This window comes from Wolffia australiana, chromosome 1 (genome assembly GCF_029677425.1).
Source record: "Wolffia australiana isolate 7733 chromosome 1, ASM2967742v1".
Lineage (NCBI taxonomy): Eukaryota > Viridiplantae > Streptophyta > Magnoliopsida > Alismatales > Araceae > Wolffia > Wolffia australiana.
Genome location: NC_135835.1, coordinates 24,047,379 through 24,118,975, shown reverse-complemented (window position 1 = coordinate 24,118,975; position 71,597 = coordinate 24,047,379). Strand labels below are relative to the sequence as shown.

The 71,597-nt window shown below is 39.6% G+C and overlaps 6 protein-coding genes across 7 annotated transcripts; 2 read left to right on the top strand and 4 right to left on the bottom strand.

The window, feature by feature from the left end:
- Nucleotides 1-1,560: 1,560 nt before the first annotated feature.
- Nucleotides 1,561-4,525, bottom strand: LOC144716800 (triacylglycerol lipase SDP1-like). The gene is made up of 4 exons (XM_078592045.1): nt 4,282-4,525; nt 3,125-3,979; nt 2,354-2,497; nt 1,561-2,260 (listed from the first exon to the last, which is right to left on the bottom strand). Exons 1-4 carry the CDS (start codon nt 4,519-4,521, stop codon nt 1,637-1,639), a joined length of 1,863 nt encoding a protein of 620 aa, XP_078448171.1. The 5' UTR covers nt 4,522-4,525; the 3' UTR covers nt 1,561-1,636.
- Nucleotides 4,526-20,665: 16,140 nt separating this feature from the next.
- On the bottom strand, nt 20,666-22,019 carry LOC144711830 (putative calcium-binding protein CML25). 2 transcript variants are annotated; one of them, XM_078585917.1, is made up of 2 exons: nt 21,796-22,019; nt 20,666-21,563 (listed from the first exon to the last, which is right to left on the bottom strand). In XM_078585917.1, the coding sequence occupies exon 2, from the start codon at nt 21,478-21,480 to the stop codon at nt 20,914-20,916; it is 567 nt and encodes a 188-aa protein (XP_078442043.1). In that variant the 5' UTR covers nt 21,481-21,563; nt 21,796-22,019; the 3' UTR covers nt 20,666-20,913. The 2 variants fall into 2 exon arrangements, with proteins under 2 accessions (XP_078442043.1, XP_078442052.1); XM_078585926.1 differs by having other exon boundaries at nt 21,856-22,019.
- LOC144711820 (putative pectinesterase 29) lies at nt 22,006-27,468 on the top strand. Its single transcript, XM_078585906.1, has 5 exons — nt 22,006-22,282; nt 22,403-22,574; nt 22,678-22,872; nt 24,228-24,454; nt 27,068-27,468. Exons 1-5 carry the CDS (start codon nt 22,089-22,091, stop codon nt 27,222-27,224), a joined length of 945 nt encoding a protein of 314 aa, XP_078442032.1. The 5' UTR covers nt 22,006-22,088; the 3' UTR covers nt 27,225-27,468.
- Nucleotides 27,469-41,594: 14,126 nt separating this feature from the next.
- GLDH (L-galactono-1,4-lactone dehydrogenase) lies at nt 41,595-45,910 on the bottom strand. Its single transcript, XM_078585882.1, has 6 exons — nt 45,085-45,910; nt 43,707-43,957; nt 42,897-43,082; nt 42,411-42,813; nt 42,176-42,316; nt 41,595-42,092 (listed from the first exon to the last, which is right to left on the bottom strand). The coding sequence occupies exons 1-6, from the start codon at nt 45,703-45,705 to the stop codon at nt 41,934-41,936; spliced, it is 1,761 nt and encodes a 586-aa protein (XP_078442008.1). The 5' UTR covers nt 45,706-45,910; the 3' UTR covers nt 41,595-41,933.
- A 7,472-nt stretch (nt 45,911-53,382) lies between these two features.
- LOC144711811 (putative magnesium transporter NIPA3) lies at nt 53,383-57,412 on the top strand. Its single transcript, XM_078585894.1, has 9 exons — nt 53,383-54,147; nt 54,222-54,278; nt 54,359-54,449; nt 55,270-55,430; nt 55,534-55,661; nt 55,745-55,882; nt 56,328-56,420; nt 56,502-56,616; nt 56,706-57,412. Exons 1-9 carry the CDS (start codon nt 54,018-54,020, stop codon nt 56,834-56,836), a joined length of 1,044 nt encoding a protein of 347 aa, XP_078442020.1. The 5' UTR covers nt 53,383-54,017; the 3' UTR covers nt 56,837-57,412.
- Nucleotides 57,413-65,492: 8,080 nt separating this feature from the next.
- On the bottom strand, nt 65,493-67,814 carry LOC144711799 (S-adenosyl-L-methionine-dependent methyltransferases superfamily protein). The gene is made up of 2 exons (XM_078585868.1): nt 67,633-67,814; nt 65,493-66,576 (listed from the first exon to the last, which is right to left on the bottom strand). Exons 1-2 carry the CDS (start codon nt 67,780-67,782, stop codon nt 65,950-65,952), a joined length of 777 nt encoding a protein of 258 aa, XP_078441994.1. The 5' UTR covers nt 67,783-67,814; the 3' UTR covers nt 65,493-65,949.
- Between the last annotated feature and the right edge of the window lie 3,783 nt (nt 67,815-71,597).

The window sequence follows — 71,597 nt, the reverse complement described above, 5'->3', positions numbered from 1 at the left end:
CTCTCTCTCTCTCTCTCTCTCTCTCTCTCTCCCTCCCTCTCTCTCTCTCTCTCTCTCTCTCTCTCTCTCTCTCTCTCTCTCTCGCAGTCACTCTTTCTCACACGCTCTGTTTTTCTTTCTCTCCCTCTCTCCGAGTCCCTCTTTCTTGCTCTTGATCTTAAGAATATTTCGTTTATCCTAGTTTCTTTATAATTTGTCAACTCTGTTAAGTTTGCTTCATTGTTTTTCAAGGTATGTTAGATTTACCTCCATCTTTCTCTATCTCTATAATTTTACACTCCAGTCTGTCAAGATTTCTCCATTTCTTTTATTCTTCTCTTTTTTATTGTATTCTTCTTTTTATCATTCATTCTTCTTTTTATTTTCCATTTCTCCTCTTTTTTTATTCATGTTGTGTTGTTCTTTCCATCTTCTTTTCTTGTTATTTGTTTATTCTTCTTCTTCTCCTTTTCTATTCTTCTTTTACCATCATTCTTCGTTACCTTTTTCCTCCTACTTTTTTCCTTCTTCCCCTTTCTCCTGGTTGTCTTATTTCTCATTATGTTTCGTTTCCATCTCATCCTATTCATCTTCCTATATTCTTGTTTTATTGTTATATTAATTTTCTTTCAATCATCTTTTCTTTTTCTATTTTGATTTTAGTCTTATTTTCATTTGTCAAGATGGGCTTTATTGGTGAATTTGAAATAAAATTTCCCTTTGATGAGAAATACATTCCAATCTCTTTTATTTTTACTTTTGATCTTAACTTTGACTGGTCAATATGACTGAACTGGGACTGGCCCCGGGATCCTTAGGTAAGGTTTAGGTCCTTTTTAAAAGTACAGACCAGATAACTAAAAATACTAAGCCACGCCATACGCTCAAGAGTCGGTTGAGGGGAATAACTAAAACTGTTAATGGGCCATTCGCACAAGATTTTGCTCATCGGACGTGAGATTTGACTAATTGACTAACGTCATAACTATGTTCTCTTTTTCCGGTGGTGCATCCCACATTTTTTATGACTTTCAAATGTAGTCTTCTGATGACTGGAAACCATGAGAAACTTTGATCTTTCTCTGGTCTACAAGTAGTCAAATTAAGGAGATCCAGCTGGTCAACCAAAGTGGGTCTATTTCTAAAGCTCAAGCTCCACGAATGATCATTTTATGTTCGTCGACTGAATCTCCAGGTTAAAGTCATTAGCGATATTTTCTTGACCTCTTGTCGCGCCGAACAATTCATGAAGCACCACAAACCACAAGATTACCGCTCTTTAAAGATACACCCTTCCCCATTTTATCATTTTTTTCTCTTTTTCTCCTGTAGAGATTTCTAGACGTCTTTTTTTCAGACTTATTTTACGTAAAATTAAATTCGACGATCGCAAGCTGGTCTGATCACGCTCATGCGAAGGAAACCTGTCTGTTTTGGTTAAGTCAGAGAATTTAGCAAGCCTTTCCGGAGGCATTTTTTTTTTTTTAAATAAAGAACGAGACATTTTGCCCAAAGAAACGAACAATGAAGTGTTTGAATATCTATTGAAATTCCAATGATGTGAATGATTTTGAACAATATGAACAGAGAGCAAGTCAGAGAGGTTTCTCCTAGCTAGTCGGGGAATATATAAAGAATGACTGATTAGAAAATGAATTTAATCATACGTCTTGGTCTTGGGTACATCTTCCCTATCAATGGGGACAGCTTCGTCTTCATCGCCGCACTCAGAGCTTGAGCTTCCCATGCCGGTCTCCGGATACAGAACACGGCATTCATCGAAGTTTCCAGGTTTCGGTGTCAAGACGTAGTCTTCTTTCTTCACCACGCTAAGGACGAAGCCGTTCTCGATCTTCTCAGGCTGCAGAAGGTCGCCTTCAGCGAGCAAGAGGGAATTCGGCTTGAAACTAGCCATCTTGTCCTTGATTAAGCTCGGAGTGGCTTTCACAGAGGCTATGTCCAGCTCCTGAACAAACTTTGCGAGTCTTCTCGGCGTTGTGTTCCTGTCTTGTGGTGTTTTCCACAAAGCGGTCTGCCCGTCTGCCTTCGGACTGGGGAGAGAATCGGCGAGAATGTCCTCCTCGAAGAAGGTGGGAATCTTCTTCATTGGGAGAGAAGGACGACGTTGAGCGTTATCTAGACGGACGAAGCACTCGTCCAGAGCGAACTCGATAGCGCAGGTTGCCCTAATGGCGGAGAGCTTTTCCCATGTCCTTCTGCTGCCCTGGTTCAACGCCATCTTCAATTCCATGTATGACGGATTAACAATAATCTTTGAATACTGCACGCAATGCCAAGCAGAGATGTTAGAACTAAAGCGCGGCAGAGGAGAGGAAGAGCAAGAGAGAGGAAAATAGGGTTAGGAATTGGCAACCTGCGCGAGGGTGGCTGGCATGACGATGGTGATGTCCCCCTCCCAATCTTGAGTAAACAGCTTCGTCAACCCTCGTAGAGGGAAACCCAGCTCAAGCAGCTGGCTGAACCTGTGCTTCACTTCCATCTCGAACACGTTTGCCAACTGCCACCAATTCAGTCAAGAAGCTTCAGTTACTTTGAAAAGATATAATAGGTTACTAGATACGGTCATAACCACACAAACAAACTAGTAATAAGGAAATAATGAAGCAGACAACCATCAGACACTGATTCGAATAAGATGAGATAGTTGGTATAAAAATAGTCGTGCAAAACATTGACATTGGAGCGAATAATATCAGTTGCTAGATAAAAGTAAACGGGCAAAGAAACATAAGACTTTGGTACGAAAAAGATAGGTTATTAGATGCAACTAATCACGCAGAGAAACATCAATTTTTAAAGGGAATAAAGGAAGTAGAATCACCCCAACAATCATCAGCACAAACAAACATCAGACACTGTTTCTAAAAGAAATTGCGCAAAGAAACATCAGATTTTATTAAGAATAAGATAGTAACCGCGCGAATATGAAAATTAATGAGATAGGCTGGTAGATATGACACAGTAGCTAATAAAGACAATCACGCAAATAACCTCACACTCGTCATAAATGAATATAATCGCGCAAACAAAAATCAAGAAACTGCAAACGAATAAGATTGACTACTCGATATAAAAACAATAATTAGTAGAAATGAGATAGGCTGTTAATATTTCATTAACATACCTTGCCGGGGAAATCTCCAGCGTAGCCGCGCACGATCTCCTTAACGCGCAACCAAGGCGCGATGTGGGGGTTGGTCTGGCTGACGATGAAATGGTTGACATTAAAGAGCTCCTTGAGCTGTATCATAGGGAGATCGCTCTCCAAACTTCCGTCCCGCCACCTTCGCGGCGGCGCGGACGAAGTTTTAAAGAGGGGTGCCTGATAGGGGACGACGTTACCCTCTCTGTCCTTGGACATGAGCTGCTGCGCCTCAAACAGCCCGGGGAAAGCGCAGGAAGCGGTGACTGCGCTCCAAATGAGCACGTTGGGCGCGGTGAGGTGATTGAGACAGCGGGCCGGTTCGTTGTTTCTCGCTGAACAAACGGTGATCGCGAGAACACGGCCAGTTCGATCGAAAGCTTCTTGAAATGTCATACACTGCGTCATCTCCATCATCAATCGCTGCAGATGGCGGATGTCATGAATCGCGCCGCGCGTCATGACGCGGCGAAAGACAGCCATCGCGCCGCCCAATCGGTCGAAGAACTTTACTGTAGGAAGCGAGTTGTCGAAGAAGCTCGCGATCTCGGCGCGGGACTTGGTGGCGATGACGGCGGAGATGATGGAGCCAGCGCTGGAACCGGCTAACACCCGCGGGAGCAACTTGTGGTCTACGAGAACCTTCACCACGCCCAGATGGAACGCCGCCAGCGTGGAACCTCCGCTTAGAACAAGCGCGGTTCTGCCGAAGGCGTGCCTCGTCTCTTGCACCAAGTCTAGCCGCTCTTCCACCGTAAACTCCTCGCAGTTGGACTTGGAGATCATCTTAAGCAACCCGGAAACCTCCGTGATGTACTCGTCCACCAACTTCGGCACCTGAAATCGCAATCATACTGTCCCTCTTACTTCTTTATCTCGATTGCATAAAATGTATGAGATCAAACCTTTGTATTTGAGTTAATACGACTTAAAAGAGATATCCATTGTGTGTCCCAACTCCCAAGCAATAGGAAGGCTCAAGCCCCTCGAGTCCAATTCTCGTTTAAATATCTTAATCCGATAGTTACTTCTGTTGAATCACTTCTACTGAGATTCAATGATAGATGACTGCGGCCCGCATAGGAAATTAATCCTGAACGTCAAAGAGAAAGCAAAACTAAAAAAAACTTCTGGGTTACCTGGAGACGGCCGTCGAGGAGCTTAGGATTACACATGTTGCCGAGGTTGCGGAACAGGTCGGACCTCAAGAAGAAGGCCATGTCTTTAAGGGAGGAGTTCCGTCGTCGGTGGCGGAGCTCAATAAGTTTGCTTCTGATAAGCTCCTCATCGTAGAGAGCGCCATCGCCGGACCTTGGCGCCTCCTTTTCGAGCATAGCCGCGGCGCGACCCCAGTCTTCGTAAGTTAGCGCGCACCGCATCGTGTTAAGCCAGGGCCCACGCCGGCGCGAAGTTTGCACCAGGCTGCGGATGGCGTGGCGGCGGCGAAGCGTTAGAAACGCCATTGCCGCAAGAATCAGAGCTCCAGGGGTGCCCTTTGGTCTCTTGGTTTGCGCCGCTGCGATTATTGCTCTACTAAGGCCGTGAAGGCGTCGCCGAAGTAGTGCCAAAGAGCCGCACAAGAGTAACTGCAACGCCACCGTGCGGCTTACGAGGCCAGCTGACCCAGCCATGGCGAACACAGTTGAATAACAGAGAACGGCAGCGATTATATAGGCTTTTTAGAGAAGAGTTTGCGAAGAGTGGCGTGAAAACAAAACTAACCGGTGATTTCTGAAAGAGAGAAAGTTACGGGTTGGAAAAATCAACGTTTACATGCCTCCCATTTGGACTGCCCTGGTTTTTTGCGATAGGATTTCTGAATCCGGGGTTGGATTATGGAGGAACACACGCAGCTGTTTTGACGGAATGGGGGGGGGTGGTGTGGTTTCTCGGGCGCGTAACTATTTTGATTTTTTCTGTTGATGTCAAAATTGAGAGCATGATTGTCAACAGTATACAAATTTGAGTCGGGTACGTGTGGTTTCTTGGGCGATTAAATATTGTTGATGTCCAGTGACGGAAGGCATACGATTCGGGCTGGTAAACATTTGTGGCCGTACGAGGTCTCCGCTGGCTTCTTCACGGATGATCAACAGAAAACAGCGACAACCCACAGCAAACAGTCATAATAATTGACATTGACGCTTTCTGCTAATGTGTTGGCGTTGTGAGGGAGGAAATATTTTGTGTAGTTAATGTTGCACCATCTATTGGCGCCGTGTTCCGCAGCTTCTGTATACCGTCTGAGTCCAAGATTGGGGCGGATAAGGCCAGCCTCGGGACCGGTCACTACGCAGCTAACGGTCGCCGATAATGTTCGCCAGTTTGCACCCGTCGCCTGTAAACGTCGACTAGCGACGTGGGTGGGTCGTGCCTGAGGTGCGGAGAGTCGTCTTTCTCAAAAACGACAACCAGAAATGAAGAAATTTCCTGAAGGCCCCCCCGCTGAATCTTTGTCACCCACAGATTAAATAAGTTACATTACAAGAATAATGCCAAAGCGCGACGGCAAAGAATTGGTGTCGTTTTCCATTACTAGAAGACCAAGTCAGTACGTAGCTAGCCTACAATCATACATGCCGCGAACCTTGACAATCATTGTGCTTGGAAGTTTTAGTGCCCTTTTGTACCGACTTTTTCGCTTGAATCTTGAAGTTCTAAAAAGATAAATTCTTGCTCGATCAGAACGTTTACATAGTTCGGGGACTCAATATTCGATTGACTGATGTTCCTTTTCCTTTTTTGAATTTATCTTTTTAGGAGGCTCCGTAGATCTTACCTCTTTGGTCCTTGTGAATCGCATTCCTTGGCAATTCTGATTTCAGAAACCTCACTGGTCCAACATTCCTAGATCCCTTCAGTTCCTTCCAGTCACGTGAGTTCAAAACTGCAAGGCGTTGGCTTTGAAGGTATTATCGATCGACCAAGAGAGGGCAGCCAAGAAATCTGATACATTTCATTTCTGAATGAAATAAGCCAACAGACAGATGCATGTCACTCCTGTCTCCGATCACAAAGTTTAGCTGTTTTGTCTTCACGATGAAGCGGGAAAGATCTAAATCTCCAAGATCTCTTGGAAAGCGCTTAGGCTTTCATGTCGTTACTACGGGCCAGCCACCAAACGTGGACCTCTGATCGCGTAATTCTCGGCAGTTCGAGCCACAATGCTCATTGAATATGTAAAACAACAATTAGATATATTTTAAAAAGCCAAGGTGGCCTAATATTGTGTTTTACCATTGTTGACACAGCTCATGATCTACGATGAATGAAAAATGTGTGAATGAAAATCATGCAAAACAAATATCGCCCAAATTTTATGAAATATGTTCAAACGGGTCCATCATGGACGGATTAATTTCATTTCTTTATGCACTGCTCAGAATTCGGCACAGCTTCCATGATTCTCGGAGATCATGTAAATAGTTCCTTTTTCCATTTTGGAATAAGCGTTATCTGTAGTAGCTGTGCTTTTGTCCAAAGATTTCTACATTCCATGTTTTAGATTGGAAAGGCACATCAGTAAGTTTTTTCCCAGGAAATATGATAGTGGTCTTTGAATAATTTCATTTGAAACAAAATGAATATCACTCAATGAAATGACAAATCAATTTTACATACGACCCAATATCATTCATGTATGAATCAACTCTCATTGTTTCAAGTATTTACTCAGTATCAATGCTCAGCTGAAATGTTGTTTAAATAATTTGTGAAACTATAATAATACCGAAATATGATGCATAAATATATTTTCACTAAAAATTAGATGGAAGCTTTTAGAGATCTATGTTGGAGCAGCGGCTTGGAAATGTTTGAAAGATTTTGACAATCATATAAGTGAGAATGAATGAGAAGCTTCGGGCGTATAGTTTGGTAAAATTTTTAAGATTATTACAATGCTCTCAGCATCAAATGTTTTCATGTTTGGAAGCACTTGGATTTAGGTTTATGGCAGTGAACAGTAGTTATATTTGCTTTAATATTAAACTTCCTTTCGTAGTATCTTCAGTTAATAGAAGGTATCTTTTGGATTTTATCGCTTTGATGTCTACAAATATTTCTGTTAAGAGTAAAATTTATGTGAACCAAGCCAGTCTTTGAAATTTTACGATTTAACACATTATTAAAAGACCCCATACTTAGTTGAACATTATTTTACCATATAAAACTTGGAATCGTGGTATATGCAAAACTACCCATGTCTCTATCTTGGGGCGTATGACCCCAAAATATGTGGCATTTCCTCCATGTAGGCCTGAATGTTTATTGTGAGGACATGTGAGGGTATTTGGACTCATGAGAGAGGTGAGTTATGAAGGGTGGTGATGCCCTAACCTGATCTTTAAAGCCAACGCCCTTTTGGTGCTTGTGCTCGTCGCGGGCAATGGTGGTGGAACAGGACAGGCCACGGGTGTTGGGCACTCGGGGCTGCCAAGAGCACGCATGCCCGAGCTCCATGCGCCAACCATGTGCGCTGGATGCGCAGGCTGGGAGGCAGAGGTGCAGGCTTCATGCATGGGAAACACGTGAGTGCACGCACGTACTGTGGGGACAACGTGTGCAACGCCGCGCGCACTACATGTGCGGGAAGTGGGGCGGGGAACTTCCTGCCAGGAGACAAAGGAATTGGTGCACAGACAGCGCCGAGACAATTTTGGGGCACGTGGCACTCCTGTGAGTAGTGTTGGGCACGCAGCACTAAGTATGGGGCACCAAGCACGGCGGCCCCTATGCGGACCGCGCGCAATGGTATCGGTGTGTGTCAGTTCTAAGGCCCATAGGCGTGTGGCCCCCAACTCTGGGGCACGCATGTAGCGGTAGTGCCAGTATGTATGCGTACAGCTGCAGGCCTCAAGGTGTGGGCGAAACACTACTCAGATGTGCGGCACCTCGCCTCCTTATTTCAGTATCATCCAAGGTCTTCCCCCATATAATGACTACAACTACAATGTTATCTATTTGTATAGATAATGGAATGAGCCAATTCATGTACAGGGTTATGCCCCCACCCTTTCTCCTTAACCTCCAAGCATTATTAAGCTATCGATCAAGACTTCTGCTGCACAATCGAAGGATGCTCAGTGTTCTTGTCTAAGCACTGAGATCAGCACGTGTTCAATCCTGGAATTGTTCCTAGCTCAGGATATAGACAATGTTCAAAGGAAATATTGGAATCGATATGCTTAGATATCAGTATAAGCATTTATGTATGTCTTCTAATGCCTAACCATATAAAGGCGCCATTATTTCATTACTTTCAGAAATGAGTTTCCATATTCTGATGGGTATATGAAATGTAGATATCTGATTCATTATATAAATTCAAAGATTTTAACAATTATGAATAGAAACAAAGCATAAAATAATATTAATTTTTTTCATAAAAATATAGATACACATTGTTCTTTACGGACAATTGTATCCTAAATCTTATACCCCTTTATAGACAAACGGCTATCAGATTTGAGCCATGGAACCCCACTTTGATGGACATGGTCTAATCCATGATGAGATTCTCACTTTGTCCTGGTTTTTTGGGGGGAGACACACTTGATCCAGTTGGATATATACAAACTGTTTTATCTATAAAATCATTTATTTACCATCCCATATTAGTTATGTAGGTGTCTAACCTCTGTGAAGTGTCATGGACCAAAATAAATTAGAGAATATAATTAAGAATTGTAGAAAATATATATATTCTTAGAAGATGGGTATCGTATACAATAAGATAGAGCAAAACAGCATTGGAATAATTTCATATATGGGTAATTAAATGAAATTTATGCATAAAACATAACGAATATAATGGACACCTCAATTCAGCTATTATCCAGGTAAGACATCAAGGATGGTGATCGAAATAATTAGAAGAGGACTATATGTTATTTAGATTTTTCAATTTGGAAGAGGCATACGTAATCTGAAATTATGCCCATATATATATATATATATATATATATATACCAAATTTGGAAATTGGTAGACCTTACCAAGGGTATACTGTTCCTTCATAACATGACAATTACCTGGACTATACCATACAAATAACATGAATATCTGCATCTATATGATCATATTAAAATATAATCAACGTTTTATATATTATAATATATTTTAGTATGATTCCATGATTTTTAAAGATTTTCTGGTATTTTTACAGAGTGTTCTTACTTTGAATTAATGGGGAAATTACTTGTACTACTTTTCATTCATGTTTATTTGCACCAATGAATGTTGATAATCACTGTATTACCACATTATGAGGATATATTTAGCGCACGGGAACTTCAATAGACCGGTGGTTATTGGAGCACGTAACCGTCAGAGTCTCTTTATTTGCTTCCAACAAGAAGCGGACTTTAGGAAGGCTTGGAGTCGTACCACGTGGACAATTAGTGGTTCCACGATGCACACTTATCGATGGATAGCCGAGCAGACTAGGAGCTCACGGGAACATTGCCCCCACTCTGTACCGGTATGGATCGGTTTCCCAGGGCTCCGGCCACATCTCTTCACGCCCACTGCTCTAGAGTCCCTAGCGAGTGCTGTTGGAACATTTATTCGTCTTGACAAAGATTTACATCTGTTCAACCGCCCCGGATATGCGAGGGTATGTTTCGAGATAGACCTATTAGAGCCCATCCATCGCATGATCCTCATTCGCAATGGAGATGAGCTGATTCGACAGCCTATAGTGTACGAGAACCTTCCGTAGTTTTGTACGCATTGTATACTTAGGTCACACACTTCATATGTGTTGCCAAAGGGCATTGCCGACTACCTTGACCCCCTAAAAGGAGTACCTCCCACCTTTGCCTTATAATGACTACATCATAGAAGCAAAGTCTACTTCTCAAGGGTGTCGCCCCACCTAGAGACCTACTCTGAGTACACGCCCCGCCCCCCCACCGCATGGTGCGCCTACTACTACCCCTCTCCTACCTAGGGACTCTATGCTGGCCAAACCTATCTCGACTAAGCATACAGCTTCTAGGTCACAATGGGTGAAGAAGGGGGCTGACAAGCGCCCACAAACCCTACCCCCTCCCCCGGGTGTTCCCCCTATCAGCCTTCGCCCGGGCAAGGGTAAGGAGGTACAAGCACCCACTAGTACCTCTAATATCTTTGCCCTCGTATATCTAGAATACCCTGAGGGAGACTGCGTGGAGGTTGGGCAGAGTCGTTCAGTCTCCCCATCACTTCCGGCCATACACCCACCTGTCCCTCACCAGTCCCCCATTCCTTATCGTCCCCCCGTTCTACACCCTCTTGCCTCTCATCAGTCCATCAGCCTCCATCTTCATCATCCCCACCACCTCGCTCCCCTCCACCTCGCTCACCTCCACTACATCTTCCCATCCTTCCCATACAACTCCCCCCTAGTGCCCCACTCCCCTCCATCGGCTTCACCTCCATCCCCTCCCTCCTCCACTATCCCACCCCCCACTCTTGCACACTGCTCTCCTCGCTCTTCCCCCTTGGACCCGCTCCTCCCTATACCTCGCTCACAACCCATCCCCATCCCTAGCTTACCACCCCACCCTAGCCACACTCCTTTAAGAGAGGAGCAGGACTATGTCTCTCTCTTTGAGGATTCAGACGTGGATGCCTCTCCCCCTCTGGGACATCGTTCGGATGCCTCCCATATACGCCGCATATACAATACCCGATCGAGGGTGCGTCACGTGAGCCAGTAGTTTTATGATTTCAAGTCTTTTTTGGAATTGTAGAGGGATTGGTAACCCTCTAACCCAGTCACATCTCCTCACACTAATAAAAAAGCACAACTTAGGGATAGTTGGGCTTATAAAACCGATGACAACATCGGATCATTCCCACTCTATAGCGAGTAAACTCAGAATGGATCATCTTCATTGTCATTACTCGAATAAGCTCTAGCTTCTTTGGAAGTGAGATTATTCGTTGGTGCCATTGGCTGAAGGGACCCGGTATGTCACTTTTGACGTACCGTACTCCCCAAAGCCCTACTCGCTTGCTATCGTTTACGCCCCAAATAGATAACTAGAGCAGGAGGCCCTCCAAGAGGAAATCGCCTTACATGCCCATTTCCACTCCAGGCTTGTTGATCTCCCTTGGTTTATAGTTGGGGATTTCACTTGCATACCGGCAGTTAGAAAGTGGCAGGGGGGCCGCCCACCTCGGTCACAATCTATGCAAACGTTCAAAGACTTTATCCATCAGGCGTCACTAGTGGAGCCGCCTACCATAGGTGAACAGTTGACCTAGTGTAATGAACGTCAGGCGAATACGCGTATGTATGAATGGCTCGACTGTTGTTTTACCAATAGTACCGCACTGATGCATTGCATCATCACAATTGAGATCCTACCGCGATATTACTCAGACCACTCGCCGATCCTCCTTCTCCCAGACTCCAACAACCGAGTCCGCCGCCCTCCATTCCGATTCCAAGCCATGTGGTTAGAGCACACCGACTTCCATCGTTATGTACAAAGCCATTAGCATGGAACGATCTCTACATCACCTATGGAGAACTTCAGTTACAAACTGAGGAATCTCAAGTTCCACCTTAAATGGTGGAATCGAGATGTCTTTCGAGACATACACGCACCAGTCGAAGCACTCAAGCGGGAACTAGCTGCTATCGAGCAACAGTTGCAAGATGGTTGGACGGATGACGTGGGAGAGCGCCAGCTTCACCTTAAAGAGCAGCTTGAGGACGCTATGCGGCGCTAGGAGATTTTCTATCTCCAAAAGTCGTGTGTCCAATGGCTACGAGAAGCTGATAGAAACACACGTTTCTTTCACGCTTCGACCCGTCATAGAGCGCTTCCTAATTATACAACACTATTAGAGACGTATAGTTAGGACCCCACCCAACTAGCAGCTACAGGAGTGGAGTATTGTCACTCGCTCCTCTCCTCACAACCAACTATTGTGAGTGTGGACATCCTGGCCTCTATCCCTCACTTGGTGACTGACTAAGATAGTGCACTTCTCACAGCCCTTTCTATCCGAGCAGAGATTAAGGAGGTCATTTTTTCCTTGGGTAGGAACAAGGCCCCAAGACCAGATGGATTTTCCGTAGAATTCTACACTACATGCTGGGATATCGTAGGCACTGACTTGGTGCTTGCTTTCAAGGATCACTTTCTCGATATACTTCCCGAGAAGTTGGAAATTCATTTTCTGCGCCCATTCCAAAATGGACACTCCAATTTCCTTCCGAGACTTTCGCCCATTAGTATTTGTAATGTATGCTATAAAGTTGCATCCAAGATCATTACAAATCGACTAGGCACTTTCTCGATAGACTTATCTCGGCTGAATATTATGGTTTTGTTAGGGGTCGACAGATCCATGACAATATCATGCTAGTTCACGAGCTAGCCCAATCACTAGATGCTCATATTTGGGGCTCAAATGTCATCATCAAACTAGATATGGAGAAGTCCTTCGATCGAGTTGAGTGGAATTTTCTTACCCAAGTGTTACGTCGCTTTGGGTTCACCGATGCGTTCATCGATCTAGTTGATGCCTGCATTCGAGAGAATCATTTCTCTCTCTTGATGGATGGAAATTCCAGTGTCTTCTTTACGGCCACGAGAGGTCTATGGCAAGGTGATCCTATCTCACCCACCCTTTTTATATTGACGGAGGAGGTCTTCAGTCGATCGCTCACACATGCGATCGATCGTGGCCTAATCCAACCATATTTTATGAAAAGGGAATGCACGATCATCTCGCACTCACTCTTTGTGGATGATGCCATCTTTTTCCTTAATGGATCCAAAAAATCCATTAAGCAATTTATGAGCATCCTCATTGCGTACGAGTAAACCTCGGGCCAGCTCGTCAATGCCTCAAAGAGTAGCTTTATAGTTGGTCCTTCCATGACTACAAAGCGCTCTTAGATAATCCAAAACTCTAGCCATTACTCACGAGGATGCCTCCCTTTCGACTATCTTGGATGTCCTATCTTTCTCGGACGCGCTAGGCATCAATACTTTGATGCCCTTCTGGTCAAATTGAGAAAGAAACTTGAGGGATGGAAACTCCATTTTCTCTCTCCTGTAGGAGGCATCCAACTTATTTGACATGTCCTCATGAGTATCCCCCTGCATACCCTTGCTAAAATTTGACATGTCCTCATGAGTATCCCACTGGAAGAAATTCTCACAATGTTGGATGATAGAAAAATATATATTGGTACTTTCTAAAATTTTATTCATTTCTAGTCTTAAAGGGCACAAGAAAAACTTCTCCCGGGATGGCCATAAACTGTGTGCCATGGCAAACTATAATGTCAAGCAGCCCGACACTACACATTCATTATGGGTGGAGATGATATAGGGTGAAAAGTAATTATGGATTTAGAAAAAAATTGTGGAAGCCTTTAGATGGCCCTTAGAGCTAAATGGAGAATAAACAGCAACTGAAGAAATGAATAAATATAGATAAAAAACAAACAAAGAGAAATAAATTCTAAAATTGGCAGGGAAAATATTTGAATTTTTATGAAACTTTTAGGGACATGCTAGGATGTATATTTTATTTTTAAAAACTTGGAGTCAAATAGAAGTAAAATTTTGGGAGAGAAAAAAATAATGTATCATTTTTCAGAAATAGCATTTATAGATATATTTTGAAGCAATTGGAGCAGTCTAAACTTACGGTTGGAATATAGAACACTCAAACATAATTTCATAGACTTTACTTTAGATAGTGAGCATAACTGTAGTGAATTAACAATAAAATCACTTCCAAAATAAAGTAAATTTCTCCCCGTGTTGACATTTTTGAAATGATCAAGGACGTCTATATTAAATCAGGAAGAAACTTACAACATTCCAACTAAAAATCAATAAATACTAGCTCTAGAATTCAGATTTCCACCTACCTAAGCATTGTTGAGAAAACCCTTTGAAAGTTTTTCCCAACTCTTTAATACCTTACATTAAGTTTGGAGTCTTTATAGGTAGATAAGTAAATTAAATCTTTTCCCTCAAAATGTCATATTGATCAAGTATTGGTCTCTCAGCAAAATGACATTTGGGTTAATCCATCTTTCTTAACACTCAGTTCCTTTTATTTCAAGCACTAACGTAGTGTGATTAGGGTTTTACATATTCTTCAAATCTAAAATAGCTGAAAATTCTTGGTCTTATTTTTCCTACCGGCATTGTCAATTTTAATAGCATGTGTACACTTATGAGAAAAAACATATACTTTTTTTTCAAAAAATACATAAAAAAAGAATCATTAGGACTTATTTAAAAAAGGCATACCTTTTTTCCACTTGTATCGTCACACATGTACACTTATGAGGGGGGTATCATCTCTAATCATTTCAGTAATGCTTCCACGTCATCATGCCTTTTGTCTATGAATCTGAAATCAAAAAAGTCCATAAAATGCCAAAGAATTTTCAGAGTTCATGAAATCATACTAAAACTCATTTGAATTAAGGATAGGATGGCAACCGAATGTTGTGAATTTCATGAAGAAAGTCACATAAAATCCATGTGCTTCATATGTTAAGTTTCTTCGGATCAATTTTGTACAAGAAGTTCAGTATATATTCAGATTTCATGAATCATAGTATATATTCAGCAATTTTATCATAAAACCACAACTGAACAAGAGAGCAGGCAACATAATTCGCTTGGACTAAAACCAATTATTTTACTCCACAAAATGCAGTGATGCAAAAATACCTCTTAAGAGAATTGCTTTACTTCTGGATCTTCTGTATCATTTATTGGTGTTTCATTCGTGATACTTCATATAAAAACATTCTCCTTGATCAAGTGAATCTCCTTAAAAATATGACTAATTTGAAATGAGAAAAAGCTCACTTTCATGTGCTATTGCATCACTGTTGTGCCACAACAATGTAATAGGTTTGAGATCAAAGGAATAACACTAAGGGTTGTCATTGATCTCTTGAAACACAATTTCCTTAGTTGAACCAACTTTGGCAAAATACACAGCTTTCATTGTTGAATCAGCACTTTTTTGCTCGAAACTTTTGCAAGAGATTGTACATTTTTTCAATGTAAACCAAAAGGTAGAAATAGACCAGCCATAATTTTTATCTCACTAAACTTGATTTCATGTAGCTATGATGTTATACTTTTTCTCTTCCATAACTTGGAAATTTATAACTAATCATTTTGTACATAACTATAGCAAATAATATGTGTCCTTTTTACGGAGTGTTGTGTTCATCATAGATCTTATTTCAACGAGATTTCATTCATCACTGGTGTACCGTCATGAGATATTAGTGAATGATACTTAGATATTTAAACTTCAGGTCCAATTATTATGAGACGTCTTCTGAAATAATCCATGCTAAAATAGACCATGATTTGGCATAATCCAAAAATAGACCATGATCTATATTTTTAAGTGCATATTTAAAATACTTATGGTGGTTGTCACAAAGCTTTCATGTAGAAAGTTATTTAACATCCAGATGTTAACTGATGAAAACATAATTTAATTCATAATGAGGAGAATTTTTCCTTTATATAAAGCTGATAACACCCTAAATTCTGTCTTTATTGCACGCTATTAGCACAATTTTATGCAGTTAAAGAGCTTAAAATAGGGTTGTTATCATTGATTTACAAGAAAATACTGTTTTCAAGTGATTTCTGATTTTCCCTAATTTTCTGTTAATTCTATGAATTTTAAGAGATTTATTTGAGCTTGAAATGATCATTTTTGAATGAAAACGACAAGTTTAATATTTAATTTTGTTATTTATCAGTACAGGGATGAATCAGGAAATTTTATAGAATTTAGGATTTTTTACGATTTTTTAAGATTTTTCTGAGATTTATCTGAAGAAGAAAAACATTTTTTAAGAAAAAAGATATATCTATAAGAAAAAAAACGAGTATTAACATTATTTTGGAACTTGGAAGGGCCTTTTTGTAAAGTTCTGTTGCAATGATACCCTCAAAACAGCTCTCGGTCGTGGTTGCAGGCGTAAAGATATGATTTAAAATGTTATGGGGTTTTATTGCAATTATTTAATATATTTTTTAATGTTTTTAGGAGAAACCAGAGGAGAGAGAGTGCGCGAGGGGCATATACACAATTACTTTTGGGCGGTGCGCTGCAGCAATTCCAGGCTTTTTAAGGACTTTTTTGCAAAAAGGAGGATTCAAAATGCGCCAGCCAATGAGAGAGCGACATGTCATGGCATGTTTAAAAATGAAATGAATAAATAAATCAATTTAAATCCAATGGATTAAATTGGTTTAAAATTGATTTATTAATAACTTTTGATCCTAAAGTCCGATTGAGATGATTTTTTAATGGATCTGTTCGTCTTGATCCCCTCTTCCTATCTGTTTGGATCATTCAGATCCAGTCTATATTGATATATAAACATTAATTACTAAATGGGGGTAAAATGGTGATTTTTACCATGTAACCTAAGTATAAAAGCTAAATTTCGAGAGGGGGAGCTTATTCTTGATGGTGCTCTATCACAGCTGCAAGACAGAGAGGAGCTCCAGCTTGGATCAACCTATTTGGTACTTTTTCATTCATTGTATTTGAATTTTTTGGTGTATTTTGGATGTTGTTAGTTGAATCTCGTAATCGTTCTTCTTAATTTCTGTCTGAACTTCTAAATCGCTTGGCTTGAGCGGCATGTACAAGCCCTGACTAGGATTGAGAGGAGAAATTGAGAGATTTACCTGGCTATTCAAGTGCATTTCAAGAAAACTATAAAAAAACATAAAAAGGGTTAACTTTCTAGGAGATTGAATTTCCCATTCCATTATTCAATAGAGTAGTTGTTCCTGAATTATCAAATCTACAGAATCAACCAAAACACATCTAAATATTCTTCTTAATCTCTCTAATTGACTTCTTTGATCCTTTCAATTGGATCAATTAATTCAATTTAGAGCCCCTTATTTCTTCTACTTCTCTCATCTATTCTACCCCCCTTTCCAAATTTCTCATCTAATTAGGGTGATTTAATCTCTGTTGAAGATTAAATTAACCCCAATTAGGTTCAAATTATTCAAGAAGAATATCAATTGGATTCCTTACTAGCTTCCCTTGGACGGCACTCGTACTTATCACTACACATGTTAAGTAGAGTTTTTATAAATTTTATTGTATAAGCTAAAATTGAGAACGACAAGGGTTTAAAATTGCATAAAATCGGCTTATCAAAAGCCAATATATTTTGGTACTGGTCCCCCTTTAATTTTTTAGTACTCATATTTGACCCTAATTTACAACTTTAAGAAGCTCGTACAGTTTTTAAAGTGTGCATTGACTGGATTCACAAAAATTTGATATGACATGTTCACCTTCATACGATACAGATAATAAATTTTGATATTTAGTTATAAATATCATGATAGCATACACACAATGTTCAGCACATTCCTTTTACATTTTTCACATCTTTGAAACATTATTGGGCATACAATATTGGGCATTGAAAAAGTGAATTTTCATGTCACATGTAGGATGTCATAAAGTGGGTTATTGAATACACATTTTAATTAACTTGAGACTACCTCAGTATGAGAAAGGATCATTTAAGGTTTCACACATGCCATGTAGAGAAAATTAGCCAACTATGAGAAGTTTTTGTGGGACAACGTGCCATCCTTATAGAAACACTACTTGACCCCTTTTCCAAGGGGCAACATTTGATGAGGCATCCTACTAGAAGATGGTCTCCTATGTTTGAGGAATTCTCCCACCAGATGTACATGACACATGTAATACAAACATTGCCCATCAAGAACCATGATCAAAGGCATGGGTCAGTCAAGTTGTAACCACTGAACCCACAAGACAAACAATATCACCGGCTTCCCTTTTGGAGGAATTTGAGACCTTCCTACGTACAATGCACCAAGGAGTAGGGGAAACTGTGGAAGTCTTGGGGTAGTAATGGTGCTCTCGTCTACCCGGCACTAGGAAAGATTGCATGCAAATTTCTGTCAGCCTCTACAATGGTAGTTTTTGGTTGGTTGAGCAATTGCCACCTATGAGCAATGACATCTGAAGGGGTCGAGTATTGAGCAATCATGTAAAGTGTTGGTTAAATATTTGTCAGTACAGTGACATCAATGCCCAACCAGAAACTTCAGGTATGAGTCACCTTTAACTATCACTTATATTCAATATATGCAATGTAAAACAATTGTCTATTAATTTCAGAAGTCGTAGTTGCATCCGATCCAGAGGGTGTTCTGATGATGGGTCTACAATGTACTTCATGAATCATCATGTTGGAGATGTAATGCCAATCCAAATGTTATGATTAGAATCACACAATCCATTCGTTTACATTGATTGCATGGTTCCATAATATTCTTGAACTATTTTCTGACATATAAACATGAGATTTTTTTAGCAGAATTTTTAACTTTTCACTTCCCATGATGTACGTTATAGGTGCCATGCCACCACTTGAGGAAGAGGAAGCCCAACCTTGATGCATACCACGTCGGAGTGAGAAATTGTTCCTACAACGCCTCGTGAGGCAACCATCATGAGCTCTGATTCTGAACCTAAAAATGACAACAATGATAGGCCTGAGTTATATGAAAACACCACAATTAATGTTCATCGATTGTCACTAGAGAAAATCAAACTGATTCAGCTATCTCGAAATGAATCGCTACAAGCCTTCGACTGACACTAGTTGATGCCATAACCAAGCCACACCTCCCAGTTAGCCATGATACATACTCGGACCCATGGACTAATCACATCTTCTATAGCTGCAACAACTTTTCTCTGTCAATGATTAATTTTGTCCAGTATTAGGTTGCTCTCTATTGAAAACTACCTCCATTGCTACAACCCACCCACAGTGGCAACGGATCACTTGTGGAATAAAACACTATGTTGCCTCAATCTCACCAAAGACACATGTTATCTTTACTTTACAACGGATGGCTTTTACGTTATATATTTGATAAAACACTATGTTGACTTCAACTTGGAACATTAATTTAGCATCAGATGTTTTTATCTATATTTTCATGTAATCTACATTGTCATGGCCAATGTTTCCCTTCCCTTATCATGACAGAAATTGGATATTCTTCTCACAATCACACTTCCCTTATCAAGTACAAAAAATTAATTGCATAGGCCTGGTCCTGTAATCAGTACCACCTAGAGATATATACAATTAAAAGATCTATCCCATATTTTTACTAATTAATAAATGAATCACTATTTTGATGCTGAAAATATTTTATATGTGTCAATATCGTCATCGTTATTTCTTAAATGATAGCTGTATCTAACATCGATATCCACCTAAGATTATCAGGAACCATTATTGATTCAGCAACTGAAAAGATATCCATTATGGTTAGTTGAATCAGATATCATATGTGTTCCTAATTTTTGGGGTAATGGATAACTGCAGTATCTGATTATGGATGTCGCATATGGATAATGGTAGTAGCACCCTAAGTCCTAGGAAAGACCTTAATCATATTCTAATGTTACATCTACTCAAAGATCAAATAAACTTAGGGATATACTTGTGAGGCTTGGAAAAGACAAAAAAAATGGTAGAAAATAATTCTAAACTTTAGCCTCCTCCGGTTTCATCTAAACTAAATCTACACATCAGTCATTGATAAAATATAACAATACAAGAGTTAATGAGATTACAATGTTTTTGCATCGTTTAAGAAGCATGATAATAAATAATTTTCCTTGGTTGAAGATGTCAACCAAGCTTGTAAAAATAATTTATTGACAACATCAAATATAGACTTTATCTTCTAACCTACCTTGTTTTCTGAGTCAGATTAAGAACAAAAATACTTTATTAGCAACTTCATAAATAATTTATTAGCGCTGTATCATTACTCCAGTCCTTTTTCCTGTAGTTAAACATGGGATCGGGTGAAAATAAACGGAAAGAGGAAGAAATGCAATCAGTGCCTGAAATGGCATTAAAATCAAAAATTACATTTACATTTAATGGATCGCATAATGTTGCTTTACATTTAAAAAGAATAGTCAGCTTTATGTTAGACAATCATGGGTCATCTGGCTAAAACCTATATCAATTTATTGGATTTGACAAACTTTTAATTAGAGTTTCCTTTGTCTTAGACATACCACGACCTTCTTGCTCTATTTTTATTAGCTTTCGTCAAGAATGTAACAGGTACATCCATCCTAGACCATAACATCAGTTTTGAGGATTCTTTTTGCGAGCCATACGTTCTCCCTAAAGACACACCTCGTTAAATTTATTGCATCGAGAGTTAATTTCGCCGACTTTTATTCGTTAGAATTCTCTTGAGCATCCAGGAACACAGCTTCTTCCCTCGAACCAAAAATCAGATTTCTGATAACAGAATATTATAGGGGTGGAAAATAAACCGCACTATTACTGTCGGAGAGGTAAACTTGAAACCAATTAATAGGAGGCAATTTCTCCACAAATGAGTAAAAGTAATTCGCTACGAAATGGCACCGACACTATTTCTCGCATCAAGAATCAAGAGGAGAAACGAAGAAGAGGGAAAACCCATCATCATCATTCTTGCAGGGAAGGACAGCACAGAATAAATTACCCTCAACTTGAAATCAACAGTAGGTGGCAATTTCTCAATGGATGAATCAAAACAATACGCTACGAAATGGCACTGATACTCTTTCTTGCATCAAGAATCAAGAGGATAAATGAAGGAGAGGATGAACCCATCTTCATCATTCTTGAAGGAAAGCAGAACATTCATTAAATTGCACCCTCGTCATAAATCGCCTTTAGGAGCGCCAAAACCAGACCCCGACGACATCATCAACTTAAACTCATCAAAATTAATCAACCCGTCGCCGTCTCGATCGACCCCTTCGATCATGCGCCGGCACTGCGCAACAGAAGCCGACTCCCCAAGCTTTTCATACACTCGAGCGAGCTCCTCGGCGGAAATCGACCCGTTTCTATCAAGATCGAACACCGAAAAGGCATCGCGCAGATCCTCAAGCGCGTCGGCAGGAAGAACGTTGACGGTATTTACCTCGAGAAATTCTTCCAAGTTTATGAATCCGTCCCCGTCTCGGTCGGCCTCGGCCATCATCCTCGCCACGTCTTCTTCCGAAGGGGGTTGCCCGCCGAGCCTCTCCAACACGGCTGCGAGTTCTGACGACGAGATCTTGCCGTCGCCGTTGGAATCGAACTTGGCGAAGACGATCTCGAGCTCCTCTCTCGGCGATCGCTTCGGCGACGTCGGCAGATCTTCCACCGACGCTGGAGGTGGGTTGCTTCTACTTCTTTCCTCCTTCTTCTGCCTTCGGAAGAACGATCTGATACCCCGCATTCTTCTTCTTCGTCTTCTTCTTCTTCTTCTTCTTCTTCTTCTTCTTCTTCTTCGTTTTCTTCTTCTTTCGGCAAATTCAAGCTCTGAAAAGACGAAGGATTAGAGAGAGAAAGAGGAGATAGAGAGAGAGTAATTTTGTCCGGAACGTCGTCCCGGAAGAAGAGGTCCCCAGCTTCTCCTTCAATTAACAGCCAGCCACAAAAATGAGATAAACATTCTTGAAAGAACTAAGCTTTTGAGAATATGCCACGTGGTAATTCTGGGGCCGAGGAGATTTTCCGCTACTTTGTCTAAAAGCCCAAGAAGATTACCAACCGATTCTTAATCTCCTGGCTTCCTGCAAACAAGGAGATAACGGTTGCGGACCTGATCTACCTCTCAGCGTGCGATTCGGTAGCTTCTTGTTGCCCAGCAGAAACAAACATGAGCGAGTATTCAAGAGAGGAGTTTCGTCCAATTCGAGAAATATCGAAGGTTGTCGTGCAGCCGTTCTGCATGGCACTGAAATAGATAAGAAATTTTCTAATGAAGAGCGAGGCAGGAATAGAAAGACGCGACTTATTTATAAACTGAAGTTGCAGAGTTTGTAAGCGACTAGGAAGAACAGAATGGCGTTCGCGTGGAGGTTTCTCGCTGTGTTTCTCGTGGCGATGTCGACGGCGGCGGCGGGACTCGACGTTATCTCCATCTACGTAAACCAGTCCGGCCAGGCCCAGTTCAAGACGATCCAGGCAGCCATCGATTCTGTGCCGAACAAGAACAACCGTTGGATTCGAATCCACGTCGCCCGCGGCGTCTACAGGTCCCTCCGTCATCTCTCTATCTATCGCTTTCCCTCTCTTCTCTCTTCTTTCTCGCACTAGCAATGACGAGGACGTGACGGTGGTGTTTATCTCTCTTCTTTCACGGTGACGACGAGCAGGGAACAGGTGATGGTGTCGATACAGAAGAGTTTTATAATGTTAGAAGGAGAGGGAAAGGACCAGACCTTCATAGAGTGGTCAGCACACGCTTCTCCGACGGTTTCAGACCCCGAAACCGCTGCTTTCTCTCTCATGGCGCCGAACTTCGTTGCAAAGCGGATCACATTCAAGGTGGGTTTTTTGTTTTTTCAAGTTTCAACTATATTTTCTCTCTTCCGCCATGGAGAAGAGAGGGATGGAGAGAGTGAAAGTGTGTGGAGTTGGGTGATGGCAGAATGCGTATAGAGGGGAGACGGCGGCGCCGGCGTTGGCGGCGATAATTTGGTCGGATAAGGCGGCCTTCTACGACTGCGGGTTTGTGGGTTACCAGGACACGCTATGCGACATGTCCGGGCGCCATTATTTCAAGGATTGCCGAATTGAAGGGGCCGTCGACTTCATCTTCGGCATTGGCCGGTCCATCTATGATGTGAGCCCCCCTCGTCCGATCTCTCTCTCCCGCTCTCTCTCTATCTCTCTCTATCTCTCTCTATCTCTCTCTATCTCTCTCTATCTATCTCTATCTATCTTTATCTCTCCCCCTCTCTATCTATCTATCTATCTATATATATATCTATCTATCTCTCTCCCGCTCTCTCTCTATCTATCTCTATCTTTATCCCTCTTAGAATATATATCTCTCATCTATCTACCTATCTCTATCTCTGATCCGCTCTCTATCTATCCATCTATCTATCTCCCGCTCTCTCTCTCTATCTATATATCTATCTCTATCTATCTACCTATCTCTATCTCTCTCCCTCTCTATCTCTCTCTATCTATATATCTCGCTCTCTATCTATCTATCTATCTATCTATCTCTATCTATCTCTCATCCGCTCTCTCTCTATCTATCTATCCCTTACTCTCCCGCTCTCTCTCTCTTTCTCCCTCTCTATCTCTATCTCACTCCCGTTCTCTCTCTTTTCTCCCTCTCTATCTCACCACCGCTCTCTTTCTCTCCATCCCTATCTCTCTTCCCCTCTCTCTTTCTCTCTATCTCTCCCGCTCTCTCTCCTCTCTCTCTCCATCTCTATCTCTCCCCCCCCTCTCTCTTCCTCTCTATCTCTCCCGCTCTCTCTCCTCCTCTCTATCTCCATCTCTATCTCTCTCCTCCCCTCTCTCTTCCTCTCTATCTCTATCTCTTCCTCTCCCTATCTCTCTCCCCCTCGCTCTCTTCCTGTCTCCCCCCCCTCTCTCTGTCTCTCTCCCGCTTTCTGTCACTCACTCCCGATGGCGCACTTTTTTCTTTCTATCACACTCTTGCTTGTATGATCCCTCTCTCCCTATCTCTCTTTCTTTTTTTCTTTCTTATTCACTATCTCTGTCTTTCTCTCCCTTTTGTCTCTTACTCACACGCACGCTCGCTCCTTTTTCCTCTTTCTGTCTGTCTCTCTTTCTCACACTCGCTCTACTTCTCCTTATATCTCTTTCGCGCGTTCACCCACTACTCTCTCTTTTTCGCGCTCGCTCACGACTCTCTCTCCCTTGCTCGTTTTCTCTCTTTCTCTCTCTTTCTCACCCTCTTTCTGGATCTCCTTTCTCCCTTACTCTATCGCTCTCTGTCAAACACTCCCGCTCACTCTGTTCTCCGTTTCTCTCTCTCATTTCTTTCAATCACTTTACCTTCCTATCGCTCGCTCAATTTCTCTCCCACTGTTAATCTATATTTCATCTCTCTATCTCCCTCTTTTTTCTCTTCGTTTTTGCTACACAATCTCTCTCAACCTCAGTTGATATATTTAACGACGAAATTCGATTCTTTTGGTTTATTTCCGTGAGCAGAGTTGCGCGATAGTTTCCACAGGCGATGGTTGGATCACTGCGCACGGAAGGAACAGCGCAAATGATACCAGTGGCTACGTCTTTAAAAACTGTAATATCACAGGAACGGGCAAGACGCACTTAGGAAGACCATGGGGACCCCTCTCCACCGTCATCTACTACGAGTCTTTCATGGCGGATATCGTCGTACCGCAGGGCTGGGAAGCCTGGTTCCAGTCCAATCACCTGTAATTCTCTCTCTCTGTCTCTCTCTGTCTCTCTCTGTCTCTGTCTCTCTGTCTCTCTGTCTCTCTCTCTGTCTCTCTCTGTCTCTCTCTCTCTCTCTCTCTCTCTCTCTCTCTCTCTCTCTCTCTCTCTCTCTCTCTCTCTCTCTCTCTCTCTCTCTCTCTCTCTCTCTCTCTCTCTCTCTCTCTCTCTCTCTCTCTCTCTCTCTCTCTCTCTCTCTCTCTCTCTCTCTCTCTCTTTCTCTCTCTCTCTCTCTCTCTCTCTCGCTATCAATCTCTCAATCTCTCAATCACTCTCTCATTCTCTCTCTATCAATCTCTCAATATTTCAATCTCTCTCTCACTCTCTGACTCTCACAATGTCTCTCTCAGTCTCTCTCTCTCAATCTCTCTCAGTCTCGCTCTCTCTCAATCTCTCTCCCTCTCTCGCTCTCTCCAATCTCTCTCTCCCTCTCTCTCTTCAATCTTTCTCTCTCCCTCTCTCTCCTTCTCTTTCTTCAATCTCTCTCTCTCCTTCTCTCTCTTCAATCTTTCTCTCTCCCTCTCTCTCTCTCCAATCTCTCTCACACACTCTCTTCAATCTCTCTCTCTCCCTCCCTCTCCCTCTCTCTCTTTTCAAACTCACTCTCTCTCTCTCTCTTCAATCTTTCTCTCTCCCTCTCTCTCCAATCTCTCTCTCTTTTCAATTTCTCTTCTCTCTCTTCAATCTCTCTATCTCAATCCCTCTCTCCCTCTCTCACTCTCTATCTCTTCAATCTTTCGCTCTCCCTCTCTCTCCAATCTCTCTCTCACTCTCTCTCTTCAATCTCTCTATCTCAATCCCTCTCTCCCTCTCTCTCTTTTCAATCTCTCTCTCACTCTCTCTCTCTTCAATCTCTCTATCTCAATCCCTCTCTCCCTCTCTCTCTTTTCAATCTCTCTCTCACTCTCTCTCTTCAATCTCTCTATCTCAATCCCCTTCTCTCCCTCTCTCTCAACCTTTCTCCCTCTTCCTCCCTCTCTCTCTCTTTTCAATCTCTCTCTTTGCCTTTCTCTCTTCAATCTCTCTATCTCAATCCCCTTCTCTCCCTCTCTCTCAACTTTTCTCCCTCTTCCTCCCTCTCTCTCAACCTTTCTCCCTCTTCCTCCCTCTCTCTCTCTCTTTTCAATCTCTCTCTTTCCCTTTCTCTCTTCAATCTCTCTATCTCAATCCCCTTCTCTCCCTCTCTCTCTCAACCTTTCTCCCTCTTCCTCCCTCTCTCTCTCTTTTCAATCTCTCTCTTTCCCTTTCTCTCTTCAATCTCTCTATCTCAATCCCCTTCTCTCCCTCTCTCTCAACCTTTCTCCCTCTTCCTCCCTCTCTCTCTCTTTTCAATCTCTCTCTTTCCCTTTCTCTCTTCAATCTCTCTCAATCCCCCTCTCCCTCTTTCTTCAGTCTCTCTCCCTCTCTCTTCAATCTCTCTCAATCCCTCTCTCCCTCTCTCCCTCTCTCTTCAGTCTCTCTCAATTCCTCTCTCCCTCTCTCTCTTCAATATCTCTCTCAATCCATCACTCTCTTCAGTCTCTCTCTCTCTCCCTCTCTCGCTCTTCAATCTCTCTCTCATTCCCTCTCTCTCTTCAGTCTCTCTCTGCCTCTCTCGCTCCTCAATCTCTCTCTCAATCCCTCTCTCTCTCTCCCTCTCTCCCTCTATCTTCCTCTCTCTCTCCCTCCATCTCTCTCTCTCTATAAATAATATCTAAGCTATCTATCTCTGTCTACATATAAAATATCTAAGATATCTATCCCTCTTTAGATATACCTATATAATATCTAAGCTACATATCTCTCTATATATAAAATAGCTAAGATATCTAACTCTCTATAGATATATATATAATATCTAAGCTATCTATCTTTCTCTATACATCAAATATCTAAGATACCTATCTCTCCATAGATATATATAATGTCTAAGTTATATATCTCTCTATTCATATAATATCTAAGACATCTATGTCTCTCTATATATAATATCTAAAATATCTATCTCTGTACATGTATATATATATAGATCTTTACATATGATGATGGTCGATTATTTCTCCTTATCCATCCATCTATTCTCCCATCTATCTATCTATACAGATATTTAATTTTTATCTATCTGTATATATATATATATCTTTCTCTATATCTAGTTTATTTTTTTACTTTTTATGTACTGTATTTATATTTTTTCATGTATTGGTAAATGCATCTTATATTCTTTAAGTATCGCTCTTTATTAGTAAGTATCTATCTCTAATCTATAAGATATAACATGTTTACATCATATCTATCTTATCATATATATATAGTGTATTTATCAATCAATATGTCCGAGAGCCTACCTATCTATCTAAATATCTGCTTATATAACCATCTAGGTATCTTCTAACCATCTAGTTTATTACTATGTATCTTTCTGTTTATTTTTGTATATTTATCAATTCATGCATATCTTATGTATCATTTTTTTATTTGTTATCCTCTTACTTGTCTACCTATATATCTATTTATCTGTCTATACATACCTGTATATATCTAACTAGCTAGCAATCAATATAAATAAAGATGCATCGCACCTAATATCTCTAAATGTTGGGGTGATTTTCCAGGGCGGAGATAACCTACGTTGAGAGTGGCTGCAGTGGACCAGGTTCAGACACCTCATCCCGGGTCAGTTGGGAGAAGAAACTCAACCAGTCAGTTCTGGAGAAATATATCAACATGAGTTACATCAATCACGATGGATGGCTGGAGAAACAGCCCTGAAAGCCCAATCAAGGTACAAAATCTAACACCATGGTTTCCATCTGCAATTACTCACAATAGTTGAGTATACTCCAGATGGTGACCCTGGGTATGCAGAAGAGCAGCTAGCGAGTAGCAAAGTTAATTTAGATTGCAGTCATAGTTTTTTTTTTCTTCGAATTTTTGGCTCTTGCTTAGAATGAGAGCCTGAGGTTATCTATTTTCATTCTATCAGCGCGTTTATAAAATTTTGGTCAAAAGCCTATCACAATGGTTGTGCAGTTTATTAGGATAAAAAATGACTGAATCTCTGGGTAAAATAGGGTAGGAATGACTGGCCCAGCTGGTATGGATTTGCAGAGTTTTTTCAAGGATTTCAGAGACATGTAAGGATCACTTCTAAGTGAAAACATGTAAAGATAAGAGATAGAGAAAAAGAGAGAGAGAGAGAGAGAGAGAGAGAGAGAAATAAAGAGAGAGAGAGAGAGAGCTTTTAGGATCATAGGTTCATTAATATTGATGTCTTCTGATAAATTGAGGTTTAGACAAAAGATATTATAAGTTAATATGAATGGTTCAAGAAAACTAAGCCACAAGGTAGATAGTTAGACTATGGATTTTTTACAAATCCTCTATAATGAAAGCTACAATATTTTTTCACGAAATAGAAACACTAATTTATTTAAAGGGGGCGGGCATTAGTAAGATGGGCTATTTGGAGACCCTGGAGCTCTTTTTTTTTAAGGGAGATAGTGGTTTTTGTTAACAAAATAGTTTCTTGTCGATCTCTTAAATGATACTATTATCTAATGGCCATATTAATCACACGAGCCATTTTATAGCCCTGAATTTTTATATTCATAGAAATAATTTTATGTATTGAATCTTATTCAACATTGTATTACAAAGTTTTAAAACTCAGTTGACGAATATTATTTTGGATATAGTTATGAAACAATCATTGGCACACTTTTCTCAAAGACTGTAGTTTTTAAATTTTGTATATCTTATTCTATTTTATATTATGATTTATGTATGAGAAGACAATAATAATAATCTGTTATTCCTTTATTTTTTATTTTTTATTTAGATAATTTTTTAATACTTTTATTTAAATATTTATATCTGGGTTTAAATTTATTTTCATGAGTTGTACTGATGTCGTTCTAGCCGTAGCATTAGATCTAGAGGTAATGTTGAATGAAGAGCAATGTGATGATGCGGATAACTGTTAGGATGAATGAGATTCCACATGAAAATGTCCTGAGGGATTACAGAATGTTCATACTTTCACAACAATATCTTATTTTAAAAAATTTCTGTAATATGTGATCTGTTTTAACTCTAAGGATCTTTTGCCATAAAACCCTCCACAATAGGAAAAATGTGATTAAGCAAATAATGAACATGAGTAAAAATAAAATTTTGAGACATTTAAAGGTTATCCATTATGAGAATTTTGATGAGCTATAGATTGAATTGACACGGACAAAGATCAGTAATGTTATCAATAGTACATCATCATCCATAATGACAAGCATGCATGCTTTGAAGTTCCAAAGGCAATAGGTAACAAATACATTTTCACATGTCATATGAAGCATTATCAAGCACACCGTAAAGGGTAACCCCCCTTGAATAAAGATCTTAAAATCTTGCATGATGAAGATGCACAGTCATATAAGGAGAAAATTTTGCAGTTATCATTTAGAGGATGTATGTGTCTTCATCTTCACGTATGCATGTATTGCATAAAATAATAAAACAAGTGAGAGAACACCTCGAGTGAGTTATTTCCATGTTAGTTTTCCTCTACATGAACAACATAAAGAGCATGCTGAAGATTCAATTCTTAGATTTTTATCATGTTTTTAAGATAAATGAAACCCTAGGGTTTTATTTCCATTGAAATACTTCTTAGCTATCATTTTAATCCAAATGTATGTCAGGGTGACTAGCGAGGCCTCCAGTAATAATTTTATGGTTCATATGATTAATAATATATTGTTGTCGAGTCGGTCATACTTCCATATAAATAATAATTTCATTGAAGTACATATTTACTGATTATTATTAATCTATTGTGATGTTTATAATGAAGTTCCTGAATACACGCAGTGATGTTGTGAATTATGATTCAAAATCCAAATAACATGTCTCTAAAAATTCATTCAAGATGGTATCAAACTATTTGGAAATAAAATCACTATCTAATCTTACTTACATGATAAGTATTGTTGATTCTATGGTCATTTTTGTGGGAACACTAATAACAAATGTGCTTCTCTTTACGTAAAGAGTTCAGTGAATCCCAGAACTCGTTCCTGAAAGGATCTCCACAAATAACGGAATGGTATTGTACGCTATTATCAATCAATTTTATTTGTGTCATGGTGGTATAGGTGATCCTCACACGTGATACACCAATGACACTATATAATCCTTCGCCATAATTTGACTAAGACATATGAGTCCCTAATCATGGGATTCAAATAATTATTCTCTCAGGTATAGCAATAATAACATGAAGGTGATTGAGTGGTCAAGATGGGATCATCTATCCCCGGTATATGAGGAGATTGACTCAAGGAAGAAGATATTATAAATCACTATCAAGAGTAGTAGGAATATTAGAAAGAGCATTCTCCAATCATCCCCATTATGCATAAGTCCTAACTGAAATGATGTATCAGTGTCTAATGGATGACCATACCCTAAAATGACATCTATAAGCGCTTCTCTCTCCTCTAAATTTGGCGATCTGCTCATAACTCTTGCGTCTGATCTCAGAACGAGCTGAAGCTGGTCATGTTGGATTCAGAAGGTCAAAATCTATTGGAATCGACTCAAAAATTGCCTCAAGCGGATCTGTATACCTCGTTGTAGACGGATTTCAAGATCAAAGGTGAGTTTTATTTCCTGATTTTTATTTTCTACCATTCCAAATTGTGTCAAATTTGGGCTTGGATTGTTCGTCTTGGGAAGCAGCACAATTAGGTATGATTTATTTTCATTTATTTATCATTTTACCTATTAATTTCTGATGTTTTAGAAGCCTTCACCGAGAAAAATCAACAAAAAAAACGTAGCGGCCCGCAATCCCATGAGGGCCGCTGAGTCAGCAGTGCCAGCTAGCTGGATGTCTGATGTGTCAAACACGTCAAACGACCAGCACACGCACCCATGCGAGCTACCGTTGAAAGCTCACCATTTATCTGACGTGCTGGCCACGTCAGATAATGGTCAGTTGAATGCGCCAGCCAAAAGATCCATCCAGGCCGTCGGATCTGACAGCCTGGATGGATCTTACGCTCCAAAAAAAACAAAATCAAAAAAAAAAACAAACTTGCAAGAAAACCCAAAAATTTTACCTCTAACGCCACCGACAGCATTAAATGTTGTGGGTGGCATTTGTCCATCTATCTGGACCATCCCCGACAACACGTGTCGCGCAGACAACGGCCCAAATGATGGACCCTCGATGGACCGCTCGCAGATTCAAAAAAATGAGACGTTGGCATTAAATGCCGACACCTCATTTACTCTACCTTTTTTCCTCGAAACTCATCCCACAGCCACGTCAAATCCGACGGCGGAGAATGAACCAATCCTCCAGATCGATCCATCCCCAGCCGTTGGATCAGAGCGATCCTTCCATGTGGAGGGAGGTCTTAGTGATCCCGACAACGCATTAAATGCGTTGCCAGTAAGTTTACCCCTGTGGTGCCTACAATAGTTGACCAGTTGATGCCTTTGTTGCCGTTGGATCTCCCTGTGGTACATCCATTGGAGGTTATGATCAAGCCATGTCGTCGCTCCCTCAAATTCCGAATATTTTTGCTGATGTGGCCATTAAAGAACCCGACACACGTGGCCGAGATGGCAAGGCTGGATTGGACCGCATGAATCTAGCTGGCCCGCCATCTCAGCCACATGACACATCGTGCTGACTGGGCTGGATGAGGGAGACGAGTTTGACTGAGTCGACTCAGCAGATCACAGCCGAGTCGACCTAGTCGACTCGGTCGAGAGCAGCCGAGTCAACCCCGTCAAACCGGTCACGCCAGACCTAGTCAACCCAGTCGATCTGGTAGACTCGGTTCTTTCTGACCGAGTTGACCTTGTTGACTTGGTCCATTCAGACCCGGTTGACTTGGCGTAACCCACATGGGTCAAACAAGTAGACTTGGTCAAACATGTAGACTCGATCAAACTCTACCAAGACAACCTGGGCAACTCGGTACATGGTGACCAAGTCAACCTGGTTGACTTGGCCTACTCAAATCGAGCCGACCCAGTTGACTCAGCACATACCGCCCGAATCAAATGGGTTGACTTGGTCAAAAATGACCCAGTCATCTTGGTTGACTCGACTGACTCACTTTGAGACGACCTAGGTGACGTGGCCCACTCCGCCCTAGACTTCCAGGTTGGTTCAGTTCACTCAAGACGAGTTGACTCAACCTGTCAACGCCAGGTCAAACATGCTACTTCAGCCCGTGTGGACATTGATTCAACAGCTGACCTGACCGGTACGACCAATCTCGACCGAGTTTCTTCGATAGAGTTGACTGGGTACGCCCCGTTAGACCCGGTGGATTCGGGCCAACATGCCCAAGTTGACTCGGGTGCTCCTGACCGATCCAGTCAAGTGGATCGACTCAAGCTTGCCCAAAATAACTTATCCGGCACAGCTCCACTCCCAACGATGACTTGGGCGGCGAGAGTGGCAGGTCCTTCACATACGACCCCCAATAAACCACTACCGAAGACTATGCTTCCCCCTCTTTACGATGCCACGATCCCGAAGAGGGGTTATACTGACTCTGAGGGTGTGCGCGTAGTCACCTTCTCCAAGGAGGAGGTATCGTGAATGGAAGCATCATTTGCTTATACCCTGATTGGATTGTTTGCTACGAAGCGACCATTCATTGACGACATCATGAGAGTATACCTAGCGCCACGAAACTTCCTTGGGCGAGTCGTCATTGGAGTACGCAATTATAGGAGCGTCTTTATTCGTTTCCAATTGGAAGCCAAGTTCACGAAGGCTTGGAGCTATACCATATGGACGATCAATGGCTCCATGATGCACACCTACCGATGGGCGGCAGAGCAGACGAGCGGTTCACACGAGCATTGCCCCCACTCTGTCCCGGTGTGGATAGGATTCCCAGGACTACGACCCCATCTCTTTACACCTACCGCCCTGGAATCCCTATCCAACGTTGTCGGAACTTTCATATGTACAGAAAAAGACGTCCACCTGTTCAGTCTCCCTGGATATGCGAGGGTATGTGTAGAGATAGATCTACTGGAGCCCATCCATCGCATGATACTCATTCGCAATGGCGATGAGATGATTCACCAGTCTGTTGTGTACGAAAACCTCCCATAGTTATGTACACACTGCACCCTACTGGGTCATACCCTCCATACGTGTCGCCAAAAGGGGATGCAGACTGTCTTGACCCCCGAGGAAGAGTATCTTCCACCCTTAGCCTAAAACATCTACATAGTCGCGACGAGCTCTACCGTCCAAGGGTGTCGCCCTGACCAGAGACCACCCCTAGGCACGCGTCCCACATCCACACCGCATGCCGCAACTAGTGTGTCCTCTTCTATCCCTCGAGATACTACGACGGCGTAGCCTATAAAGGCTAAGCCTCCCCTCACAACTTCACAGTGGGTGAAGAAGGGCGCTGATAAGCGCCCCCAAACCCTACCACGGGCTAAGGATGCCCCTTCCACTGGTAAAGGCAAAGAGGTAAGTGTGTCCACACTAACCTCGAATACTTCCGCCCTTCTAGATGTATCATAAGGACCAGAGGCAAGCGATTACCTAGAGGTCAGGCGAAGTCCCTCTCGTATCCTCTCTACACCCCCCCCAGCTTCCTCATCTCCTCAACCAATTACCCCCCTCCCCTCATCATCCCCTCATCATCCCCCCATGTATCCTCCCGCCCGTCAGCCCCTCGGTCTAGCTCTCCCCACCCTGCACCCCATTCCCCCCCCCCTCGTCATCCCCCCACGTACCCTCCCGTGTCTCCTCCCACCAATCAACCCCTCGATATAGCTGTACCCATCCTGCACCCCCTCCTCGCCCCTCGTCATCTATTCAGCCCACATCTTCCCCCCCCTCTTCATCACCTATCACATCTCCACCCACCATCCGATCCCCTTCATCTCCCACATCACCCCACAACCCATCGTCCTTTTCTACCCAACCGCAGCCCCCACCTGATATACTCATCTCCATGCTCGACCTCCGTCCATCACATATCCCTTTCGAGCAGGCGGAGCGCTTGACTAATCGTCAGGCTTCACTCACTAGTTCGGAGGACACTTGTGGAGGTACTAGTGGTTGGGCTTCCACGGGAGAGGAGGAGGAAAATGTCTCTATCTCTAAGGATTCAGACGTGGATACCTCTCGCCCTCCGCGACATCATTCGGATGCCTCCCATACACGCCGCATATACAACACCCGATCGAGGGTGCGTCACGTGAGCCGATAGTTTATGATTTCAAGTCTTTTTTGGAACTGTAGAGGGATTGGTAACCCTCTAACCCAGTCACATCTCCCCTCACTAATAAAAAAGCACAACTTAGGGATAGTTGGGCTTATCGAATCGATGACAACATCGGATCATTCCCACTCCATTGCGAGGAAACTCGGAATGGATCATGTTTATTGTCATTCCTCTATTAAGCTCTAGCTTCTTTGGAAGTGAGATTATTCGTTGGTGCTACTGGCTGAAGGGACCCGGTACGTCACTTTGGACATACCGTACCCCCTGAAGCTTTACTCGCTTACTGTCGTTTATGCCCCGAATAGATAACTAGAGTAGGAGGCCCTCTGGGAGGAACTCGCCTTACATGCCCATTCCCACTCACGTCTTGCTAATCTCCCTTGGTTTATAGCTTAGGATTTCAACTGCATTCGGGCAGTTAGAGAGCACCAGGGGGGCCGCCCACCTCGGTCACAATCTAAGCAAACGTTTAACGACTTTATCCATCAGGCGTCATTAGTGGAGCCGCCTACCATAGGTGAACAGTTGACCTAGTGTAATGAACATCAGGCGAATGCGCGTATGTATGAATGGCTCGACTGTTGTTTTACCAATAGTACCGCACTGATGCATTGCATCATCACAATTGAGATCCTACCGCGATATTACTCAGACCACTCGCCGATCCTCCTTCTCCCAGACTCCAACAACCGAGTCCGCCGCCCTCCATTCCGATTCCAAGCCATGTGGTTAGAGCACACCGACTTCCATCGTTATGTACAAAGCCATTAGCATGGAACGATCTCTACATCACCTATGGAGAACTTCAGTTACAAACTGAGGAATCTCAAGTTCCACCTTAAATGGTGGAATCGAGATGTCTTTCGAGACATACACGCACCAGTCGAAGCACTCAAGCGGGAACTAGCTGCTATCGAGCAACAGTTGCAAGATGGTTGGACGGATGACGTGGGAGAGCGCCAGCTTCACCTTAAAGAGCAGCTTGAGGACGCTATGCGGCGCTAGGAGATTTTCTATCTCCAAAAGTCGTGTGTCCAATGGCTACGAGAAGCTGATAGAAACACACGTTTCTTTCACGCTTCGACCCGTCATAGAGCGCTTCCTAATTATACAACACTATTAGAGACGTATAGTTAGGACCCCACCCAACTAGCAGCTACAGGAGTGGAGTATTGTCACTCGCTCCTCTCCTCACAACCAACTATTGTGAGTGTGGACATCCTGGCCTCTATCCCTCACTTGGTGACTGACTAAGATAGTGCACTTCTCACAGCCCTTTCTATCCGAGCAGAGATTAAGGAGGTCATTTTTTCCTTGGGTAGGAACAAGGCCCCAAGACCAGATGGATTTTCCGTAGAATTCTACACTACATGCTGGGATATCGTAGGCACTGACTTGGTGCTTGCTTTCAAGGATCACTTTCTCGATATACTTCCCGAGAAGTTGGAAATCTACTTTTCTGGCGCCCATTCCAAAAATGGACACTCCAATTTCCTTCCGAGACTTTCGCCCCATTAGTATTTGTAATGTATGCTATAAAGTTGCATCCAAGATCATTACAAATCGACTAGGGCACTTTCTCGATAGACTTATCTCGGCTGAATATTATGGTTTTGTTAGGGGTCGACAGATCCATGACAATATCATGCTAGTTCACGAGCTAGCCCAATCACTAGATGCTCATATTTGGGGCTCAAATGTCATCATCAAACTAGATATGGAGAAGTCCTTCGATCGAGTTGAGTGGAATTTTCTTACCCAAGTGTTACGTCGCTTTGGGTTCACCGATGCGTTCATCGATCTAGTTGATGCCTGCATTCGAGAGAATCATTTCTCTCTCTTGATGGATGGAAATTCCAGTGTCTTCTTTACGGCCACGAGAGGTCTATGGCAAGGTGATCCTATCTCACCCACCCTTTTTATATTGACGGAGGAGGTCTTCAGTCGATCGCTCACACATGCGATCGATCGTGGCCTAATCCAACCATATTTTATGAAAAGGGAATGCACGATCATCTCGCACTCACTCTTTGTGGATGATGCCATCTTTTTCCTTAATGGATCCAAAAAATCCATTAAGCAATTTATGAGCATCCTCATTATGCATTTAGTAAACCTCGGGCCAGCTCGTCAATGCCTCAAAGAGTAGCTTTATAGTTGGTCCTTCCATGACTACAAAGCGCTCTTAGATAATCCAAAACTCTAGCCATTACTCACGAGGATGCCTCCCTTTCGACTATCTTGGATGTCCTATCTTTCTCGGATGCGCTAGGCATCAATACTTTGATGCCCTTCTGGTCAAATTGAGAAAGAAAATTGAGGGATGGAAACTCCATTTTCTCTCTCCTATAGGAGGCATCCAACTTATTCGACATGTCCTCATGAGTATCCCCCTGCATACCTTTGCAGTCCACTCACTATCTCTCACAATCCTCTACTCAGTCGAACGACTATGCGCACGTTCCTTATGGTCCAGTCACCTCGAGGGCGAGCGTCGCCATCATTGGGTCTCTCGGGAGAAAGCATGTCGGCCGAAGGCCGAAGGGGTTTAGGGGATCAGGCACCTCTCAAACGTCCAGGACATGCTTCAAAAGAAACTTGTATGGCGCATGCGCACAACTCCCTATTGGGAAGTTTTATTTCCGCCAAGTACGGCGAGTGGGCCTGTCGAGAGATGGATATTTGGGGCCATCGGAGATGGGAGACGTGGCAGCGATAGTGGCTTGAGATCGCCCAAGTCACATGTTGGCATATAGGCCGAGGTACGATTAGCACCTAGTTTGATACTTGGCACGCTAACAAGCCTTTTGCTCGCCATCCCCGCTTTGTACCACGTCGAGTGCGACTCACAGTTGCCCAACTACTTATGGGCAACACGCCACACCTATGGGAGCAACATGGCCTCCCCTTTACCATGTTACCCCAAGTTCAGAACACTTCAATCGGGTCCACTCCCGACTGTGTTATTTGGATGCTCACACTCGACAGCGCATACTCATGCAGTTCTTCTTGGGAGTATTTCCGTGAGAAATCCCCCATCCAGCACTGGGGTGGCCGCATTTGGCACCCGGCGATCCTTACCCGTGTCTCCTTTTTCCTCTAGAGACTCCTACACTGTGGCCTCCCGACTGATGATCAGGTGATCTGTCTAGGTCATTCTCTCACCTCACGTTGCAGCTGCTGTCCCGCATTTCCACATATTGAGACTATGGAACATCTATTTTTCCATAGTGAGACAGCCGTAGAATGTTGGCGCCAAATCACGCACCTTTGGTTCCCACTCCTTCATATTCCACTGACCCCATTGGAGTATTTTGGTAAGATATTTCTCTTGCCAATATGCTCTAAATGGAGCCCCATCCTACACATCACCATAGCTTATTTACTATGGGAGATATGGAAGGGGCAAAATTCTTCTCATTTTCCAAGGATTCCCATGCGCGTCGTGGATATCATGCGCCACGTCAAGTTGTGGATACGACGCATCCACCATCTCATCCCCACTCGCGACTACATCTCAGGAATTGGATGCTATCTCCTTCGTGCCTAGGGCATTCCAGTGACCCTTGCCCCTATCCGCATTCAGTTACAGGTCATCCATTGGCACCCACCACCAATTGGCAGCCTCAAACTGAATGTGGATGGTGCGCCCAAAGGGAACCCGGGCTAGCATGGGGAGGTGGTATCCTCCGGGATCATACAGGGAGTATTCTCTTTGCTTTCTCCTCTTTCTATGGCGTACAAACTAACACAGTAGGTGAAGCTATGGCGATATGTGATGGTTTACTCATCTACGAGGAATGAAACCTTCATAATATCGTCGTAGAATCGGACTCATAGGTGTTAGTCGACATGCTTCATGCAAGTACATGCTCCCAATGGTGACTACACCGTGAATGGCAAGACATCATGCGGTGTCGCCCTCGCATAACTAGTGTTCGTCATCAGCTGCGAGAAGGCAACCAAACAGCAAATGCTCTCGCCAACCACCCGGTACACACACGACTCCCTTCCTCCCTTTTCCTTTCTTGGCAGGCGCTCCTCCGACCGCTATGGGATGCTATCGTGTCGAATGTCTCGGCTTGTAGAACCTCCGCACGCGCTGCACACTTTTGAAGGAGGCCCCATGGGAGTGGCAGATCGCATGGAGCACTTGAGGTGGGAGTGCTCACGCCTGATCCGACAATCACGATAGCGGGGTGGACTGTGCCCATCTCGGATGAGGTCCTCGCCACGCACTTCATCAATGCACTTGTTAAAGGCAGGGACAGCTCCACTATCTCTCCACCATCATCATGCGGGGGGCTCGTGTGAGGCATCGATGTAAGCATTTCTCCGAGCACCTACAAGGTATCACTTGTGTATCGTTTCCTTTCCTACACATGGGCATGGACGAGTGGGATCCGAGTGTAATTGGGATACCTATAATTGGGATACACGTTCCATGCCTATAAACATTGATAAACACTTCACTTTATAAATAAAATCCCCCTAGTGGCATCTTGGGCACGGTTGGATCGGTCAACAGGCACAACCGCAAGGTTGGCCGTACCCGGCACCGTGTTTTTTTCCAAAAAAAAATACCCTAAGTCATTCAAGAATCCTGCATGTATGAAGTATTATATGTGTCTCATAATCAATGATGGCAAAGGATATGTGAGAGACTTAAATCAATACTATGCATCTTCTTGAACATGAAGTGTAGCTTGGTACCCCTTGGTAGAATCTGAACTAAATGATTGGGTTCAATTGATCCTTAATTAATATTTATGTGTCAATTTAGTTAATTAACATGGTTCATCGAAAATATTACCTGGCTGTTAAAGTTATTATTAGATTGAATCATGGACCTACAGGGTCACATGAATAGTAACTATGGACATTGGTGGATATACTTAAGCTATAAGGAATTTTATGAAAATTTTATCGAATAAGTAAAAATATAAGGGCGCCACCCATTTTTGGTATCCATACCTACCAGACCTTCAAGGAGAGTTCACAAGTTCAAGATATGATCCATCGTCGCGACAATCACATGGATACATCTAGAGGCCATACACATGACTGGCTTGAAGGTTCAAGCCAAGATTGGAAATAGTTCCACACAATGTAATCAGATAATTGTTGAGGATTTATTTCAATCCAATTTGATTTACACTAATCAGGTTTCATTCATTGGTTTGAATGATCATCATGTCCTATAAAACTCCTAACAATAAGTTATTTCCTATTTATCTTGGATGTTTGATTCTATTTATCTTTCTCTTCTTTTCTATTTTGAGGTCGTTTGTATTTTCCAGCTCATTATTCCTTTTCAAACTCAGATCTCTGTGTTGGCAGTTCAATTTGTTGGTTTCATCCCGTTCTTCTATGGGATCTTAATATACTACGTGATTGATATAATAATTAATTTTAATTATTTTTATCTTGGTAACTATGTATTCAAAATATGAAGAAATTTTACTCTTGAGATTTTTTATGATATGTTATTAATAATAACTTCTCATTCGCATTGTTTGATCGGCGAGAATACCGTTGTTACAGTGGTGGCCATAAAGCCCTCCCATTTTCAAAATGTAACCATCTTGTGTAATCCTAGAATGGTATCAAAATCAACATTTATGGTACTTACATTTAAATCAATGATTGCGGCTTTTATGCTTTACACATTACATATATGTTTACTTAAGTTCTTCGCTACGTTATGCTATTGTGACATAAAATAAAGATGATGTTTTTATTTTCCTGCCCTCTCTAAATTCCTTATATTCTTCATTTTACTTGAGATATTATACTATCGTGGTGCGTTGTAATCTGAATTAGATATAAATATGTATGTAATGAAATAATCTTAGAGCTGAATTTTTAGTACTATTATTATCCCCATGAGGGTTCTCCGCGTTTTTAGCATGTTTTTATGAAAATATATTACCATAGAAAACATCAGCATTTTTTAATCGTTATATTTTATTTCATGGTCCTAGTAACTTACTTTTCCGGAATGGTTTGATGAATCGTAATATTCAATGATCTATGAGATCAAATGACCTTAGCTCACATCATGGATAAATACTTGGCCTTCAGAAGTTCAATTTATAAAAGGACTATACATAGGCAAAGGAGAGCAAGGTCTCATCTAACTTTGACTTATCTCTGTATCAATAGACAGTATGATCCTAGTGAAGGAAGTAGTTATCCAGAAGAAGAAGGATTCTACCATAGCTAATTAGCTCACTTTTTTGTTACCAGATATTTAACTGGTTCTGGAGTTGGAAATCTGAAGTAAAAGATATACATATACTCTTAAATTTTCAAAAAGAATTATTGACGTACTTATAACAGCATGACAAAAAAGTGAAATTAAAACTGGGGATTAAATATAAGAAATTTAATTCCTCAAATAAACTTTAAATTACTATTAGTAAATTATAACGATTAAAATACCAAATTAAAAAGTTAAAAGAATGAATAATACAAAATATGACCAAAATATAACAAATGAAAGAATACCAAATGCAAACAACTAACATTTGATGTGTACAAAACTATTTGAGAATAGCAGTTTACAGTCATAGTATGTTAAAAGAGAGATAAAAGCAAATAAATTCAATTTAGTTCTAAAGAAAACATGAGTGGTAATTTTGTTGCTTTTTTAAGTCATTTTATTTATAACTTTAATTGTGGTTCTTTATCGTAATCAAACATTTAGGCTACTTTAAATTCCTACAATTCTTAGTATATCTCTCAGAGATTTTTTATGAAGTATTTATTTTAGTGAGTTCGAATTCACTTTAATTGATTTGTAACGTTAAGTGCATAATTTCATTAATTAAATATTATGTAATTTGAATGCCAAACTAATGAGCACAGTTTTATGAGAAATCACGAAGGGCTTATTAACGGATAATATGTCTTATGTCTCTCTCCTCCACGCAATTTTCATGAATCATTGAATTTTTTGAGTTGCAAATTTAATGTCCCGTTTTCATGTAATTGTAGGAATTATTTTAAAAATTCAAATGTTAATTTTCTATTTTCCGACTCATTAAAGTATTAATGTTCAGAGTCACAGTTCTAAAGATACTTCTGATAAATTCTATTATTTTAAAATAAACTGATGTCAATCAGATTATTTCATAACTTAAATTCAAACCTTATTTTTTAAAAATTTATTTATAATGATGAATCATATTAGCCTACTTTATTTGCTTTAATGTATCCCTAAAACTCTATTAAAAGTAATACTGAAAGATCACTTTCCAAATTTTATCATTTTTATTAACTTTCCTTTTTGCATACTTTATGGACTCATTAGAGTATGATTTATTGAGATGTAACTTTATGTGATGATAACTCTAACTTTTCTTCAAATATTTCATTTACTATTAGAAATTTTAATTTTGAAACTTGATTTTATAAAATTGTTATTATATAATACTGGACTTGTTTCCAAAGTGTGTAATTTTTGTTGCCTCTACAATTTTTTGAATGAGTTAATATTTGTAATCAATTATTTGTCAGTGTTTTTCATATCTTAGTTTCTCCTTCTATAGATTGATATGAAATTTGATATTCTGTGTTTACACAGTACCTTGATACTTCAGTATACGCAAGATTTTGGCAGACTTTAAATGTAGATTATTTTGACAGGATATTTTAAAGGATAATTTGGGTGTTTATTTTAAAAATGGGAATTTCCATGACAATTAGAATATTGTTATCAGTAACAAAAAAATAATTGCTGTCATCCGAGTTTCATTCCAGTATCGAGTAAGGATACAAATTATTGATACCCATTTGGTAACGTTCACAATTTCCAAGATAATAGATCCTACAGATGATGATACCAGACATCAGTAAATAGGGAAATGCAGGCCACCAAATGAAGGATTTTTCTATTTCAAATTTGGCTCTATTTAACCTTGAATAATTCCATGTTTGAGGCCAGAGCGTTGATCAAGAAAGGAATAAGAAAAATACACTCGTCTCCCTCAAACTCTCTGTGACGTGGAGAAACAACTAAAGAAACAGAGGAGTATAATGATTTTTATTGACAGGTTCATGATGAAGACTTGATGATTCAAGGTCTGATGGCAAAACCTTGAAAACCCACAAAGAAGGATGAAGGAGCACATCTTCATCTCTCTCTAGAAAGAAAGAAGAAGCATACATATATCTCTCTTCATTTCTTTCTGGGAAATTAAACGGCTTCCAAAGGAGTAAATAGCTTATCCAGCATGCCATTTGACAGAACCCCGTGAGGATCGAGCTCATTCCGCGCCTTATTGTACGCATCAACAGGGAATCTCTGCCTCAATCTTTCTTGAAGTGCAGAAAGCTCCTCTTTCTTTCTTGGAACCTACCAGAACGATTTTTTTCATACCTATATCTCCTAAAATCAAAAACCCAGAACCAAAAATTCAATAAATTTCAGACGCTTACCTCGATCTTCGCCCAGTGTTCAAAAGCAGAATAATCTCCCCATAGCTTGCGCTGAGTCAATTTCCTATAACTGAAAAACTCCTCTGTAATTTGCTTCCTCTGTAATGCATCTGATGTGGGAAGGTACATAATAATCCCAACCTGCCTCAATAAGTAAGAGAAGTTACACTACACAACCATGATAATTATAATAATTGAATTAAAATTAACATGTAAACTTAAGTTTAAAACTTACCCAGCAAAAGATGTCGTCGTCCGAGGAGCTCGAAGCAGGGCTCATTGGGCTTCTACTGCGGGCCGTCCATCTCTGCTCAATGGGAGCAGGCGCAGGGATCTCTTCCTTTTCTATGAGCTGCTTGAGGTCCTCCATATATTTTATGTCCTTGAAACTGGGCTGGGCCAGAGTGCCCACTGGGAAGCAATTTTCAGAGACCCACTGCTGCCCACCGCAGTCAAAGCCTAGTATCTCGTCGCTCCACCCGACCCGATATCCTTCTGACTTCTTCCAGAACTCGGCTTCGGCCTCGTTGACTTTGACTACATGGGCTTTATTCAGAGGGTCGAGCGCCAGAAGCTTATCCCTCAGTTCCGTAAACGAGAGCTGGTTGATCTCTGTCTCCTCGCTCTTCTCCCCAGGCCTGAAGACCCACGAATCATGCATGAATTATGAAAAAAAAATAGAAACTTTGGGAAGGTACATGATGACTCTAGCTGATTTAACCTATATGTTTTCAGGGAATTTCGGTAGAGGTCGCGGACATGCTGCAGAGCCTCATCTTGGGTGTACTTTGGGTCGAGCTTTGGCCGGCCATTGCGCCGTGAAAGTGGGTTGCAGCGAACGACAACAATGGTGTCATTGTAAGGGATCCACAGATACTTGATGTGTTTATTTTCTGTCAACCATTTCCTGTAACAGAGAAGAATGTGTCAAAAATAGTGCCTCAGATGATAAATTTCGTCGGTAGTGTTGAAGTCAACACTCAGATGAGAAAAGTTTAAAAGGAAAAGTAGCACTCTTGCTTTAAGCTATAGCTTTTAGCTCCATGGTAATCGCTAGAAGACAAGTATCATCTGAGAGTTCAAATTATAGGCACAACACAGTGAACATTGGGGACGGGTGTTGACGGGGAACGTTGAAGACAACACCCTGCCCGAGAAAAAGTTTAAGACCAAAAGTAGAACCCTCGCTATCAGCTAGACATGGTTGTTCTGTTCTGTTCGTTTGAAACGAACAAAAAATTCGCACAAAAGAACCGCACATGGCCTTGTTCTTTCTTCAGTTCTTTTAAAAAAAAACTAACAAAATTCGCACAAAACCAGAACAAAATTTGCACAAAGCGAACAAAAGAACCACACACGGGTCTGTGCGATATTCGAATTTGTTTTTGTTCTGTTCGGAAAACAGAACGGAATGAACAATTCGCACAAATTCGCACAAAAAGAACAGAATGACTACGTCTACTATCATCTATAGCTTTTAGCACAATATTAGGCCTTCCTGGGGTAGCTTTTAGAGGTAGCAAAGGATTACTTGTGATTTTTCTTGACTTCCTCGACATTGGAGACGAAGGTGTGCTCTACCAGCTCGTGGCGATCGACGCACTGGATGGTGACCTCGGCCACCACTCCAAGACCACCCAGGCCGCAGCGAGCAAGATAGAACAATTCCGGATCCTTCTCCTTTGAGATCTCAATTGTCCCCTTCGACGGAGTGACGAGCTTCATGCTGACAACCTGCTCATCGATCGGCGGCAGCAATGCGCCTGTGCCATGGGCACTGACCTGATCAAAGATTTCGAATAAGACAACGATTGGGATGGATGGAACAGGACTGAACAGTTCTTCAGTTTTGTCATTTTGTTACAGTGCTTAGCATTTCATCCTAGAGAGGCTCAACGGGACAGATGACGGAACTGACGACGGGACAACTGCATATGAACTAATATAACAGTAGCATTTGCGGCAATGATGACGATGATGAATTCGGCATCCTCTTTTCTAATCATCCCCAATTAAACATCACTCAGATAACAAGATGTGATGACCAAATTGTCAGTGCCAGCTATAACTACAACTATGACAATGATGATGGTAATGACAGCAAGGACGATGACGAGAACGAAAAAAATGACGATGATGATGATGATAACAATGACGAGGATAATGATCGATGACAATGACAATGATGATGACAATGACAATGACAATGACAATGACAACGATGATGATGAACAATGACGATGACGATAATGATGACGAGGACAATGATTAATGACAATGACAATGATGATGATGATGACAATAACGATAACAAGGACAACGGTCGATGACAATGACAATGATGATGACAACGACGACAACAATGATGATGACGATAACGATGATGAGGACAATGATCGATGACAATGACAATGATGATTACAATGACGATGATGATAACGATGACGAGGACAATGATCGATGACAATGACGACAACGATGATGATGACAATAACGATGATGAGGACAATGATCGAAGACGATGACAACGATGATGACAATGACAATGACAATGAGAATGATGATGACAATGACAATGAGAATGATGATGACAATGACAATGAGAATGATGACAACGATGATGATGCGATGATGATAATGATGATGAGGACAATGATCGATGACAATGACAATGATGATGACAATGATGATGACGCTGACGAGGACAATGATCAATGACAATGATCAATGGCAATGATCGATGGCAATTGACGAGTTTTCGAGGATGGCACGAAACGGGGAACGGGTATAGTCCTGCTCTCCGTTCCAAGTCAGAACGAACGACGCAGAGACCGCCGTTCTCGTCTGACATCCGTCCATGAACCCCAAGCAAATCAGGAGAAAGGAGAAGAAGAGAAAGAGAGCTTCACCTGAACAATCCCCCCAACCTGCTGCTCGCGGATAGAAGCGAAATTCTCAAGAGTAAGCCCAAATTCCCGAAGCGAATCCACAAGCTGAGAAACCCTAGCCCCGGCCTGAACCCTAACCCTCTTCGAATCCACATCCACTTGCAAAACCTTGTCCATCAACGCCAAATTCACCATTCCAGCGCGCTGCAACCCAATTCCATTGGGCGAAAGCCCAGATCCCACCGGCCTGATCTTCATCTTCTTCTCATGGGCGTCCTTCACGATCTTCTCCAGATCTTCCAGGCTCTCCGGCTGAAGAAAAACTCGGGTTTGCACTTCGTGGGTGCCGCTCCAATTCGACACCGTGTGAAGATCTTCCGGCAGAGGCGCGTAGCGAAAGATCTCTGCTTTCTTGTGCTTGGCGTCGGAGGGGAAGGGAAAGGAGTAGTACGTCGCTGCTCCGCATCCTAGAACGAGAGCGAAGTAGCCCAAGTACTTGCGCACGTCGGATTCGGATACGGTGGAGGGCGCTGCGCTGCAGAAGGGGGCGGCGATGGATTTTGGGTTGTGGGTTCGGAGGAGAACGGCGAGAGAAGGGAGGAGAGTTGGAGATTGACGACGGAGGAAGAGGTGGCGATGCATGATTCGGGTTGAAAATGAAACCCTTTTCGCAAATCAGCTTCTTTTTGGATGATCGTCTGTAGATTCTCGTCGTTCTTCCGGATTCATCGCATTTGTGATCGATCGAACCCAGTTGCAGGAAAGGGGCCGCCTTTATCTTGTTTTTTAACGATCCCGAATCATTGCCTCTTTCTTCAGGCATGATCCATCGTCTACACTCTACAGTGATGGATTTCTGCAATAGTTCATTGAATGATTGTACGGAAGGAGGAATCTCTTGAAATAATACTGGGGGGGGAAGTTTTGTGGGCCTTTTAGAGTGTTCTTACAGTTAAATACGTTTTTTTATTGTATTGGTATATAATTTTGTCTTAAAAACTATGTAACAGTAACAGATGATGCAGTTTAAATGTTGCATTGTGTCTCTAGGGGATTGATAATATGGTGACAATTATGGTTCCCTTAAATACGTTTTTTGATAATATGATGCACTTAAGATGTCAATTATGGTGTTTAAAGTGAATTTACAAAAACACTGTAAACAAGATAATTGGCATCTTCGTCTCAGAACAATTCTCAAACACACAAAAAACCTCCCATCTCCATATTATTTCACCATACTATCAATCCCCTAGAGACACAATGAAACATTTTAAGTGCATCATATGTTATTGTTAACTACGTTTTTTTATTGTAATGGTATAAGTTTGTTTTAAAAACTATTTAACAATAACAGATGGTGCAGTTAAATTGTTTCATTGTGTCCCTAGGGGATTGATAATATGTTGAAATAATCTGGAGATGGGAGGCTTTGTGTGTGTTTGAGGATTTTTCTGAGACTAAGATGCCAATTCTGGTGTTTAAAATGTTTTTTTTTGAATTCCCTTGTTTAGAACTGTTGGAATGCATAGTTGTATCTTTTGGGGATTGATAATCCGTTGAAAAACAATCAAGATACAGGGTGAGTTTTGTGGGGTATTTGGAGTTGTTACCATCATGCCAATTCAATTCAGCAACTAGAAGGGTTTTTCTCCTAAGATTTAAATATATTTAATTTCAGATGTAAACTTTATAGGGAAAGATTAGTTCCTTGTTTGTGCTGGTGTAATCCTAAATAGATATGATTTACAGTCTGTTCAAACAATCAGGAACCTGAAAGGTAAATCTCCTCTCAAATATGATTTACAGTCTATTCAAATAATCTGGAACCTGAAAGTTAAATCTCCTGTCAAATATGATTTACAGTCTATTCAAATAATCTGGAACCTGAAAGTTAAATCTCCTCTCAAATATGATTTACGGTCTATTCAAATAATCTGGAACCTGAAAGTTAAATCTCCTCTCAAATATGATTTACAGTCTGTTCAAACAATCAGGAACCTGAAAGTTAAATCTTCTCACAATGTCATGAAATCGTTTTCTCCGAAACTTTAGAAATATTTAACTTATAATATAAACGTATAGATGAAACTTGATTCTTTACTCCCGTTTGCCAAATGGTAGAAGGCGCTTTTTTCCTTACAAGTTGTATGGTAATATGAACTGCAAGATGGGCACAACTTATCAGTGTTCGATTCAAATATGTTTCTACTTTAAAGTAGGACAAAAGAATGAACTAATTCAGTTCATATCTTCTTACGATTTGGTCATCATAAAACCGCATTTCTAATATCACTCCTTGGGGAAATTTTGCCATCTTTCTCAAGCTACGCCAGCTGCAAAAAAACGGCTTCCCATTGGCAGATTCTATGATATTTGTTTCCAAATCCAAAGCATTAACCTCTCCAGATCATCATTTATTTCCTTATCCTGCATCCCCTTTGAAATATGCGTTATTCAGACCAATCTACGCTTTTTGTACCTTTAAAAATGGGCAATCTCTCCTTATCACGAAAATTCCAAACACCCCTCAAGCTCGCATAAGACAAAAATTCAAAACTGAGTTAAAGAACGTTCATGAGATCTCCAACTTCATTTCTCTATAATACGCTTCTAAATCAGATAAGGATACCTTCGTAAGCATTTAAAGAAAGCACGAGGCTCTTTCATGCAGGAACAACAGCACATCAATCAAGCTTTAACCAGGCGTCTCTCTTTCTCTACAAGTTTCTTTAAAATTCCATACTTACCCACATTAAATGCTCGCCCAAGATAAAGCATACAGTTTATAAACTGCGTATTATCGACAGAAGATAGAACTTTGAGCATGCATGGAAGATAGGAGAAAGAACACGCCGTTCATGCAGTCGCTGCTTCCTCCTTTTCCGAAGTCTCGAGAGAAGTTCAATCCGCGGAGTAGGATAAGAATTGGGTGGGTGGAGGACGACGCTAGACGGCGAGACAGGCTGAAGAAGAGGAGAGCGGGCGTGGTTAAAAAGGCTGAAGAGTTGCGTATTCTTTGCGATGTGCAAGTTATCGCTGTGATATTCAGCCCAGAAGAGAACGAACCGATGGTTTTTCCAAGCGTGGAAGAGGCCGTGACTATGTGTAGGAGGTTCAAGCAACTGCCAGATTTCAAACGTTTAAATCTCATGCGCACCCATCTCCAGTTCGTTCAGGTATTCAAATCAGATTAGAATTTTAACTAGGACTTTTATTTGCATGTATATGTGTAATGGTATTAACCACGAGTATCTACGGTTAACGTTTTAAACTTCTTGATTGTTTTTATGGAAGATGTATTTATTCGTCTTATAGATCATCGAGTTTGTTGTTTTGGGCAATGGAGAAAAAATTATCGGTCTGTTTCTCGATGTGCAACATTGTCAACTATTTACTGGTCTGTTTTATTGAGGAGTTACACGTCGATGTTTATTTCAATCTGATATTCAAGCTCAATCAACTTTTATATATTCCTATGTATCAGTCAAGCAACTGCCGATTTCAAACGTTTAAATCTCATGCGCACCCATCTCCAGTTCGTTCAGGTATTCAAATCAGATGTGAATTTTCCGGACGTCCATTTGTTTATAATTTTTAACTAGGACTTGTTTGGTATGTATATGTGTAATGTTAGTAACCACGAGTATCTACGGTTAATGTTTTAAACTTCTTGATTGTTTTATGGAAGATTTATTTATTCGTCTTATAGATCATCGAGTTTGACGCTTTGGGTAATGGAGAACAAAACATCGGTCTGTTTCTCGATGCGCATCTTTATCAACTATTTACTGGTCTGTTTTACTGAGGAGCTATACTTCCATATTAATTTCTATATGATATTGAAGATCAATCAACTTTTATATATTCATAAATATCAGTCATTAAGTTGTTCGTGAGGATAGGTTAGGTTGTATCTATTGAAAGACATCAGTCGGAGCTGATCACTTATCTTTCAATGTTGTTCAGTGTTGATTCATTAAGAAATTGTCTCTTTGATGAACTAGCTCGATTCATCTATTTTTAAGTTAACTAGTTTTAGTTTTTGAAGTTTTCCTAGTTGTGTTTTTTTTCTTGATTACTCGATTATCGAAGAAAGTGATAAGACATTGTTTTCTAATTAAAAATTATCAAAAATAATAATTGTGGGAACATTTATCTAGTTGAAAGGATGCATCCCAAATTCCTGAATTTGAATTTATCTGTATTAAGCCATATAGAAATTGCTATGTACAACAGCAGGATATAATGGAGAAAATAAGCAAAAGGCTGTGGATCCGACACGAGGAGATGAAGGAAAAGGAAACTATGTCCTATATTTATGCTGGAATTTCTGGTTCAGGCCTCAGATACATTGAACTTGAGAAACTGAATAGAGTATTAGGGATGACCCAAAAAATGTTGATTGAGCGCCACATGAAAAGCAGCAAAGGGCAGCCAACATCCATGGCTGATTCATTGAGACTTGTAATGCAAGAACAAGAGCCAAGGACGAATCTCCTCAAGTATGGCAACAATGAACCATGCATTATGGCCCTAATCGGGCGATTTCTTTGTGGGAAAAGCATGCCCAAGACTAAATTATTTTAATTTCTCTATTGGTGATCTTCATTGAATGTCATTATTATTGTCAAAAGCCAATTTTCAAATGACTTTTGGTCAAGGGTTGCATTCAATGGTAAAAGAAATGGTTCAAAATAAGATGTATCCAAGATGTTAAACATAACTCTGTTTCTTGAAAGAAATAAGGATTAAAATAAAAAGAACTAAGGTCTCACGTATGAAAGCGTTATTATTTGACCAAAATTGTTAAATTCTATGATCCAAATACTTGAATTTGAAATATCACCATGCGTAAATTATGTTAGATGAGTATTGATGATTCCAAAAGCTGAGTATTATCTAGGTATTAAGCATCTTTCAATAAATCAGGTAGCTCGTGGGACTGAGGATCATAATCCAGGATTGGGAATTAAGTATCTTGGGATATGGTATGCTCAAAAAGGAATAAGTATGTGATATTCATAGCGACTTGGAGAGTTGGTAAAGGGAGTTACAAAAGAGAGCTTATACCTGATAAACTCAAATAAAAAGGTAAGAGAAATGGAAATTAATGGAGTGGATAGGTGAAGAAATTGTAATGTAACCTCTCTCAAATTGAATGATGGATATTAAGGTAATTATTAAGTATAAAACTAATGTGTTCTGGGACATTCAGTAGCCATCCATTTACTTCAGATGTTTTCCAAGATGTCTTCAATTATTTCTGGTCATGTTCTCTATGTATTCATACGAAACCAATTTTTACTAATTGATCAATTATGAGAACGGTGAATAGGCTCTTATTGGCCTAATTACCCGATTTATTAATGGGGAGAGACGTGCTTAGAACTTAGAAAGAGCGTATGCATCATACTTTCCTGCCAAGTTATGAATTATCACAATTTTTTATGTATTTATATTAGTAGATGTTCTGTTAACTGTTAGACATGTAATCAAAACCCCTTTTAATCTAAAATCTCTTAGATTTATCTCATTGAATTCTTATATTTTTTTTCAATAATTCCATATACCTGATATTTTAAAACTATTTGAATTTAGTGAAATAAACATGGATAAAAATAGTAAAAAAAATGGTTCATCCATTTTAAAATTTACAGTTTTTTGTTTACTCATAATTAAGAGATTTTAATTCTAAAGTATAAGGGATAACTGGGACCTAAACAAGCCAAATCCAGGGAAAAGTGAAATGTAGTGGAGAGGTCAATTGGTGTGCTCTAATAACTGCTAGTTATACAAAATCTGTTTTCTTCATGAATCAAAATCAATAAAAAAATACTCCATCGGGGATATTGCTGATGCCGCTTCTGACCTTTACAACGAATATTTTAAACACCTCAGAGAAAGCTTCTCAAATCCCTGATCAATAAAAGTAAATTCATCTAATCAATATAATTGGTATCATGTGGAGTTTTAAAAATTAATTTAACATGGTATTTGAAGAGATTACCAAATTGAGTATATATGATGAGGTGACTCCAAACTTAATGTATAATTTCTTATAATTTTATTTTTACCATTTTTCATGGTCCTCAAAATGTGGATGCTTTTGACTGAGCCAATGGTTTTAAATAAAGATATAGACCTCTTAAAGCTTCTAAAATAGATTTAATTTATTTCATAGTATACAAAATTTCAAATAATTTTTATTTAACCTTGTACACCTTTAAATTATAGTGTAACAAATATATTTACATCTTTTATGTATTCAAATTCAAGAACAGTTAGTCATAATAAATTTAAACCATAAATTTTGAAATAGCTATGTTAACTAGGTGTTCATAAAAATACATAATTTGTAATATTTATAATGATATCATGTGCTGAAAACTCAGTTGATGAGCGTACAAGTTAAAAATCGTTGTAATATCTATGGATGATGAATAAGTGCAATCATTTAGAGAAAAAAATGAATTTTTTTTCCAAAAAATGATTATCCTTTTCTTTTAGTTAATAAATTCTACCTGGTTACATTAATAGATGGAATAAAAATAATGATACTTAAATATCATGAGTCTTTTTTAATTATTCACTTATTTGATACTATTTCCAATATGCCTTTAATAAAATAAAAGTAATCTTATCCAAAATTCAATTAGAAAAAATAAATATTTATGCATGCCATCCTCAGCCTTTCAAAGTCACCAGCATTTGCACGATTTATATGTAATGTGTTATATGTGTATATTTGTTAACAGCATAATCATTCAAGAGCTCCCATTAGAAATAACAATGGTTCGAAACCGGGGTCAACAAAAAATCATTATCTTTGAGCAGGCCCTATGAGGAAACCTGAAAAGAACATAGAAAGAGTAAACAGAGACACATCACAAAAGTTTACTGATTGATGTTTTCTTAACCTCGTTGTACGTTTGAAACTAAACTGCATTAAATTAAAAAACTTGAAATTACCAAAGAAAGCTTAACCTTATGCCTATGTGAGTCCAAGGTCATCCACTGATATTTCTGGCTTCTAATCATTGTGTTTGATACATTTTAGGGGAAAAGACATCGAATAAGTGTAGAAGAGAAACAAACAGAATAATTTGAGAAATTGGGTATTAATGGTATTTTAGTCATCAAAAATTTTGATACATGGACAAAAAGAAAGGCATAGATCTTGGATCTCCAAAAAATTTTAACACACTATGACTTGGTGCAGATGTTTCACATGGTCTGAATATTTCATACTATATGACCAGGCAGACTAAAAGGGAGTTCAATTCTTCATGTGTGTAGTTCCACTATTGACTATACAGCGGCAACAGTCTTCCATCTTCTATATTTCTCTGCATTAATAAACTTTATCATCTAGACAAAAACAATATTGATTTTTTACTTAAGTAAATCATAATAATGAAATTCAAATATTAATTTCTGACATCTTCTAATCTCTTTGTTTCTCAATTGTTGTTGTACTACATCTTTACCTTCACATTAGTCTCATGGAGAGTACCAACTAGTACACAAAATTAGAATTCTTGGCACAATAAATAATTCTGATATCTAGATGTGTATAATTAAATTCCCCACTCACTAGCATAGCTTTTGACCTTATGTTATCCTACAGGATACTTTTAATTATCGATACACATTATCACTATACCACTTTTCAAGAATTACATCAAATCAGGTGATAAAATCAGCTATTTCTCCAAGAATGAACAATACATTTTTCGATGATGTACATGACTCTCAATTCCTTTTGCACATGAATACCATATAAGCATGTAACTACACATGAATACTATATAAGCATCTACTAGCTTATAAATCTAGCTTTGGTTTCTCAGGACATTAGTTGATTGATGAGAAATCAGGATTTTAATTATTTTTTTTGTTTCTCGCAAATTGAACTGAGAAAACAGACAAAAATATACAACAGATAGATCTGAATTTTTTTTTGATTTTTAAAATATAGAACAGATGGATCTGAAACCAGAAACAGATACCTCCTTTCTGGGCCGTCAATTGCTGACAGTCTAGTTACCGGAGCGAAGCAGAGCCAACGAGAGTCAGCAGAGAAGTGCCACGTGGCTTATTCTGATTGGTCCAGAAGCGTATCGTATGCTGCCCAATCGACGCGTCTCGCTGTCTTCTGCCTGCAAACTTCTCTCAGGACTGCGTTTGAGGAAACGGCGAAGAAAGAAGCTTTGAAGGGACCCGCAAATTTTTCCAGCGGAATTCTCATAAATTACTGATTGGAGGGAGAAAGAGAGAAAAAGAGAAAAAGAGACAAGAGAGAGAGAGAAGAGAGAAAGACGCAAGAGAGAAGGGAGAAGAGAGAGAAATAGAGAGGAAGAAGGGAGAAGAGAGAAAGACAGAAGGGGGAAGAGAGAAGAGAAGAGAGAAAGAGAGAACAGAGAAGAGAGAGAGAAGGAAGAAGGGAGAAAGACAGAAGGGGGAAGAGAGAAGAGAAGAGAGAAAGAGAGAACAGAGAAGAGAGAGAGAAGGAAGAAGGGAGAAAGACAGAAGGGGGAAGAGAGAAGAGAAGAGAGAAAGAGAGAACAGAGAAGAGAGAGAGAAGGAAGAAGGGAGAAAGACAGAAGGGGGAAGAGAGAAGAGAAGAGAGAGAGAAGGAAGAAGGGAGAAAGACAGAAGGGGGAAGAGAGAGAGAAGGAAGAAGGGAGAAGAGAGGAAAGAGAGAGAACAGAGAAGAGAGAAAGACAGAAGGGGGAAGAGAAGAGAGAAGAGAAAAGGGAGAACGGAGAAGAGAGAAAGAGAGGAGAGAGAGAGAGAGAAGGGAGAAGAGAGAGAGGAGAGAGAAAGAAGAGAGAGAAAGAGAGTCTCTGGAAAGGTCAGACAGCAAAAGGGTGAATATTCATCGTTGCGCTAGAGAGAAGATTGGACGCTGACAAGAGAGAGAGAGAGAGAGAAGGAGGTAGAGAGAGAAGATGGGTTTCTCCAGTGATAATCTTACGGGAGTACTCTTGGCTCTCTCTTCAAGCGCCTTCATCGGGGCCAGCTTCATCATCAAGAAGAAGGGTCTACGCCGTGCTGCCGAAGCCTCTGGTGCTCGTGCAGGTCGTCCTCTCTCTATCTCTCTAGAAAACTCCTCTTTCTCTCTCTAGAATTCCCTTGTTGAGCTTGATCTGCAGGCGGTGGAGCTCACACGTACCTGCTCGAACCTCTCTGGTGGGTGGGCATGGTCACAAGTATGGAATTTCTCTTTCCTTGTGCTCGTAATTTGTTGAAATCTTTGGTGATTTGATTAAATTTAGACGGGAATATTCAGTGGTTGTTGGGGAGATTGCGAATTTCGTGGCATACGCGTTCGCTCCGGCTGTTCTTATCACCCCTCTTGGAGCGCTCAGCATCATCGTCAGGTACAAGGAGCTGATGAACAAATTTTCGGTGAAATTTATCTCGGTTTGTGGAAAAATGAGATTTTTTCTGAAATTTGTTGCACTGTTCTTGACCGAATAATCTTGAAAGAGAAACTTCATGAACTTGGGATTATGGTCATCTAAGTTTCCGTTAAATTTATCTGGGTTTGTGAAAAAATGAGATTTTTTTCTGAAATTCGTTGCGCTGTTCTTGACCACATAATCTTGAAAGAGAAACTTCATAAACTTGGGATTCTGATGATCAAAGTTTCCGTTAAATCTATCTGGGTTTGTGGGAAAATGAGATTTTTTTTCTGAAATTTGTTGCGCTGTTCTTGACCACATAATCTTGAAAGAGAAACTTCATGAACTGGGGATTCTGATTAACAAATTTTCCGTCAAATTTATCTGGGTTTGTGGAAAAATGAGATTTTTTTCTGAAATTTGTTGCGCTGTTCTTGACCACATAATCTTGAAAGAGAAACTTCGTGAACTTGGGATTCTGATGATCAAAGTTTCCGTTAAATTTATCTGGGTTTGTGGAAAAATGAGATTTTTTTTCTGAAATTTGTTGCACTGTTCTTGCCCACATAGTCTTGAAAGAGAAACTTCATGAACTTGGGATTCTGACGATCAAAGTTTCCGTTAAATTTATCTGGATTTGTGGAGAAATAAGATTTTTTTCTGAAATTCGTAGCTCTGTTCTTGCCCACACAATCTTGAAAGAGAAAGTTCATGAACTTGGGATTCTGACGATCAAAGTTTCCGTCAAATTTATCTGGGTTTGCGGAATAATAAGATTTTTTTCTGAAATTTGTAGCGCTGTTCTTGCCCACATAATCTTGAAAGAGAAACTTCATGAACTTGGAATTCTTGGTTGTGTTATGTGCATCACGGGCTCTGTCGTTATTGTAATGCACGCTCCGGAGGAGAGAACCATCAGTTCTGTCATGGAAATCTGGATCATGGCCACTCAAACAGGTTGAAAAAAATTGCTTTTATATATTTCAAAAAAAAAAATACTTTTCTGCTTATTTTTTGAATTTTAAGTCACAGGATATTCACTTTTAGGATGTTTTTTCAGATTTTCTGCTTTATGTGGCATCAGTAGTTGTACTCGTTCTCGTCTTGGTCTTCCACTGTGTTCCTCGATTTGGACAGAGCAACGTGCTTGTTTATGTGGGCATTTGCTCTTTGATGGGCTCTCTCTCGGTAAAAGATTTTTCATTTTTTCTCTCTCAAAGTGCATTTTTATATATGAAACTTAGATGTTAATGAGTTTTTTTTTCTGCTAGGTAATGAGTGTGAAAGCTCTTGGAATTTCCCTAAAGCTAACGTTTGAGGGATCAAATCAGTTTGTGTACCCTCAAACATGGTTCTTCACCCTTGTTGTGCTTACTTGTATTATCACTCAGATGGATTATCTCAACAGGGTTAGTTCCGGATGTTTCTAAAAATTCAGTTTTTCTAGTAATTAAAAAGCCCTCGTTCATTCTATTCTTCTCAATGAGATTATTGACCCTGCAGTGTTCTCCTCTTCAGTTCAATTAGTTCTTTCTGATAAAGTTTTTGAACTTAGCTTCTTTTTTTCTGCAATTTAATTATAAAATGGTGTCTGTTTAGACGAAGAGATGACACTTCCTTCCCCAGCAGTTATGTCCGGCGTGTGATTGAAAACACGAATTATAACAGCTCAATGATAGCTAAAGTACCTTTGATTTTCAGATCTGTCAGAGTCATGATGTCCTTTTCTCTTTCTTGATTAAAAAATGAGTGGATTTTCCCTGGAACTTGTATTTTGTTTGCTCCTAAAACTTTCTGCGTATAATTCAGTTACACATTATCTAATTTTGCGAGAAATTGGCCTTGATATTTCAGGCTCTTGACACCTTCAACACTGCAGTAGTGTCTCCTATATACTATGTAATGTTCACCACACTTACCATTGTCGCCAGCGTAATCATGTTCAAGGTATCATCGCTGTGATCTTATTTCTCCTGAATGGGGCTGTACTTTATATGCCAAAAATCTGATGATTTCCATGAATTTCAGGATTGGGATGGCCAAAGTGGGAAGAACATTATCTCTGAAATATGTGGGTTTTTTGTTGTACTCATGGGGACGATCATACTGCATATGACCAAGGATCATAATCGCAATCATTTGAGTGGGTGCCTTTGTTTCTCTCATTTATATTTTATTATTTATTATTTTTTATAAGTTAGCGAAATTGTGATCCATGTTATGTTTCTACAGATTCTTATGCTATGATGGACCCTTCTCTGTCAGCTCATCTCTGCGATGAGAATGAGGAGTCTTTGAAGCATGTCGCTGGAGAGGAGACATCTTCAGATGGGAGAGCACTAAGAAGACAAGAACTTTATTGAAAATTATTTTCAAAATAACGATCCTAATTAGCAGATAACGGATCACTGGGCAGAAAGCAAAAGTATTCAAAGAAGGCTAAAACGGTCTTGCAGCATCCGGAATATCTGCAGTCAATCTGGGACCTTTTTTTGCCAATGGTTTGGGGGATCCTAAGGAACTGCAGTGCCAGATAACTCCATGAGATAGCCTGAGAATAGATGAAAAGAATAAGACAAATTATTTATTCATTAAGGACAAGGACACTCATGCAGTTGGTCTCTGTTGTTATGTGCCTGCCGGTAAAAGGAACGTCAAGTTCAATGGCTGTCTATATGATCGTTTTCCTCTCTATGTGTGCCAGTTTTTTTAAGAGTAATGTCTCTACTGAGTCACTTGAGACTGATACTGGTAAGACAACAGAGATGCTCTTCATCAGCTCGCTACCAATGAAGCCAGTGAGTGTGCCTGAGAACTCATCCACAGCATTTATGTTAACTCATATATGTAAACTGGTTGTGCACAGAATGCCCTAATTGGGGGTAAAGGGAGTTGCCCCTGCTTTAATTGTAGCTGATATGTTCAATCTGGTTTGGGAAGCGTTTTGACTCTATCCATTCACAGGTATTTTTTTATTATATTCATTCATAAACATTGGCCTTGGAATCCCATCATTTCCATTTCTTTCACAATGATTTCAGGGCCAGACAAGGCCCTGAAATTCATTATCCTAAATTTATTGCAGTCAATGTTCTCATGATTTGGACAAGAATATTCACGGTTCTATGACTAACCTGGATGATAAAAATGCCGTAGGAGTCAGTGGTATAGAGAATAGCTGAATTCTTACATTGTGGGTTTCAGAGATTCATTAATCCTGACGTACATCTTCGAAAATTTTAATCCTACTTTGGCTGTTAATATAATTTTATTGGGTACATTTATATTTAAATAATGTTCTAGGAATTCAATGTTGCGTTTATCTCTTTCTTGGGCCAATTGGTTGCTTCCCTGAAACGGTTCAACAAACAACCAAATCAATTAGTATTTTAATTTAACAAGAATAATTGAAATGTTGGTGCAAGTTTTCTTCAAACTTCATCTCGTCACTATTTTTTTCCTGCATCTCGCCATTTTGCTAGCGTTGAACTCCAATATGTTCTAGAGCTCCCAGTGGACTTGACCCCATGATTAGCCCAAAATTAAATATATGTAATGATATAGTACTTATCTTCTGCTTCATTTGACCTGGTATACATTCTAAATCGCGAAATCAAATTAAATAATATTGGAGTGAGCATAAAAGCATGAAAAATTAACTGGACCTTATTTGGCCTCTCTCGTGTTATTTAATTGCACCTTGTGACCTATAAGGGTTTTGTGATTTACATTCAACTCAGCTCCCTCTTTTGGTTATATTTTATTTTTCCTATAAAGATTTGGGTTCAGTTCCAATTATGGATCTTCCTTCGTTTGTTGAAGCCTCATTGGGCACCTTCTTCTCCTCTTGGCCTAAGATAATCACCATGGAAGAATATCGTGATCAAGTAAATATGGTATATGTATCCATTGAATACAGACTTCTGCATCATGAGAATTACATTTTCAATCATATCTGAAGTACACAACAGTAGTAAGCTTAAAAGAGCTTGTCAAGGAGTTGGTCTAAAACTCTTTGATTATCCTTCTCTTTTGCTTAAGGGTTTGGTTAGCTGGAGAAGCTTATCAGGTGCTCAAAATAGAGGGGTTATAATTTCAACACCAATATAATATCAACACTTGAATTGAAGGGATTTACACTGTTAACTTTTATTCAATCATCCATGTTAGTATTTATGCATAAAAAATCATCTGAGAACTCCTCAGGTATGTCCATTGCCTTGGGCAATGAATTGATTGCATTATTCTCCTTAAGCTGTCTCATCTTATGTCGATAGAAAACAATCACATCTTGACCACGCTATCACCTTTTCTATGAATTCACATGTACACACTCTCTTTGGTCATTCAGACATAAAGAATAGTTACACAATTGTGACATGAATAAACATGATATACTGTTACATACAATACCATCAAATGATTTATGCATATAATTTCAGTGAACTATTTTCCTAAAAAGCACACGATATCCACCAATTATGTCTCCACACTAATGACTATGTGATCAAACATATTCATGATATGCCAAGGAATAAATAGTCTTATTCTATCCTGCTATGGTGATGGAATCTTCTATTATCGTATGGTGATGGAATCTTCTATTATCGGAATGTTTAGAATACAAGTGATCATTATAATTCAATAATCATTTTATGTATCCTGAAAATTCGTTATAATTATTTCATAAGCATTATATGAGTAAGTTTCTATCAAGGAATATAGAACAACACATAATTTTTAGGATTTAGTAAAAAATAGAATAATTTAATGTGAAATAAATATGCTGATGGTATTTAGACTACTGCGATTATACATGAAAATTTTCTATTAAAAACTTCTAAAATCTAGGAAACTATGGGTCAGTCTAAAGGGAGGCATTTATCCATAAAAATCATATTTCTTTGGTAATAATTTAAAATAAAATAGAGAAATAAATCAATGTATATACAAACGTTTTTAGGATATTTCGAATTGTATATTGTTTATATAATTTTATAATTCAAAAAAATAAGAAATTTAGCTATACAGTTTTCATATTTCATATTTAATTCAACTTATGACAAAATTTCGTCCAAGCCCTGAGATAACCCACAGAAGAGAATGGGACGCAACTAGATTATAACAAAAATTTTAATGGAAGCCGTTCCAAAATTAATTAGATAAAAAAATGAATGCAAAATTGGAAGAGAAAATGAATTAATTTTTAATGAAATTATAGGGAAAAAAATTACAGATAGGGAGTTGAATTTTTAAAAACTAAAACTTTGGATCTAGAGAGAGATATAAAAATCAATAAATTGATCTAGGTAGAAAAAGTACAAGATACAAGAAAATTGAGAAAAATCATTTCCAAGGGAAATTTTAAATGGATCTAGGAATATAAGATATGGATAGAGATCATGAACTTGATATTTTTTATGAATTTAAATTATGTTCTCTAATTAAGTGCAATGCTCTTAATTATGAAAATATTCCAAGGGCATGCATATGCCCATGCCTTGGCATTTGGGGACATTTAAGAAGAATAAAAAAAGTATTTTGATTCTAGATTTATTATTTTGTATCATTCCTGGGCAGCTACCTTGGGCTGCACTTTAACAGTTTTTTTCTCTCTCTTTTCCTATCTCCTCTAAATCAATCGGATGAAACTGCCCTTAAAGTTGGGTCCAATAAGATGAATGGATTTATTTTATATCACACTTATATTTTAACATAATCTATTTCATTGGATCATTCTATCTATCCTCCATAAATCTACAAGTTGGATAAGGCTCTACAATCTGACTAGCCCTCACCATCATCATCATTTTGTCCATCGATCAGCGATCTGCTGCCACTCAACCCTGACAAAGGAACAAGAAAAATAGAGTGAAATTAAATATTGTTTTATCATTTGAGACACCACGTAAGGCCTTTTCTTTATTGTAACTAGACACATTTTGCCACATATATATGCATATATAAAAATATTATTTTTATATATGGTCCATACGTCCATATTTTTTAATCCACCTTATATCATAAAACATATACAATTTTTTTATTCTAACATGTATGCATGTGCCTTATTACATCTGTTGTGAATAAAAGACGGGGAAGTTTTTAGTCAACTATGTTTCAATATGGTTTAATTGCATTTACTTCTGGAAAAAGCTATGATATTTTAATCATACCACGTCTCTTTGTAGTAAAAAAGCTCATTTGTGTCACTATGACATCACATATCACAATGTCATATCGAAGTCTCTTCCAATGATTGGATGAGCCAATCATTGGCCGAAATTTGGCCAAAATAGAAATTACACATGGAAAATTGAAACTAAATCAAGATAAAGTGATTTCAATCCTAAAAACATAGAATCATTCTTTTTCAAAATATGTATACTAACTTTTAAATTTTATTTCTAATGAATTTGAAGTCATTAAATTCTTTAAAACACTAAAAAAACCTACATTATTCTTTTGAAGCATAAATGCCTTTGATAAGTTTAAAAAAGTTATCCCTGACTTTTAAAATAAATTGTTTATTGAATCCTAAGTCAAAACTTTGTGCAGATGCAAAAAAATAATTAAATCAAAGTGATGTTTTCAATGTGTATGTAATCATTTGGGCCTTAATCATTTCACTAAAATAAGATGGAAAATCTGTGATATCAGTGTGTTAATCGACATGGAATAAAGGTCACATATAATTTCATCAATCTCCCATATGAACAACGGTACATAACGTTCAGACAAAAAACTTACTGATTTCTGGTGATGGTGATAGTAAACTAATCTGGGATGTCTATGAATCTGGTATGAAGTCATTAAATTTAACTCTGTCCATTAGGATATATCTTTCAGTAATAATCGCACAAATTTAGTAAAAGAACCCCAAAATTTTTATAACTTCTGATTGAGACCATGGCTCTTTTTCTTATGCGACTGCAATATTGGTGTGACTCAACAATGAACTTATTTGTCTCCTTGGCAGCAACCATGTAGTGGTGTGCTCAATTTTCATCGTCACATTTGAGGTTAGTCTTTTTGGAACCTAATCAATTACGTCTATTTTGGAAGCTGATCAATTATCTCTATGGGATTCTTCCTATATCCAAGTTTGAATCCCATGATTAGAGACTCGTAAGTCATAGTCAAAACATAGTTGTACATCCACCAGATGTCCTTGGTGTCTCATGTCAATGGATCACTGATAAAACCATGACATGCATCAACCTGATTGATGTTTAAGTATATTACAATTCTAGGATTCATTCGGATCTATTTATTGAACTCTTTCCCCGTAGAGTATCCACTATATGTCTGTATTGTCACCAAACTGACAGTCACAGGATCAATCATATGTATTGTATAAGTAGGATCAGATAGTGATATTCCATTTGGATACTTCGATGTCCATCTTGAATATCCATTGAATAGGAATATTTGGAATAAATGTTTAAAGACTAGTAATCACTGTATTATGATCTCATCATAATTCACTTTATCATTGCACAGTTTCATGGACTTCATTATAAACATCACACTGGAATAGTAATGACCTAATATTTCATTCAACAAACTTAAATAAAATATGGTTGTGTGAGTTGGTTTGACGCCCAAGTAATATCCATCAATGCTGATAATGTGATAACTGGGGTTGACACATGTAATGTAGAATATATCCCAAACCTAAATTTCATGATACAGTTACTATTCCCATATTACTAAAATTATCTATTTCACTATGTTTTCTTCTTGTTATGGAGGGTATTCAAAAATGTGTTCTAAGAACATACAGATATCAGAATAACACCCTAAGAGCACGTTTCATCCATTTAATCTCTGTAGCATTGAAAAAAGTGCATTTAGTATGAAGATATGACAAATTAATATGAATGTAACAAATTTTGGCACATTATCAACCTGGCATAAGTAAAAACAAACAAGCAGATCATAAAATTTAAAAAGAGGTAACGCATAAGATTAAAACTATTTGAGGAGTCAAAACTCAACATATTTGATCTGTTAAAACTTGAAATAATTACAACAACTTTTGGATTTGCATTTCAAAAAACTATGTGTGTATGTTAAGAGAGGAAATTTTCTCTTCGTTTATATATTATTGTGTCTAGTGGTATGTTATATGTGTTATAAATTGATGTTGAACACTGATATGGGAACCAATCATGTGGCTGATTATGTTGTAATTCTTTGAGGCTGGTAGGAAAGGAGTAGGAATTTCTCTGCATAAGAAAAATAATTTTTGTAAATTATAAATGAATTGAGAGTGAATATGAATGGAAATAAAATTAAAATGAATGAGTTTCCTCAATTATCTTGTTGAACAACCTTTGATGTTCATTTTTGACCATACAACACTGATATTAAAAAATAGAAACATTTTTCCTTCCATTGCCTTCAGCCTTATGATTTAAATTTTAATATCTAAAAATTTTGAGCAAGGATCATAAAAAAACATTTCAACCCTGTCATAAAAGCCAAATCCTAATTAAAGCTCTCAAATATTGAGCTTCTCCTAAAAAATTATATTTTCCTTTGCAATAATGTAAAAATATTGATTAAAAAATATTTTTAAATCCCAAACCAGAAATATTATCATTTTGATATTTTTTCAAACAAATTATCATTTTAGTCATTAAGCGACTTAAAAACATTACATCACAAATTTTAAGGCCACCTATATTAGTTTTCACGGATAGTGAGACTTAGAGCTATATTTATATTTTCATAAAAAAATTAAGGTAAGTTTTATAATATTTGGTGGCTTACAAGAATAATAACTATACTTTTTAGCCCTTCTCACTAGTTAATTTTACAGAATATGTATGTTCCTAGGCTACATATCTTGAGCCTTCCAAGTTGATTAGAGTAGGTACAATACTATTCCCATTTTGGATATTTTTACTTTCTTGAATAAGTTTTAACACAAACTCAGTGACCATTAATAAGCTTTTCATGACCATTGTATTCAATTTTTTACCCAAGCTTCTCAATAAGTGGCCTTCAATATCTGGGAAGAACCTGGAGATGAACAAAATGTCTAATAATACAGTTTTGACTACTGTGACATCCTAGGCCAGTGACCTAGAGCAAAGTAACACTTGTCTTATTCTGTTTTCACCTCTTTATGTATTTCAAATTTTATGATTTTGTTCTTGTCGAAAAGCTGAGACATTTAGATTGGAAGTGAGCTGAATTGAGATTCTAAGATTATGCCATACTACACGCAGTTTTGATCAATGCCTCCCTATTTTTTTTAATATCAAAGACTTAGAGGCCAATTCGGACTGCCATTCAATTGTTCTTTAGAGTCATATCTAGCAAATGTCAGACCAGCCATCATTTTGGAGCTACTTGGAAAAAAACTAAAACAAATCTAATTTACTAAGTCAAGGGCTCCTAGTTTGTAAGTCTATAATTCATTCAGACCTTGACTAAGGAAATGAAAAACAGAAAATTATAATTGATAGTTAGAATTGGATATTTTAATAAATAGCATAAATTATTAACCTCTGAAAACAAAATTGGGTTGACATACTGAATAGTTCATCTTTCCCTTATCATTTAATAGGGTTCAACCATCACACATAATGATGATGGAATGGATTGATGTGTATAAATATGTTAGTTTATCGTCACGAAAATATCAATGCATCGTCTTATAAACTGTTACCGTGAGCACGTACCATGAGTACAACATCATTTTTATGGTATATTTAGAGAGTCAGATAGTGATGATGTCAGATGATGAAACAAATGACATGATAAGTACAAAAAAAATTAGGGCATGAAATATATTTTTAAAAAAATTGCAAGATGAGCCTTAAAATAAATCTAAATTGAAAATATTGATCTATCAAAATATTCAACAAGGAACCCTGATCAGTGAGATATGGCCTTCATTTTGTTCGTAATAATTATGGCCTAGGGAAATTAATAAGCATTTGCAGCAGAACAATTTTGTTAATCAAATGACTCGGGAGGACCATGTACACAGCTTTATTGTATTAATTATTTTTTCACACTGAACTATGCACATAATTATTTTTATGATTTATTTTTTAATTATTATTTTCTCTGGCCTTCCTTCTCGTTCATTTTTATCCATTGATCCTTAGGCGTACAGGTCTCTTGATCTATTTATTAATAATACATCCACATCTGAATCTTTGTGTAATTATGCAATTGGCCATTTACTGCAGGGAACAACATGATTTCTTGAAAGTGAATCAATATTGTACTTATTCTTATTCACGTTAATATATTTTAATTTCAAAATATTTCCTTCCCCCAAATATGTTAAATATTTTAAATAAAAAATTCTGAAATTTTCTTCACTTTAGGTAGAAATTTTAGTTAATCTTCAACTGATGTCAGTAGTGTCAACTATGTCCAAAATAATGATTTTATTATCCTATTTGCCAACACAATATTTTTATGGTTACCTTGTCATTTTTAGTGTTTCAATTGAAGGAAGACTCTGATGACAAGAAGGAATACTGAAAACAGATATCCGACAGGCAAAACAGACCATTGAATTGATAAAATACAAATTCAGATCCTTAAACCCCATAATACATATCGTTGTCCCACCAATGGACACATATCATAGTCTAATGCCGAAGATATTGGCTCTTTCCATGCCCATTAAGATTGATACAGTTTTATTCCTACTTTAGTCTTCTCACTTGGTTGAAGAATATTCAACACAAGCTCTGATACCAGTTTCAATATTTTGTGTCTGGAAATGCCAAATTTGTATAGTTTCGGACAGTTAACACATGTCACTAGACTCTAATTCAACCAAAAATATCCCTACCCAGTTCTCAGAAGTTTAGCCTTTTCTCCTGCTATTTAATTGAGACACCCTCTGTGCTCTAAAAACTGACAATGTTGCCCTCAAAGCCACAATTGAGGGTCATACCATTAGGCGGAAGTTCGCCCCAATGGACAAATTTCTAACCACCACAAATCCCAAGTGCTCTATTTCTTCAAAAAAAAAATCCCCAATGCTCTAAAAAGACAAAATTTGAATTCTATCAATTATTCGATGCAAACGAAGCGAGAGACGCGAGAAGTGAGAGAGAAGACAGAGATTTAGAAGAGAAACCCGAAGGAGAGAGCTAAGAGACATTCGAGAGCCGAGAGAGAGAGAGAGAAAGTGAGGCGAACAACAAGAGAGAGAGATGAGAAACAAGCGGAAGTGAGAGAGAACCAAGAGAGAGAGAGTGAGAGACAGGAGAGAAATGAAAGAGAGATGAGAGTGAGAGAGATAGAAATGAGATGATGGGGTGGAATGGTAGCCTCAGCATCTATTTTAACCATTTTTATACTTTTTTTTAAAAAACCTCAAACACCACTCTGCCTCAGACCCTGCACAGTGCCCGAGGTAGATGCTCACCGAAGTGAGGTTTTAAAAATTTGAACCGCACCGCACAACGACCGGGCACCATGCCCTATGAAACTCTTACACCCGCCCAATCTTCAAATGGACAGGAAAGACGACAGTCTTAACAGCCGGGCCGGCCCAAGCCCGGCGAAGCTTGCCGCCGCCGCCGGCCTCATCGAGCAGGTCCACACCCATCTCGATTGCGGTCTGATACGCCGACCAAGACCGAACATAAGTGAAGAATCCCTCCAAGTTCATCTCACAGGGGGCCTCAAACTTGAACGGCCCAGTGGTCTCCTCCCCTTCTACTGGATCAAAGGGGAAGTCCAGGCCCACATAGCCCAAATCCACAATCCGCCGCGCCAGGGCCCAATAAGGGCCCGTGCTGGCGTAGAATCGGGCGTAGACTCGGTCGAATCGGTCGTCGACTCGGGGGGAAGTGTAGCACCAGGCGGCGATAACGCCGCCCGGGTGGCTCAGGGCGGCACGTGCGAGGACGTAGAAGGAGGGGAGAGAGAACCAGTGCAGAGCCTGGGCCACTGTGATTAGATCTACGGTTCCGGATGGTGCCACGTGGAGATGAAGATCCTCCGGCGAGATCGACGGTGGAGTTTGGCGGAATTGAACGTTGGAGATCGCCGGCGCGCAGGCCAGCTGCTCGGCGCTCGCGTCGGTCGCCACGACGGTGTCGTAGATCTCGGCGAGCTGTGCAAGATCGATCGATCGATTTGTTCAGGTCAATCGGGAGATTTGAGGTGATCGAGCCATCGATCGGTTGTTTGATTCGAGTAAATGTTGAGATTGAAGGTGATTAATCGGGCGAGTTGTCGAGTGATCAGGGAGAGTTAAGGTGATCGATCGATTTATTGTAGAGAATAGGGAGATGGACGTTGGTCGAGTGTGATTGATTGATCAATCGATTTTTTTTTTTGTGATAAAATTGATCAATCGATTTCTTCCTGTATACTGTGAGATTGAAAGTGATCGACCGAAAACTTTGAGTAGACAGAGACGGAAGGCGACCTTCGATAGATTTCTTCAAGCAAACAGGGAGTTGAAGGTGATCGATCAATTCGATCGAATTGAACAGGAAGATTGGAGGCAATCGAGTGATAAATTTCGTCAAGTAAACAGAGAAATGTAAGGCAATCGATGATCAATTTCGTCAAGCAAACAGAGAAGCTGAAGGCAATCGATGATCGATTTCTTCAAGCAAACTGAGAAACTGAAGGCGATCGATTATCGATTTCTTCAAGCGAACAGAGAAACTGAAGGCGATCGATGATCGATTTCTTCAAGCGAACAGAGAAACTGAAGGCGATCGATGATCGATTTCTTCAAGAAAACAGAGAAACTGAAGGCGATCGATGATCGATTTCTTCAAGCAAACAGAGAAACTGAAGACAATCGATGATCGATTTCTTCAAGAAAACTGAGAAACTGAAGGCAATCGATGACCGATTTCTTCAATTATACAGAGAAACTGAAAACAATCGATGATCGATTTCTTCAAGCAAACAGAGAAACGGAAGCCAATCGATGATCGATCGGTTTCTTCGAGTAAAGGAGAGATTGAAGTCGATAGATTGATCGATTTCTTCAAGCAAACAGAGAAATTGAAGGTAATCGAGGATCGATTGATCTCTCCGAGTAAACGGAGAGATTGAAGGCGATGAATCGATCGATTTCATCGACGGAAGGTGATCTGTCGATCAATTTCAACAAAAAGCTAAGGGAAATCGAAGACAGCAAATCACGTACCGAGGAGGCGGCCTGGCCATTGCCAGTGGCGACGTCCCACGCAAGGCTGCGTCGGCGAGTTTTCGAGGCGATGAAGCGGAAGAGCTCCGCCGGATATCTCGGCCGGCCCGCCGCGTAGTTCTTCGCCTGCTTGCAGAACAACTCCGCCATCTCTCTCTCTCTCTCCTTCCTCTTCCCGCGCCACCTTCGCAGTATATATAGTGCCCGATCGTCCGGGACGAGGACGCAGGAGATGGTTTTCGTCTCGTATCACGTCCCGTCCCTTAAAAAGATCTCGTCTCGACCAAAATCGTCCCGTCCCGTTCACAACCGTTCAGTCTCAAAATCACCCCGTCCCATTTACAACCGTTCCAGCCCTACTCGTCCCGTCCTGTCCAAAACCTTTCCTGCTAGTCCACATCCGTTCCGGCCCTACTCGGCTCGTCCTGTCCAAAATCGTTCCGGCTAGTCCACATCCATTCCGTCCCTAATCGTCCTGTCTTGTCCAAAATCGCCCCGTCCCCCTCACTACCGTTCCGGCCCTAATCGTCCCGTCCTGTCCAAACCCGTTCTGGCTAGTCCAAAACCATCCTCTCCCTAATCGTCCCCCACTGTCCAAAACCATTCCCGCTAGTCCAAAACCGTCCCGTGCCTAATCGTCCCATCTCGTCTACAACCGTACCATCTTGTTCAAAACCGTCTTGGCTCGCCCAAAACCGTCCTGTCCATAATCATCCCCTCCCGTCTACTACTGAACCCAATTGTCCAAAACCGTCTCGGCTTGCCCAAAACCGTCCTGTCAGTAATCGTCCCATCTACAACCGTACCCAGTTGTCCATAACCGTTCCAGCTTGTCCACGACCATCCGAGTTGTCCAAAACTGGCCCGTCCTTAATCGTCCCCCCCCCCCTCTACAGTAGGGTTTCCCCGTCCCGATACCGGTGTCGGATGACGGTATCGGGACGGATGCTGTATCGGATGCCGAAAAGGGAATTTCTGGTATCCATTTTTTTCGATATCCGGATATCAGATACCGGTTGCAACAGTGACAATATCCGATACCAATATCCATCTCGATGTCGTCATCAGATTTTGATATCTACATCGAAAGGAGACTTAAAAATATTATTAACCGACAAGTGTTTAGCAGTTTAAAGGGATTAACGTGGGCAAGAGATTACTAGGAGACCTTTCTGATTGTTTACCCATTTCGTTTAATATATACAGCTCAATATTTTTAATTTCTTCCATATGGGATAACCAGATTCGGAGTTTGATGTTAAACTCAGAATCCCTTTTATCCCATATGGAAGAAAATAGAAAATTTCAGCTCGATTTATTGAACGATATGTAAATACATTAAATAACCAACATATTTATGGGGCTTAAAATATGACGATGGTAGGTAGAATATTATCCCGATATAGCAGGAAAAGCAAGACGTGACGTCTATTGATACTCATTTCTTGACGTCTACTGATACTCATTTCTTCCTCACCCCCCCCCCCCATATCTGTCATTGATATCCTTCTAGACTTAGAGGACGGATATCGACCAATATCTGATATCCGATATCAGACACCATCCCGGTTTTCTCCCCGATATCGGATACTAGTTGTCTGATAGAAGGGAGAGGTTATTTCTTGACGTCTACTGATACTCATTTCGTCCTCACCCCCCCCCCATATCTGTCATTGATATCCGTCTGGACTTAATGGACGGATATCGACCAATATCCGATATCCGATATCAGACACCGTCCCGGTTTTCTCCCCGATATCGGATACCGGTTGTCTGATATTAGTAGACATGGTCGTTCTGCTCTGTTTGTTTGAAATGAACACAAAATTTGCACAAAAGAACCGTACATGGCCTTGTTCTTTTTTCTTTTTCTTTTTCAAAAACGAATAAAATTCACACATTCGCACAAATTCACACATTCACACAAAATTAGACTAAAATTTGCACAAAGGGAACAAAAGAACCGAACACTGGTATGTGCGATGATCTGTTCAAATTCATTTTTGTTATGTTCGGAAAACCGAACAGAACGAACAATTTGCACAAATTCGCACCAAAATAACAGAACGACCATGTCTAGATATCAGATATCGGACGGATATCGATTGGACAATTACTAGTCTACACTGTTCCATCTAGGGAATGAAGGTTTTGGTCTCAGTATCGATGTTTGGCCAATACCTATACCTATAACTATACCTAACCTTCGGTACGGTCTCAGTTCGGTCAGAATTCAGTTTAGGTTGAGTAAAACCTATAAGTTCGATCACATGCCTCTGAAAAAAATCATATGGAAAGTTTAAAAATCAAAGTAAAATTGTAGGTAAAAAATACTAATTAAAATATTTAAATAAATATCTGTACTACCTAAAGATTCAATCACTACATAATCAGAGACAAAATTGTATTTGTAGCACATTTTTTATATATTTACATTTGAACTTATTTATTTACATTGTCGTAGGTTTACATATTTACATACTCATACATTTACATATTTATATATTTAAATATTAAGGTATTTACACAATTATATATCTAGGTGTTTACATTTTGTGTAGTTATGTATTCACATAACATATTCATATAATTTGTGTATCTTTGTATTTATATTATATGTGTATTTGTATATTTATGTTATTTTAATATTTTCTCTATTTTTATATTTATGTTATTTTTTATTTATGTTATATTTGTAACTATGTTACTCGTGTATTGATTTATTGTCATATTTATGTATTCTTTATATATGTCATTTGTGTCTTTATTTGATTTGCGTATTTATGTATACGTTATTTTTATAGTTATGTATTTTTAATATATGTTATTCCTGTATTTATCTGATTTGTGTATTTATGTATTTTCTGTAAATGTCTTCACAGCCATGTATTTTATGTATATTTTATTTGCATATTTATGTTATTTTCATATTTATGTATTTTTCTTATATGTTATTTGTGTATCTATCCTTTTTTTGCATTGCTGCATTTTTTTATATATATTATTTGGCTACAGATTATATTATGCCTTTATATTATTTAGTTCATTTTATAGCATAAAGCTGGCTAGCGCAATGGCGCAAGATAGGTGTGAGCATGTTACCAGTCCTTCGGGTTCTAGGTTTACTGTCGACATGTTGAGTATAAGTTTTTTAATATTATATTTGGTCCAGTTTTTGATTTTCTCCTGAAACCAAACCCGGTACCGAACTTTCGGTAAACCCGACATTCATGGTATCGGTTCGGTTTTACTTTGGTAGAAAGTGGCGAGCCCTAGTCCCATCCTGTCCAAAACTGTCCTGTCCTTCATCCTCGAAAAAATTTCAGTCTCCTCCAACAATGGAGGTTGAAAAACCATCCCATCTGCGTCAGTGCACTAGACGGGGATGAAAAGTCATCCCTCCAAGGCGGGGAAAAAATGGCGTGACCTTGGATCTTCTGCCGGTCTCATGATGGGACGACATTTTCATCAACGAATGAAATAACCATCCAGAGAAATGTGCACGCACTGCATCATCCGGAGTATAGTTCCGGATCGTCCTGGACATGGACGATGAACAGGACGGGACAAATTCTGTCCCGTCCGATGTCCGGAGTCATTGTAGGGACGAAGGACGGGATGAACTTTCGCCCGACAATAAGAAAACCGTCCCGTCCAGTCTTCACGGGACTAATTTTTGTCATGTCCCTCATCCCGGAAAAAAAACCCATTTTATATTTTTAATATATTAATATAGTTTTTTCTTTGTTTTTTTAGGGAATTACGGAGGAGAGAGAATGCGAAGGGCCATATGTACAATTATTTTTTAGTGGCATCCGTTTGCACACACGTAAAAAAAGGACTTTGATACAAATTGTCATTGCGAGGCTAGGTGGCTACATCTTAACCGTCGGATGTGAATCCGACGGTTTTCCATCCAGATTCATCTGTCCAATGTCCGAGACCTCTAGACAGACGTTTTTTCG

Coding starts and splice junctions, on each gene's coding strand:
- LOC144716800 (XM_078592045.1), bottom strand. CDS start 4,521: ATGCGGTGCGCGCTAACTTACGAAGACTGGGGTCGCGCCGCGGCTATG. Junction 3,980..4,281: donor TCCTCGACGGCCGTCTCCAG/GTAACCCAGAAG, acceptor TTGCGATTTCAG/GTGCCGAAGTTGGTGGACGA. Junction 2,498..3,124: donor CTGGAGATTTCCCCGGCAAG/GTATGTTAATGA, acceptor AATTGGTGGCAG/TTGGCAAACGTGTTCGAGAT.
- LOC144711830 (XM_078585917.1), bottom strand. CDS start 21,480: ATGCGGGGTATCAGATCGTTCTTCCGAAGGCAGAAGAAGGAGGAAAGA.
- LOC144711820 (XM_078585906.1), top strand. CDS start 22,089: ATGGCGTTCGCGTGGAGGTTTCTCGCTGTGTTTCTCGTGGCGATGTCG. Junction 22,575..22,677: donor CAAAGCGGATCACATTCAAG/GTGGGTTTTTTG, acceptor GGGTGATGGCAG/AATGCGTATAGAGGGGAGAC. Junction 22,873..24,227: donor TTGGCCGGTCCATCTATGAT/GTGAGCCCCCCT, acceptor TTCCGTGAGCAG/AGTTGCGCGATAGTTTCCAC.
- GLDH (XM_078585882.1), bottom strand. CDS start 45,705: ATGCATCGCCACCTCTTCCTCCGTCGTCAATCTCCAACTCTCCTCCCT. Junction 43,958..45,084: donor AGGTTGGGGGGATTGTTCAG/GTGAAGCTCTCT, acceptor ATCTTTGATCAG/GTCAGTGCCCATGGCACAGG. Junction 43,083..43,706: donor GAAGTCAAGAAAAATCACAA/GTAATCCTTTGC, acceptor TCTCTGTTACAG/GAAATGGTTGACAGAAAATA.
- LOC144711811 (XM_078585894.1), top strand. CDS start 54,018: ATGGGTTTCTCCAGTGATAATCTTACGGGAGTACTCTTGGCTCTCTCT. Junction 54,148..54,221: donor AGCCTCTGGTGCTCGTGCAG/GTCGTCCTCTCT, acceptor CTTGATCTGCAG/GCGGTGGAGCTCACACGTAC. Junction 55,431..55,533: donor GATCATGGCCACTCAAACAG/GTTGAAAAAAAT, acceptor ATGTTTTTTCAG/ATTTTCTGCTTTATGTGGCA.
- LOC144711799 (XM_078585868.1), bottom strand. CDS start 67,782: ATGGCGGAGTTGTTCTGCAAGCAGGCGAAGAACTACGCGGCGGGCCGG. Junction 66,577..67,632: donor ATGGCCAGGCCGCCTCCTCG/GTACGTGATTTG, acceptor GATCTTGCACAG/CTCGCCGAGATCTACGACAC.